This window comes from Phragmites australis, chromosome 9, assembly GCF_958298935.1.
Source record: "Phragmites australis chromosome 9, lpPhrAust1.1, whole genome shotgun sequence".
NCBI lineage: Eukaryota > Viridiplantae > Streptophyta > Magnoliopsida > Poales > Poaceae > Phragmites > Phragmites australis.
The window spans coordinates 28,601,468-28,670,642 of record NC_084929.1 but is presented as its reverse complement, the minus strand read 5'-3'; the positions used below and the strand labels follow the sequence as shown (position 1 = coordinate 28,670,642).

The 69,175-nt window shown below is 42.3% G+C and overlaps 6 protein-coding genes and 1 pseudogene across 10 annotated transcripts in view; 4 read left to right on the top strand and 3 right to left on the bottom strand.

The window, feature by feature from the left end:
• Positions 1-1,146, bottom strand: part of LOC133929006 (CASP-like protein 5B2) — a 3,106-nt gene extending 1,960 nt beyond the window's left edge. The window contains exons 1-2 of the mRNA XM_062375580.1: positions 816-1,146; positions 1-52 (exon numbers count right to left, since the gene is read on the bottom strand). The exon at positions 1-52 is cut by the window's left edge and continues 81 nt beyond it. Coding sequence (XP_062231564.1) covers positions 1-52; positions 816-946 — 183 coding nt within the window. The 5' untranslated portion in view covers positions 947-1,146. The remainder of the gene's footprint in view (positions 53-815) is intronic.
• Positions 1,147-2,594: 1,448 nt separating this feature from the next.
• On the top strand, positions 2,595-4,591 carry LOC133929004 (NADPH-dependent aldo-keto reductase, chloroplastic-like). Its single transcript, XM_062375575.1, has 7 exons — positions 2,595-2,815; positions 3,106-3,156; positions 3,233-3,309; positions 3,431-3,518; positions 3,616-3,888; positions 3,989-4,240; positions 4,347-4,591. Exons 1-7 carry the CDS (start codon positions 2,705-2,707, stop codon positions 4,431-4,433), a joined length of 939 nt encoding a protein of 312 aa, XP_062231559.1. The 5' UTR covers positions 2,595-2,704; the 3' UTR covers positions 4,434-4,591.
• Positions 4,592-22,507: 17,916 nt separating this feature from the next.
• Positions 22,508-26,607, top strand: LOC133929005 (NADPH-dependent aldo-keto reductase, chloroplastic-like). 4 transcript variants are annotated; one of them, XM_062375576.1, is made up of 8 exons: positions 22,508-22,652; positions 23,465-23,599; positions 24,035-24,085; positions 24,736-24,812; positions 24,912-24,999; positions 25,495-25,767; positions 25,894-26,145; positions 26,343-26,607. In XM_062375576.1, exons 2-8 carry the CDS (start codon positions 23,489-23,491, stop codon positions 26,424-26,426), a joined length of 936 nt encoding a protein of 311 aa, XP_062231560.1. In that variant the 5' UTR covers positions 22,508-22,652; positions 23,465-23,488; the 3' UTR covers positions 26,427-26,607. The 4 variants fall into 4 exon arrangements, with proteins under 4 accessions (XP_062231560.1, XP_062231561.1, XP_062231562.1 ...); XM_062375577.1 differs by having other exon boundaries at positions 22,508-22,657; XM_062375578.1 differs by lacking the exon at positions 24,736-24,812.
• Positions 26,608-36,184: 9,577 nt separating this feature from the next.
• Positions 36,185-37,243, top strand: LOC133929819 (uncharacterized protein At2g39795, mitochondrial-like; annotated as a pseudogene).
• Positions 37,244-41,215: 3,972 nt separating this feature from the next.
• Positions 41,216-45,388, bottom strand: LOC133929003 (PRA1 family protein A1-like). The gene is made up of 8 exons (XM_062375574.1): positions 45,002-45,388; positions 43,925-43,965; positions 43,768-43,846; positions 42,257-42,343; positions 42,074-42,162; positions 41,918-41,989; positions 41,714-41,838; positions 41,216-41,526 (listed from the first exon to the last, which is right to left on the bottom strand). The coding sequence occupies exons 1-7, from the start codon at positions 45,157-45,159 to the stop codon at positions 41,735-41,737; spliced, it is 630 nt and encodes a 209-aa protein (XP_062231558.1). The 5' UTR covers positions 45,160-45,388; the 3' UTR covers positions 41,216-41,526; positions 41,714-41,734.
• Positions 45,389-50,093: 4,705 nt separating this feature from the next.
• Positions 50,094-58,066, top strand: LOC133929002 (delta-1-pyrroline-5-carboxylate synthase 1-like). Of its 2 annotated transcripts, none has more exons than XM_062375572.1 (20): positions 50,094-50,434; positions 51,231-51,302; positions 51,390-51,596; positions 51,685-51,846; positions 51,968-52,245; positions 52,815-52,965; positions 53,055-53,219; positions 53,381-53,458; positions 53,573-53,662; positions 53,736-53,822; positions 53,896-53,982; positions 54,053-54,149; positions 54,246-54,349; positions 54,793-54,868; positions 55,456-55,606; positions 55,713-55,781; positions 55,939-56,005; positions 56,168-56,238; positions 57,454-57,533; positions 57,809-58,066. In XM_062375572.1, the coding sequence occupies exons 1-19, from the start codon at positions 50,375-50,377 to the stop codon at positions 57,530-57,532; spliced, it is 2,151 nt and encodes a 716-aa protein (XP_062231556.1). In that variant the 5' UTR covers positions 50,094-50,374; the 3' UTR covers position 57,533; positions 57,809-58,066. The 2 variants fall into 2 exon arrangements, with proteins under 2 accessions (XP_062231556.1, XP_062231555.1); XM_062375571.1 differs by having other exon boundaries at positions 50,227-50,434; positions 57,818-58,066.
• A 968-nt stretch (positions 58,067-59,034) lies between these two features.
• LOC133929001 (transcription factor ILR3-like) lies at positions 59,035-60,947 on the bottom strand. Its single transcript, XM_062375570.1, has 5 exons — positions 60,715-60,947; positions 60,531-60,599; positions 59,910-59,987; positions 59,621-59,783; positions 59,035-59,523 (listed from the first exon to the last, which is right to left on the bottom strand). Exons 1-5 carry the CDS (start codon positions 60,828-60,830, stop codon positions 59,239-59,241), a joined length of 711 nt encoding a protein of 236 aa, XP_062231554.1. The 5' UTR covers positions 60,831-60,947; the 3' UTR covers positions 59,035-59,238.
• Positions 60,948-69,175: the final 8,228 nt, after the last annotated feature.

Genomic DNA, 69,175 nt, shown 5'->3' with positions numbered 1-69,175 from the left:
TGCAAGTCCCAAGCTCCACAATGTTTGTAGTCCCATTGATGCAATCAAGTAGCTGAAATGTGAAAGACAAAATGAGTCCATTACACGTTTCAAAGGAGAAAGTTTACAAGTCCAACTAGGAGTATTGAGTTAACATCTTACTAAACACCAACAAATAGGCCATCACTACACCGACTCACCATCAAATATAGGACTTGATACAAATGCACAACGTGTTTCACGCTCCGAACATCATATCGAGAACGAAATTGCATTCTGAACACCTTCAATTTCACCATGCCAACATCATATCACATCAAACAGAAAGGTATTGAGCTCGCTTCACCAATGCGACAGGTATTATCTCTGCATAAATTTTCAGATTGTCCGCATAACTGGACAGCGTGACTGCCACATCATATTTTCTCAGAATTTTCCTCTCAGATGCTGTAATCAACCATCCCAACTAAAGCCCCTTGTAAATTAACAAAAGATCTACTTGCAAAGTAAGAAAGCCCCTTGTAAATTATCCCTCCCTCACATCAGTACTCTGCTAAATCAAACTTACTACGATGATTCATGAGTTGATGACAAGTGATCCGAAGCAAAATGGTCTATTACTCCCTAGTCCTTACCGCGCCCAAACAAGAATTCCCCACCGAAGGCTACTAAGCCACAGTCTACTCACTCGCATTGCTGGAGCTGAGAGCGCGGCGACAATACACAGATCGAGCACATGCTCGCCGCCTAGGATTCACGAAAACCCCAACCAACGGAGGGCGAGGTAGGCTAGAACAAGAAAACCCCAGGTCAACTGGGGGAACCGTGGGGCTTACCAGAAGGCGGTGTAGCTTGCGAATCCGAACGAGGACCCCATGACGCCGATGCAGCCGGCGGCGAAGCTCGCCTGCCCCACCCGCAGCACGAGCCCACCCCACGACCCCGGCCTCCCCGCCAGCAATGGCATCTCCTCCCTCCCGCCGCCACCGCCGCTCAGCAGCCGTGCCGATCAGCCATGCGCGCTCTAATCCGGTGGGTTGGTGGTTTGGCGGATCGCTGATGGTCTCAGGTAAGAGTTGAATACTCGAGGAGGAGGCGGCGATGGGGATTTTAACTAATTGATTAGTGCCGAACAGTAGCAGAGGAGGGTGGAAAAGTGGTGGCGGTGGTGGGGGGGGGGGGGGGGGAGGCGGTGCGAATTTCGGGTGGATGCACGGCGGCGGAGGTTGGTGCGGCGCTGACGCGCGCGGGGGCCGGCTGTGGGCGGCTGGATCCCGGTCCCTTTCTCGCAGATGCCAACGCGGCTTTTGCCGGGAGAAAAAGCGCGGCTGGGTTGGGTTACTTGCGCACGCGGCATCCGCCTGCCGTCTGACGGCTGGGGTCAGCCGAGAGAGAGGGTGGGTGCGCGATCTCCGATCTGTTGGGAAAACGCGAATTGGTCCGTTTGGGAAGGTTGGTGCACGGAGATGCGTTGCGCGGATGGGATTAGCAACAAGATTAGTGTGGATTTGGGGTGAGGATTACGCCTGATCATATGATATATATATATCACGCTTTTTAGAATTTAGGTGTCTGAAATTTAGGAGTGACCATCATCACGCGTACGCCATGGCTGGTGAGGTTTAGGTTTAAGAAGAGGATTTTTGGAGTCTCTAGTGTGCTTTCTGAATTTAGAGGGATGTCCGAGAAAGCAAGTCGTTTTGACGGAAGATGGTTGGTGGGTCAGTGAGGGGGGGGGACGGGGAGGTAAGGACACCGGGTTAGCATGATGGCAGACGGCGTATGCGGATTTAGCTGTGGGAATGTTGTTGGAGACGGATGTGTGCGGGCGGCGCGAGGCAGGTGAACGCTGGAGACTGAGGTTAAAAAAAAGATCCACCGTTAGATTCGAATTCAACAGTATAAGATGTTGAAAAAATAAATAAAAGACCTAATTAAACGGCCTTAAAAAGTTGGTATTTATTCCTCTCCCCACGACGCAAGAAGAAAGCATGGTGGAAGGTGAAGCAGTAATTAGACTGGTGTGATGGGTATTAGAGGGAGGATATCAATCCAGCTAGCAAAACTTCCAAGCTCCAATAGTCCAAAGATCGCATGGCCCACGAATTCATGGGAAACGTGTGCCATCCTAGAACACGAAAATACCACTATATTTATGTTGTGGTTCATGTTAAAAGGAATAGTTGAAAAAATTATAAAATTAATAAGAGAACTAATGGACGAGTGAGTATTAAATGAGAGATTATACGTGCGCAAAAGTAGTTGAATTTCTGGCCTTGTGTCGCGATTGAAGCGAGGGATCCGGATGTTGGCTGTGCTACTGCTACTGCTACTGCCAAAACTGCACTGCGCTGCCCATGCCCCGCTGCACCCCACCTCTTTGAAGCCTTCTCGCAAGTCCGACGTATGGATGTGCCAGGCAGCGAGTCCTTCCCCAAAACGTGCGGTCCCCTCCGCTGCAAACCTCCAGCTTCCACCCGACGCCTGCAGGGACGATGCGGCCCCCGTCACCCATCAATCACCAGCAGGACCACCGCGCGGGTCGCGGCCGCATCGGCGTCACCAGCGATGCAACGTGTCGCCGGCTCGGCCTATAAAGTCCGCCGGGCCGCGTGAGCTACGCTGTCAGCATCCGACGCAACTCGTTTGTCGACGCAGATACTCTACGCCTGTGGCTCGAGAGGTTATACGCCGCGCCGCGCGGTAGCATACTATCTAGCAGCACATGGCCGGCCAGTTCGTCCTCAACACCGGCGCCAAAATCCCGTCGGTCGGGCTCGGCACCTGGCAAGCCGAACCTGGCGTCGTCGGCGACGCCGTCTTCGCCGCCGTGAAGGTAAGCCACATTGAATCCTTTCTGCTCTGTCCTGCTACTCAGGCTGTACGTGTGGTTGTTCATATCGTCGTCGTCTTGGATGCTCATCCAAAACAACCCAGCAATTTGGGCTAGTAACAAATGGAACGAGCTAATTATTTTTCTTCATTTTTTCGCTGTCATGCAAGTCAATATTCTAAGTTTCGGCCTGCTATTTCTGTACTACTAGTTTTTTTTTTCCCTCTTGAAGCTGTTGCATTAGTTTAGCAATGTGCAATACCTGAATTTATCCACTGTTTAATAACGCGCAGGCAGGTTACAGGCACATCGATTGTTCTCAAGCATACGACAACGAAAAAGAGGTAAATTTGCCCTCAAGTCTGACTCTCCAATCAAGTGACGGATACTTATTTGAACTGAGCCAACATGGCTCTGCAGGTTGGATTTGCTCTCAAGAAAGTGTTCGACGAGGGCATAGCCAAGCGTGAAGATCTTTTCATCACCTCCAAGCTCTGGTCAGTCCTCCTTTCTGATTCTGAGACCTGAAGATTCAGCACTTAGACACTTGCGGTTGCACTATTGCAGTAATCTTGAAACATCACTGAAGGGACACAACATGTTGGAACATTTTTGTAGGAACACCAACCATGCGCCGGAGGATGTCCCGGTTGCGCTGGAGGGCACACTGAAGAACTTGCAAACCGACTACGTCGATCTTTACCTTGTAAGTCTGCAATGCATGCGAAATTCATGCATCATCTTGTTGCAAACGGGAAAAAAATGTTGGCTTAGCATATTAAGATGCTTGCATCGTTCGTCAGATCCATTGGCCAGTTAGGATGAAGAAAGGCGCCGGTTTTGGCCCGCAAAACGTCATCCCGTCCGATATCCCGGCGACATGGACGGCGATGGAGAAGCTGTACGATGCCGGCAAGGCGCGCGCCATCGGCGTCAGCAACTTCTCGAGCAAGAAGCTGGCGGACCTGCTCGCTGTCGCGCGCGTGCCCCCGGCCGTCGACCAGGTGGAGTGCCACCCCGTGTGGCGGCAAACCAAGCTCCGCGAGTTCTGCGAGTCCAAAGGGATACACCTCTCGGTATGTTCAGTTCAGTTCGGCAGCTCAAGCCGAGATGAATTCTTGTCGACGTGTGATCCGGTAGTGTGCTCAAAGTTTCTTGGCTGTTTTGTGTGCGCAGGCGTACTCGCCGTTGGGCTCTCCGGGGACGGGGATGGTGAAGCCAGGCGCAGTGCTCGAGCACCCGGTCGTGGTCTCGGCGGCGGAGAAGCTAGGGAAGACGCCGGCGCAAGTGGCGCTGCGGTGGGGGATCCAGATGGGGCACAGCGTGCTCCCCAAGAGCACCAACGAGGAGAGGATCAAGGCGAACCTCGCCGTCTACGACTGGTCCATCCCGGAGGACGTGTTCGCGAAGTTATCTGAGATCGAACAGGCAAGTCGCATCCGCACCAGCGTCAGACATTCAGAATTCAGAAGCTGAAAACTGTAGCCGCAGGGCAAAGTGCTGACATTTTCCTGTTGGTGACTGTGATTTGCAGGTGAAGTTGATTCGAGCAGGCTTTTTTGTTCACCCAGAAGGCGTCTTCAAATCCATCGAAGATCTCTGGGATGGCGAGATAATCTAACCGGCTGTCTGGGAACTGATGAAACTTTTTTACATTGCCAGGCGAAAAATGAATAAGTTCATCCGAATCGTGAGGGACAATAACTGTACGCCTGATCAGTAGTCCGATAATTTTCACTCTGTTGGCATTGTCATGTAATTTATTTGCGAGAACTGAAATCCGAAACTGTCCCTGGTGACCTAGCAACGCTGATAAGGCCCTTTGGTGGCTGTCCACTAGCGGTGGGTGGCAGCTGTAGCAGGGGCGCACCGGCACCGGCAGCAAGTAAAATTTGTTCTTCATATGATCCTACGGTCCAAATCATCGTTTTTTCTGCTGCGTAGTCTGTCCATGTTCATGAATTCATCGTAGGATAAGGCTTGTTGCATTTTGCGTCGCGAAGAAGTCGCATACTTTGGGAGCATGCCACATGTTCAAGATCGAATTCGGTTAACCACGCGTTTGTTGCTAGAGACCTGAAGCGTGACGTCGCCAGCTCATGTAATGCGAGAAGTCACATAGCATTTGTCCTGTCTACCTACATTACACTATTACCGAGCTTTTTGGCTGGCTTGTAAGCTTCCCTTCATCTTTCCGACTTTCCTCTCCAACCTCGGGCCGGTTGTTTTTGAGGATCGCAGATGGCTGAACCCTTCCTCCTGAACACCAGCGCGGCGATCTCATTGGTCAGCCTCGGCACATGGTACGCCGGTCCTAGGATCGTCAATAATTGCCATTGGCCATTGCAAAACATGTCTGGATCTCGTCATCGCTCTTCTCAGAAGATGTCGATGTGCTAGATTAACCGAGCAGTAAAATTCTGCTACATCACCCATCCCACGTCTCCTTCCCTACTTCGTTGTCTCCGCCATTTTGTTAGGGCACCTTCACTTGTTCCGCAAAGCCCCCATTTTGCTATGTGTATAGTGGCGATAAATTTTAATGGGCGTCTTGTGCTCTTGTGAACATCTGAGAGATAAAAATGGCTCCTTTTCAGATGATTCTGATCCTAAACTACAATTGCTAGCGAGTGTTGCAAGAAAGTTACAAGAATTTGTGTTGCCATTATACATTCAGAAAAGAGAGATCAAAGTGCCCACGAGGCCACGACATCGAAGGAGGGGGAGGGGAGGGGTGTTATCTAGACAACTGTACGTTTGGATTCCAGGCAAAAGATTTTCTAGCATCGCTCAGCAAGGCTTGGCATTTGGAATCATGAAAAAAAAATCATAGCTTTCCCAGGCAAGCTAGCCTTCGTGGGTGAGAAAAACCTTGCTCTTCAGGGAGAGCCGAATCGGCAGGCCGTTGATGGCAAAAACGCGCGCACGTTCGCAACTGCTCACGAAGACCTCTTTCTCCACGTAACTGCAGACTGTCGGTGCTAAAAAGAAAAAAAAACTGGTCATCTAGACTAGCCATCCAAAGCGAAACAACCAAAGGAAAGGCCGGCATAGCTGGAATGGGCTAGCTTGCCCAGCTGAGCTATAGCCCAATGATAGTTCCAAGCTCCTGAAGTTTTTTATTTTTATATTTAAATTAAATAATTTCAAATATATGTGTCAGTTTTAGAATATTGTAAATCTAGGCTCCTATCGCCTGCCCTTTCAACGGATGATAGGTTGTGTCAACCTCGTTCAAACGGTCGAGTTAGCCATAGTGGCATCCACGTCGACTTGTCGCTCCCTCACCCCTCCAATAGGAGACAGGTTGTGGGATAAATTTGCGCGGCTGACCTCCCACGTGTTATTGTACTCAACTGTTTATTTTCACGATGCGCTAAGGGGGAGAGAGAGAGGGAGAGGGAGAGTAAAGCAATGAAGCCCTGTCAGAATTCATCATTGGTGAAGGTAAATATGCTTATCTTAGTACTTTATTTACAAACTAGTTATGTTAGCCATTGTATTTATTTTTGAACATAGGTTAAGCATGAAAGTTAGGATTGTAGGTCCATTAAGGATGTTGCTTCTTGACCCCATGCTACTCGACTGGCTCCTATTTGGCCCCTTGCCCCTCCACTATGATGATTGTCGTTGCTCCAATGGCTACGGCTCCGCTGCCACTAAGTCTGACTTATGATGAGCCCCCTACGACGACAACACCTCCATATTACAACCGCTACTCTACTAATTGCAATGTGGGTATTGCAGCATTTGGTCCAGCTTCTCACGTCCAACATGCCCTCTCATGGGCCTCGTCGTCCCGACAAGACTGCTCATCTCTCAGCTTCCTCAGCTCCTCCTGCATGTGTTTGCGCTCAACCTCCCTGTCACACCCCAAAAATCCTAACATAGCCATAGAGGACGTATATGCATCGTGACATCATGTTTCATGCTTTTGGCTTCTGCTTTAAGTGTTCAAAATATTTTGGAAATGTTATGTCGTTAAGCAACTCGAATTCCCACAATATACTTATGAGTAAATTTTTTTTTTTGAAGTAGTTTAGATAGCCTAAAACCATTTAGGAAGGAAGGGGAAAATAATTGGTAGAAAAGGGGGAAAGGAGGAAGAACTTACTGCACGTGGGCATGCCCCGCAGTCTGATCGGGAATACCCATGGTCTGGCCACAAGGGCTCAGAACGCCCACTTAAAAACTCCATCGACCACCTCTCACTCTCTCCCTCACTCATTTCCACTTCCACCCAAAACCGATAGAAAGAGAGAGATAAGAGAGCACCACCTTGATCACCACAACAACTAGAGATCAATGGAGAAGACCATCCCCAAGCTTCTCCGAGCTCCTCCCTGCCGTCATCCTCGCTAGAGAAGCTTCCCCGTGTTCTCTTCTACATCAAGGCCGAGCTTCACCCTAGAGCTTGATCTCCAAATCAAGACCTTCCCGGAGCCGACCAACCCTGTAAGAAACTTTCCCACACCGAGGTGAGTCTTCCTCGAGCATTGTCCCCATCATCCCTGAGCTCCAACTGACCCCCACTTGCTTAGATCCAAGCTCCAAACCTAGCCATGGACGTCATCCATGGGCCCCTTTTGAGTTTGACCCCGTGCATGTCACCCAAACCACCCAAAATAAACTCCACTAGTCTTGTCGAGTGTTTTGGTACCACTCTTGGCTGAAGGCATCACCAGAGCCATCGTTGGCGACATCACCGAGGTGTTGTTGGCCAGGCCCAGCGGTCTGACCACCACCTGGGTCGGTCTGATCACCGGGTTGGGACTTGGCCGGCTAGAGTTGAATTCAGACTCCACAATCAAGAGTCAGACCGCCACTGTGGCTGGTCTGACTGTCATAGGTCTAGTCTGAACACCATAGCCACTCAATACCGATTATTCTCTGTTCGACCCTCGCAGTCTGACTACCACCCTACCTGACTGACCGCCAGTTACCCAAAACCCAGTGAGCTTAGGTTATCCAATCGGATGTTTAAATCTATTCTAGCCCGATCCACTTAAGCGTTCTTTTGCAAATATTTTCATGACATGCCGTATTGCATCTTGTTCATGATCATGAATCATAAAGCATACTTTATAGTATTTCATCATGCTTATGGCGATGTCATTCTTTTAGTGGATGACGAACTGGAGAGTGATGGGTTTTCTTGAGGAGATTTTGTGGATGATCTTGATTGTGAAGCTGAGCACCAAGGCAAGCATCAGTGCATACTTATCCCATATGTTGGTGAATTGTTAGTCAATTTTTCTAGATATTACTATGTGTCGTATATGCATGTTTAGCGATGATGTCAAAAACTGAGTAGCACCTATCTTATCGTATGTATCCTATCTTGTTTATTGGCAATATCCATTCTTATAAACTAGGTATAACCATGTTAATGTCTACATTAATATTTATCTGAAATGCTTAGGAATGTATAGGTCACTAGTAGAAGTCGAGCGGTGGATCATCCATCGCTCACGAGCTATATTACTTAATTACTATTCATGATGAAGACAATGTAGGGATGATGAGTTGTGAGAATGAGACAATATGTAGGAGGTGTTAGGGACAGGGCGGGAAAGGGACCCAGATGCCATAGACCGCTTGCATCGTTTAACCACATATCCGAATAGGAAAAGGATGGGCCAAGTATATTAATTCATCGTGTTCATTTTACTCATGCGCCCGTGATGTGAGCGAGATGGCTTGTAAGAGGCACCTGAGGTTTCTCCGGGAGTAGACCTAGGTGGCCTTCGCATACTCGGACACGAGAACAAAGGTTCGGGGTGGGTACGTGAACGGTGTCACATGAATCATCACTTGTAACCGACGGATTGTATATGGCGGGTGGTCTCGTATCGTATGGGTAAAGATGTACTCCCCTGTAAGGAGTAAAATAAATTCAAATCACCACGTTCTTAGTTATGAGCAAGCTTAATGTTTATTAGGCATCACCGTATAGTTCCGTTTGGTATTTGTGGTATGGTGGTTATATGCGGGAGAAGGTGATACGGTTCCCTTATGTTTTATGTTGAGATGGTCAAGTTCATATGTTGTCTATTGTTATGTTGTCATGATCATGCTAGGATAGTCTAAGTGTTAAGTTATGTCAGGTGCTCACATGTTATGTCGTTAAATTGTCTTTCACATAATTCAAGTTTACCTTGTGGTCAATTTCTTGTTAATTCATCCAAATGCATTATCCTTGGAGTCAGAAATATATATAACTATATGAGTAAGTCTTGCGAATACCTTCATACTCACCGTGCTCTATTGATTCTTTTGCAGGTGAAGTCTAGAAGCTGGCTACTTGTGCCCCACCAAGAGTGGTGTGGTGATGATTAGTTGCTATACTACTACTAACCCCGGCCGGTTGCCTTGTGGGCAAATAACGCAACCTGTCTTTATTTATTTAGTAGTTTTCCGTAGTGATTTATGTATAACTATGCTAGATAATACCTTGTCTCTTGTTTATTTAGCAACTTGTAGTCACTTGAACTCTTGTATAGTCGTGATGTTGTGATGTACATATTGGTAGAGATATGTGTTGGATAATAGCTTTTCTGAGAATTATCAAAACACACATATCGGGACTGCCGGAATTGCCTTCACTTTAACATATGGCGTGCCTTTCGGTAAGCGTGTGTTAGCTCTCGACTTAATTGGACAATCGGCCATTCAATTGAACCGAGTGCGGTTTCATCGGGTCTCCACACTACCTCCTCCCATCCACTTCCATTTGATCAAATCATCTCCATGCTATCGGATGCTCGTTGCGTAGGAGGAACACATCTTGCGACTGCACAATATCCATCCATTGTACGAACTCACATAGAGGTGGTGTAGACTACCAACAAAGACAAGAATGGTTAGTGGTAAATGACAAATATTTGTAATGTAGTTTAGCCATAAGTGTTTACTTAGCGGTAACCACTAGGGATGCTGCCCTTTGGTGGGTCATACTGGTAGTTCGAACACATGAAGAACATCCTTCTAAAGGTGTCTGCAAAGTTGTTATACTTCTTCAGCCTACAAAGGTCTTCACACAAACATATCGGCACTTCCATCTCATCAGGCGTAGGAACTGACAAATATTTCTTTGGGAGGGAATCAGAGCCTATGTTTTTTTGGGGGGGGGGGGGGGTAGAAGAGCTCCAGACGATTGATTTCATTCTACAAGTGGCCTCCTCACTCCTATTTATACATAAAATCCATGGTGGTTCATGGACTAAGTCTACAAAAAATATGGGAAAAGGAATTGATTCCTTCATTTGGAACAGTTATGTTATCTGAAAAGGGTACGTCTAAAAAGGATATGTTTGAAAATTCTATGTTTGAAAAAGTCTGACATCTGGAAAGATTGTGCCTCAAAAGGCCAACATTTCTCAAAAATGAAGTTCAATTACATTTTCTTTTTAGTGGTCAATTACTTAATATTTTTGTTAATCATTTACATTTCTCAAAAACAATAACTATAAAAAATCTACCTGTTCAATGGGCGACAGTTACCTGTACTTTTTGCCCATTAAACGGGCAATAGGTTCCATGCCTGCCCACACTGGCACGGGTAACATGATCCTATCTCCCTTCTAATGGCGACAAGAGTCTAGATTTGCAATATTTCAAAATAGTGGCATATATTTGCAATTTTTTATTTAAAAATAAATAATTCCAAGTTGTTGTGTGCCTGCCAAATATGTTGTTAAAGCAAACACCTCCATTGCACCTCAACTCCACACCTAGGCCCCAACCCACTCCACCGAACTCTAGTAGCCTTTCTCTGCTTTCCTCTCCAATCTTAATCAGGTTTCCTTGCCCAAAGATGGTTGAATCCTTTGTTCTGAACACCAGCGCGAGGATCCCATCGGTTGGCCGCGGTGCATGGCAGATACCACCTGACGCTGTGGGCAACGCCATCTATGCTGTTGTCAAGGTCGATCGCTTAAATTCTCTCCTTGCCCTTTCACACTAAAAAAACCCTCTCTTGACTGCTTCTTGTTGCTTTTCGAAAGCTAGCCTGCATTTGTATCTGTTGAGCTTGAATTAAGGGTCACTGTTTATTAGTTTAATCTAGTCTGTGTCGTTTAGGTTTAAGATTTTAGGTTTACAATAGCTTGTGGATCGTCAATAAGCTAAGTCCCAAATGTAAGTACTAAGAGTATATTCATAATAATAAAGATCATATTGACTAGTAAGTCGCTTGAATTCTTTTCCTTCCTTACATGTCTTTCTATGCATCCTCATGTATGACAACGGGATAAGCCACTTCTTGGGTTTCTCATCCCAAATGCGCACCCGGGTGGCAAAAAGCTTTTCTCGACACAAAGGCAATATGAGTTATTTTCTCTTTATTGTGTTTTCTATTTAGACTGTCTACCTAAAAAATTCTTCTAAGTAGATAGCCAGGGGCTTAACAAGTACTAGGTGTTGGAAACTGAAAATGACATATTGTGTACTCTCTGAAAGCAAATTCCAATAAGAAAGGAATGATCGTTATGTTGCAAACTCGGGTTACGAAAAGGCTCCTTATCGCTTTTCACGATTGACTGGAGGCTACAACGTCTCTCACTCAAGAGGACCTAAGGCTAGTCATAATAAACGCTCCAACTAGTGATTAACGTGTTCCGAACTAATCAAAGGAAGAAGTTAGTAAGGATATCATAATATGATGTCAAATGCATCCAACACGAAGTATTCCCGTCAAATGCGAAAAGCATTTAAATTCCTACAAGTCTAACAAATCTACCAAGTTATTTATTACGGACTACAGGGTAAAGTTTTAAGGCAGGACAACCTCAATGTTCTCCGAAAAAAAATGGCACAAGTGCTAATAAGATCAGCATGGTACCGGCAAGCTCTTCGGTGCTACCATGACTAGAACATCAACAAAAGATCATTCAAATTGGGAACCTAGTTCTACGACCTGTTCAGAGCCAACATAACGGTAGCAAGCTATCCCTAAAGTGGGAGGGTCTCTGATCGGTGGTTGAGCCTACCCTCCCTGGGTCTCTTAGCAATGGAGGATGGATGAGTCTTCGATAATTCTTGGAACGTCGACCAACTCCAAAAGTTATATATGTAAGTATTAAAAGTAAGTTTACACTAGTAAAGATTCATTTTTCCCGTAAGGTCAATTGAATATTTTTTGTGTTCTTTTTTGTCTTCCCTAGACTAAACATCTGTCACCCGTAATACAGGTACACCGACGGTTAGCCGCAATCTAGGTACCTTGCACCTGGATAATCCCGAACAAGGTCACACGAGAATCGACTTCAGGAAACAAGAGTTTCTATGACCAGAGAGGAAGTATGAGCAGTCAATTCTTTTCTCTTACCCCGGACGACTGATTCATAATGGTCGGTCATTAGTTTTTATCTTATTATCTTTGACTGTCTATCTAGGTTTTTCCCCTGATAACCAATCGGGGTTGGATGAATACAATATACTAAGAGCTAACAATAATATATTATGCGTGTGCCAAAGTGACTTCCTTCGTATGGGGACGATGTTCTAAGTTATTACCTCGCGGGATGTGATAAAGGTTCCTTATTGCGTCCCTAAGTGCTCGGGGGCTACGGCACCTCCCACTCACACCAGACCTAGGGCTGACCCGATTAAGCTTCCAAATTAGTGATGAAGTCATCCTACCCTAGCCGGAGGAGGAAGCGAGTAACACTAAGCATATTAGGTTGTCATTATCTCCTCAGCATTGAGTTCCTAAGAAATCCCACCGATTTCATTTACATTATTTTTGTTTTTTACTAACAAAAGAATAAGTTTCTATTCCCAAGCAAACGTTACAGAAAAAATCCTAAGCGGACTTGGTGATTCTCTGACTAGCCACCGTGGTGGTTTGGAGTACTAATCGGGGCTATGACCTTCTATGCCAGGGTCCCATCACATTTTCTGTTCGGGATTTCTTCTGGCGCACGCAAGGGCTATTGGTACGAAATACTAGGAGAGCTGGCACACTACACCAACAAATGCGCTAAGTTTCCAAACGTCATCATGATCTTTTACCAAAAAAGGAGGAAATGATCTTTTCACCACTACGCAAAATATATATTGCGACAATTCAACTTTCGAACCTAGCTAGCGATGAATCTTATCTCCCTCGTACATTTGCAAGGACGAGATGGTATTTTAAACCTACCCGAATGAAACACCTTCTCGGGGACTCACTTGAGAACTCGGAGGCGTTCAGCATCCCGAGTAGGTAATCTGAGAACCTGGAAAACCTGATTAGATGTTTCATCCTAATCAGAAACCAGAGTCTTACTCAATGACACGGTCGGATAAAATGCTTATCTTTGCTAGCCATGCACTTGATCCGTCGAAGCCTTATTTCACGTACTGATGGGGGGCTTGATGATGAATAATAGATAGTTACCATATCCAGGTATCACCTAGGGTTTTCTATAATTCTCGGAGCATATCTCTATCCTCAGGAAGGGGATCCTTGGATGAAAAGAAACTACCCATAGGTACCCAAGACATCTCGTAACTAGAAAGGATTATCTCTAAAAATACGAAGGAGAACTCCAGAGGATGTACGTCACACCTATATATATACGGAGCCAGGAGACCCTATAGAGGACAAGCCCAAACAAGTCGAGGATAGTGATACGAAGCCAACAGAAGCTGAGAAGGAAGTTACCGACTAGGTTTAGACCCATCTAAGCTAGCTACACACCCCTTTGTAACAGACTCAGATCAATACAAGACAAACATGATATAAGGTTATTATCCTTAAGGAGGCTCGAACCTATCTAAAAACCCCTATGTGTTACTTTGTGATTCGTCTACTTCGAGCATTCTCCTATTTCTTCAATAAATTTGTTAGATCAACGATTCACCAATCATCAATAAGTGGTCCACTCAACAACCCAAAAGCTCAAAAATGAGTTGTATGTAACTACACCTTTTCATCTTTCACAGCTACTGACCTTTGAATTTTGATTTGAAGAGTGACTTCATGGCATTGTTTGATTAGGATGATTATAACTAAGGTCTAGAAGCTGGGTATCCAAATGACAGTGAGCAACGTAAGAGCAATGGTAATTTGGATGGCAATGTCTTGTACAAAAGTGGACGTGGGATGCCTCATGGTCGTCTGCCGGTAGCAAATGGTGTTGTGAGGAAATCTGTATCACTGCAAATTCCAAGGCAAACAACATCCGTCCAGCGGCTCAAACACAAACTCAATGTCATACCAACAGCTCTTAAGGCACAATGAGCAATTGGAGCAAGGTGTTCAGATCTCACGGGTTTTGGGAAAATATTTACAGGTACTTGACTTGTGTGTTTTCATTTCAGTCGTATATTACTCTGTCGAATAAGAAAAGTAGAGCCACTAATAAATTTGAGTGGAATCATGCATGCTTATCGTGTATACATAATCATATTAGAAACAAAGGTAATACTCAAATATAAGCAATTAGAAGACAGGACCCTTAATTTGGTCACTTTATATGTTTCTAATTAATTCATGAATATCTTATCTTAGACATATTATATTCTCATAGCAGGAAATGGAACCTTGTTACACCAAACTAAATTTTATTCATACTTGATTTGAATCCCACTCATCTGTTGGTACTGATTGCATGAAGAAATACTTTGTATTTTGTAACAATTTGACTTTATATTTTGATCAGTTGTCCAGTGTATCATTTTCCACATGCATGGTAACTCATGTCTTGACTAAGTGACCTATCTAGAGCAGCAATTTTAGGGGAAAGACAAAATCTCAAAGATTGATTGATTTCTTATATGCCAAATAAGCCTTTTGGCTGATTATCTAACCATTGTGATGGTAGGATCTGTATGGCAAGCTTGGGATGCCTGTACCTAAAGAAGTTGCTGCTTTTGAAGTCCTACTATCAAACCTTGCTGTGCAACCAATTGTCCAGGTGCCCAATATCTTTTACATTTCTTTGCAATAATATTTACAGATTTTGAAAATGTTCCTGTGATATCAATTCCAGCTGCATACAACCAACATGTTCCTGTGATACCTATTCCTTGTAGGTGACTGAGTCATCCCATGCTGAAAATGAAGGTTCTGTTTCTTGTGACAACAACGACAACAACATTGTCACCCAAGTTAGTCTCCCTGTTACATGGTGAAAGAAGCATATTTTGTTTTTTGGTGATTCCAACTCCATGCACCTGGACTTGTGACATGGTGCTCCTTTTGCATAGCTCACACATGCTGCTCCAAAGCCAAACTGTTGGAGCTGTCATATGACTCAAATTAGTACTAGTTATCAACTGTAATTAATAGTATCACTACCGTTTTAACTTATGGAACTGGAATGGTTGGAACTGCATGCTTGGCTGGTTGTATCGTGTTATAACCTGGTTGGAATGTGCTTGTGTTTAGTTGAACTAAATGGACCTGTAATGGTTTGGAATTGTATGTGTGCATGTGAGTACTTGTTGAAGTGCTGAATGGATGGCGCCTATGATTTGTATGATTAATATGGATGGCTATATGTGCTGAATGCATGGTTGGTTGAAATTGTATGACTAGATGGCTATATGCAACTGTAATGAGTTCATATATGTGCTGAATGGATGGCTATATATATATGTATATATGTGTATATGTATATATATGTATATATATGTGTGTGTGTCTATATATATATATATGTGTGTGTGTGTGTGTGTGTGTGTGTGTGTGTGTGTGTGTGTGTGTGTGTGTGTGGGCGCGCGCGCTGTTAATGGATGGCCGGTTGGAATTGTAATGACTAGATGGCTATATGCTGAATGAATGGATGTACTGAATGATCAATGCAATTGTAATGTGATCATATGGCAAGCTTTATATACGTATATATGTATTGGGTGTCCTGTACCCATATTTCCTGACGGCCACCCGTCAGTGACTAAATTCATGACAACTTATTTTTCCCTGACGGTTCTATTTTTCCTAATGGTAAATCCTAAAGGTTCAGACATAGGACCCCTCGTTTGACAGGTCAAACGTTGGTCAAACGTTCTCCATCAGGAAATACCATCACAAAAAGCTTCATGTCGGCCTACCATTAGGGAAAAGGGGTCTTTCCTAACAATCAACTCCTGACGGTTACCATTAGGAAAGATGATTTCTGATGGTTTTATTGTGTTTCCTGACGGTTTTCGGCCGTCGGGAAAGACCTATTCTTTGGTAGTGATAGACATATGTCCTGTTTATTTTATATTGATCTCCAAGATTGTTTACAAAGAGGTTCCTAACTAGCCTAGATGGATCTAAAACTAGTTAAGGGGCTCCTCGTGCGTAGTCGTGGAGGGTAGCTAATGTAGATCTAAAGTACACAAGGCTTGAGAGTTTAGAGCTCCCGTAGACTTGAATGGCTTGTATGGATGTGTATTGGCTTGTTCTACTTAGGATCCTTTGGCTCCGTATATATAGAAGGTCATCATATAACTCATAGAGACTTTTCTTATCATTCTTAGATATAAACTTTACTATTTATGAGATATCTTAACTATCTGCGAGCAGTTTACATATAAAAAACCCTAAGTATCCAAAGACGATAGCTTTATACTAGCTATCGTCAGGTTCACCTGGATGGATACAGTGGACCAAATATCCTTAGTAATCCCATTGTCATCTCTGTTGCCGTGAAGTGGCAGAAAACACATGCCCAAGTTGCTCTACGATGGGGGCTTCAGATGGGCCATAGCGTACTTCCCAAAAGCGCTAGTGAAGTAAGGATCAAGGAGAACCTCGACATATTTGATTGGTCTATTCCAGAAGATTCGATAGTGAAGTTCTCAGAAATCAAATAGGCATGTCTCTACACTGCCTTTTCCGTTAGTTGCACGTCCTTGACTTCTTGTGTATGTTAATTTGATCATCTTTCACCAGAACGATACGCATACATCAATAAAGAATGCTATACATTTCTTGGAGAAATGTAATTAATCAAGACCTCCTGTACTTACTCTTTCACTTTTGCTATCTGAGATTTCTTTTCGTTTGGAACATGCAGGTTAGGCTGCCGAAAGCCGAATTTGCAGTTCACCCACAAAGCGGTTACAATACCTTGGAGGATCTTTGAGATGGCGAAATAGCATATGAACTTCCCCAGAATGAAAGAAGTGAGCGTGGAAACCATTATGATTTCTTGATATGCTTGCCTTCGTTTGGGGGGAAACCTGAGTCCCCCTATGCTGCTACTTCTATAATCTTTTGTGTTTCATGATTACCCAAGGATGGCTGTGTTCCAACTTACTGGCCAAATAATGTAAGTGTGATCTTCTGCTATGAAGTTGTCCCCTTAATTTATAGTCATTTAGTTCGAATTCAACTGAAGAAAGAAAAATTACATAGGAGAATTACAAACCAAAAATAAAAATCAAGAAAAGACCTAAACAGGTCTTTTCTAGTTTCTAGTTTCTTTCATCAAGGTTCAGAATTTCTAGTTTCTTTCAGCAAGGTTCAAAGCGAGTTTCGACATAGTTCCGAAGTTTCGAGCCAGTTTTGCATGCATTTCGTACGTCTCAAAAAAGAAGATGATAACATGTGTTCATGGATCTGGAGGCCAGGTTTTGTTCAAGCTATAATGATGAGGCGGAGGTGGTGCCAAACACCATTATTTTCTGTGTTATCGCAGTTAGAATTATTGCAAGAAGAAAGTAGAAGAACAGAGAAAGATAAAGAGAATAATTGTTTGTATGGTTGATGAACAGTAGTTTGCAATATATAGTACATAAACAGTCATTTTTGTGACTGTTGAATTAGTAATTGTTAATCATTTACTCTCTAATTGATCACATGACTAACATCCAAAGGGTGTTTATTCGTAATACTCTCCTTGATTAATTATTTATAATGTAAACTTCTTGTTGAAATTCTTCCAAAACACTTTAGAAAAAATATAAGGAGAAAATAATAAGTTGAGTTGACATTAAAACTCCTTTAAAACCCAATGAGAAAATGTAAGAAGAAAATGATGTGGCACATGTTAGTTATTACCTCATTATAAGCTCATATTAGAAACCTAGATAGGAAAAATTCATTGGTGAGCTTAGAGAATAATAATTATGATCTATATATCATATTAAAATCTTCAAAAAACCACTTGGGAAAATATGAGGAATAAGGTAGATATTGCCTCATTAAAAACCTTATATGAGAAACCGTATAGAAAAAACTCATAAAAGAAAAGAGTGCAATATAATATGAACATATTATTATTCAGGGATCAACTCCCTCTGAACCTTGCAAATCTCGTAGTCGTTGCATACCAATTCTGTGAATACATTTTTGAAATGCGGAAGTTAATAAGTACTTAGTGAATAAATCAGTGAGATTATTACATGATTTAGTTTGTAAAATTTCTATCTCCCTATTATTTTGTAATTCATGAGGATAGAACAATTTAGGGATAATATGTTTGGTTATATTGCTCTATATGTAACCTTTTTGCATTTGAGCAATGCATGCAGAATTATCTTTATAGATAATAGTTGGTGACTCAATGGAATCAATACCACATGATTGTTTATGTGGTTTATTATTCTACAAAGACATACATATTCACGTGATACTTCATATAATGCAATTATTTCAGAATTATTTGTGGATGTAGCCACTAGTGTATGTTTTAAAGACTTCCATAAATGGCTGTTCCACCGTGCAAGAACACAAAGCCTGTCTGTGATCAGACAGGGTGATTGTCTTTTGCTATTCATAACGCTCTTGGAGAGAATTCCATAGATCATATGGATTCTCATCCATCAAGTATTCAAATTTTTAATCTGGATGAATATGGTGTCTTATGAAGTATAGAGCCTCATACTTGATTTGATCTAGAAGTGACGGATCTCCTTCTTGACGAGGATTAATCGCCGTTATTAGTCAGCGGGACGATAGATTTATCTTCATATCTATTGCCCAAGTTAGATAGTTTCGGCCATCTAACTCGAGTCTGTCGGACTCGACGTTGGATATTTTGTCCTACAAAAGTAACCAATGATTAAATGAATTTACACTTTGGGTAAATTGAAGAATCATGGTAATATTGTAAATAATGCAAAATTTGTATAGTCAAGTTGAAACTTGAATTACATAGTGTAGACCTCAGATTGTATAGCTAACACGTTGAAGATAATCACCAAATATGGTGTAGATCTTATAGTAATAGGAGGCATAATCTGACATTTATTAGTAGATGCATATGCTCCTATTAACTTGTGTTATGCTAAGTAGAATATTTGGAATAACATGTTGAAGGTAATCATTAAGTCAAGGTGACAAAATGTAGACATCGCAGTAATGATGGATAATCAGTAAATGTGCAGTAGATGACATAGTTCTGTTACCTTGTATTTCGCAAATATTAAATTAAAGTAATCACTTAAAATTTTGCATTAAATTATGCTTTGTGCTTATATGAAGATTTGCGGGTTTAAATGTAAATGTGAGTGCAGAATAATTTAATTGCAACATGAAAGTAAATTGCAAAAAATAATAAGAATGGAAAAAATAAATAGACATGTTATTGGGAATGCGGAAATGCATACACATAGAACATGATGCAAATCCAGGACTCATTGGATCTAGAAATGCATATTTATAAAAGTACATAAACTGTTATAATTATAAACAAGTACAGGGTATTTAACAGAAATAATACACATAGTACTAATTATATGAATTATTTATTAGGACCTAGGGGCCTAAATGGAAATAACGAGGCACTGGATTTTTTTTTCGAGCCTAAAACAAATTTGGGTCGAATCCCTTATACCATTTTGGCCCAAGGCAGTAGTGGGGGGAGGGGGGGTTCATATTGCGCTGGGCTAAGCAAACATGGGCCGCAGCCCAGGCAGCCTTTTGGTCCAAAGAAAGGCCAGGCGCCCCCCCTCTCCCACGTCATATAAAAAGGGGAAGCCGATGGTTAGGGTTTGCAAACCCTAATCGCCCACCCCCATTGTACCTGCCGTCACCTTTGGATGGGATGGAGCCGAGCCGGTCGCCAGAGCGCCACCACCTGCCGGTCATTGTTGGGTGCCGTGGACCAGTGGATTGAGACTGTGTCACGGCCGTGGGCGTGCGGCACCGAAGTGGGCGTGTCATCGCATCGCGTTGAGCGCCACCGTCGGAGATGGGGCGGCGGCCGAGGACCGCCATGAAGCCGCACCGGAGCCACATCGCCGTGATCCGCGTCTACCGCCTTTCCCTATGGGGTCGCTAGTCATGGGGGTGCTCCACCCCCTCCCCCTCTCGCGCATGCACGAAGAAGCCCGAAGGCCCCTGCCCGATGCATGCGCGTGCATTGGCACACTTAAGCGCCGTTGGAGGGGAGGCGCCGAGGGCCTCCAAGGTCCACGACCCCAGGAGAAGGCCCAGGCGACGGTTGGTCACCGCAGTCGCGGTGCGATGGAGGCAGCAGTACGGTGTTGCAGCGGAGGAAGAAGCCATGGCCACCGTGTTCATGTCGGGGAGGAGTCATGGAGGAGTTGAAGAAGTCACAGGGACATACTCCTCTGGGTCCTCCTTCGATGAGTACACTGTCGTCACTGTCAGGTTGGCTCCGAAGCTTGGAGGCGAGCCGTTGATGAAAGGGACAGAACCACTGAGGGTTGCCATTGTGGGCAGCAGGCCTGTGCCAACCGCCGCCGTGAAGGACTCCACGCCATTGGTCGGAGCTGCAGTCATCCTAACTCCAAAAGAGAAAGGTGGTAGGGGCAGCGAGGCCAGCAGGAGCGACTATCACAGGAGTTGTAGCATGTGTAGGGCCGCTGTTGCGACCAAATCGGTGACAGGTAGAGCCACGGCGTGTACGACAGCGAGAATGGCGAGGGCATATACGTGTTGGCAAGATGATGACGACAAAGAAGAAAGAAGATGCAGGTCTTCCATGGATTGGTGATGCCGTCGTGCTCACCTTGGTTGGATGTTAAGGCCGATTGGCCTCTATTATTGCTGCTTTAGCCCAGTGTAGAACGTAGAACGTAGCGTGTCTAATAATGTATTGCAAGAAGAAAGTAGAAGAACAGAGAAAATAAAGAGAATGATTGTTGGTATTATTGACAGAGAAAGATAAAGAGAATGATTGTTGGTATTATTGATAAACAGTAGTTTACAATATATAGTATATAAATAGTCATGTTTGTGACTGTTGAATTAGTAACTGCTAATCAGTTACTCTCTAATTAATTATATAACTAACACTCAAAAGGGTGTTTATTCGTAACAAGAATGTGTGTGCATGGTACTCTAGAGTCTAGACTACTAACTAATGACTCATATCCTCGTATCCACATTGTCCCTTCGGTTGGCTTATTGGCTAGTCTGACCAAAGCTGTTGAAAAGAAGCTTGGCTAATCTACAATAGTGTTTCTTCTTAGGGTTGTCCTCGGTAAAGCATGAGTTCATGGGGGTGTTTGGTTTATCATGGTCCCAAGCTAAATATTGGTTGTGCTAGAGGAACTTAATCTCCGTTTTATTTAAGGTTAAAATTTAACTGAAAATTTTTGGCCGGCTAAATTTCTTCTATAACGAAAAAAAACGTGTGCCTTGATTTTGGCTGGCCACAAATCAAACACTATTTTTTACCCCAATTATAGTCATACCCTAACTTTAACCATAGACAATATTTGATCAGATTTTTTAGGCCTAGAACCAAACATGCCTATGTTTTTCCCCCTACTATCTACTACCAGCCGTACACAAAAACATGGTTGAAAAATGCGTAGCAACTCTCTCACGAAGAAACCTAACTTTTTGGTGCAAGCTATCTCCTGTAACTGAACCTAAGAGCCCCTCGTCCTCCCTTGTCTTTCCTATCGGCATTAATTTGTGACATAATAGTTTTTTTTTTCATTTTCCATCAACAATATTCTAACATACTTTAACGGTGAGCATCAGTACAACATATAGGGTTGGGATAGGATCCTAACGGTGATGGCGGCGCATTCACTTCAATCCTCCTATTATCAGTATCTTTTAGATACGTAACAAATTACTTTCCTTTTCCTTATCAAATATAGACATATAAAATTGACTACACATTTTAAAACTAAGGTAAAAATAAAAATAACCCAGCAAAAAAAAGTAAAAGATGGCACTAACGGTAAATGAAAGGATAAAATCTGGGTAGTTTAGAGCGTTGGCTCGTGACCCAGCTCGGCCTCTCACTCGTTCTTCCCAGCATCCACACGCTCGTCTCTTTCGCGTCGACGCAAGCAACACGCGGTTGCCGTGAAGCCCGAGACGTCGAAGCGTGCACGTACGGGCGTGCCGCCATCAGCAACAGTGCTCTGTTCTGTGAGGCTTCAGCTAGCAAACAACCGTACTCCGTCCGACTGGACTCGCATCACGGTTGCTGAGGGAGATCCTCTGAGTTTAATTGTATCATGAAGTAACCGTTAATATTGAGAGGAATCGTTTTCCACGGTCGCACTTGCCACATGGTGTTTCAGCCAGCACCCCTGAACTGATCAGCTGCACTTGCCACATGGTGTTTCAGCCAGCACCCCTGAACTGATCAGCTGGAACGGAGTGGACGGAGAGGGAAGGGAAAATTTCACTAGTCTTTGCGGGTGTATAGGCTACTCAGATCGTTGATTTACTTTGAAATTTATATTATAGTATTAAAAAAATCATATGATAAATAATAAAATTAACGAATATATGAATAATAGACGGAAAAGATGCACACCTGTGCGTGCATACCGGGGAGTTGCCTTTCCCGAGTGGGACCCTCGCCTCTCCCCTGCACTTATATCTCCCGTGCCCGTCCGCGTCTCGCCGCACCGCGCCTCTCGACCTTGCCGCCCCCGGACACCGCCGGCTGTCTCCGCCCAGCCCCGCCGCGGGAGCGCTGTAAGGTTTCGGCCACCTTCGCTTTCTTCTGTGAAACCCTGTGTAGCATAGGCCGTGTCGCACCGCGGCGGTGCCCGTCGATTTCACCGGGCGCCTCGTGCTTTTCTAGATAGAGGTGGGGACGGCAGATGTGGCTCTCCGTTTCGTGCGATTACATTCGTCCATCTGCTTGAGTTGTGAATGATCCTCCTAGGCAGTTACCGGTTGGGTGGGGTATCTGTTCCTGATTGCCGTAGATGCTGGATACGAAGAAATTACAAGGGTTTTGGATTTAATTTTTTTCTCAGATTCTTCGCATCTCTGTCCCTGACCCTGTTTATCAAAGCTACAGCATACAGCAACTCACATGTTTGCTTGTCTTTGGAAATGCTAAGTATTAGGCCTTGGAGATTGCACAACAATATTACCGTGCATTTTCATGTCTATGAATGCTATATCCATGATCATCTTCCTGGGAATAGTCTGGTTTTTGTCCTCATTTTCAAGTTTGGACCCAAATGTGATCCTGTGGTGATTTAGTAATCAGTGTGTTCGAACCGGACAACTTTGTCACGTTTAATGGGAATATGCTGGGTAACTTAGTCACACTCTTTCTTCCAGGAAAAAAAAAACCATTAGGCACATTCTAGCAGCATGGACCTACTCATGGCTTCATGTTTCATGACTCGTCCAATGCAAAGTGCTATACGTAACAGTTGCTCCTTACAACAGTTTGCACTAGTAATGGCATTTCCTTCCTACTTGTTATCTTCGATTAGACTACTAAATTGATTGATAATTTTTTCTCTGCTTTGGTCTCCGGTCCCCTGCAGGTCTTGGGGATCAGATAATCAGAGATGGCTGAATCTTTTGTCCTCAACACCGGCGCAAGAATCCCATCGGTGGGCCTCGGCACATCACAAGCAGAACCTGGTGTTGTTGGAAAGGCCATCTATGCTGCTGTCAAGGTCTTTATGCAGAGCTACCCCCTGCAAGAACATATTTAAACCCTAACTGTAATTTTTTTGTTGATTGATCCACCTAAATTAACCTAGTGAACACATGGAGCTTTTAAACTATATGTAACCTTGTTACTTCCATAAAGAAATTTTCAAATGTAACCTTCTCAGGAACTGAGCCTAGCTCAATTGGGACCACCCAGGTTTGAGTACTTTTCGACGCGAATTTGAGTGTCTATTTCTTCTTATTTATAGTGTCACCTAGTTCCTCTTAGGTTGGTCGAGTTTTTTTTAAAATGTAACCTTCTCTTGAAGTGTTAATATGCTAGATAACATGCTTTTTCAACATAGAAAAAATGCTACTGTTGTCGTAGTCTTGAGTTTGAGATATCAAACTGTACCTTTTCTATCCAGTCCTAAGAATTTGATGATTTAACAATACAGGTTGGATATCGGCATATTGATTGTGCTCCAGCATACCACAACGAGAAGGAGGTAAGACTTGAGTCATAGCTTCCCATCAGATGGATGTTCCTTCAATGCACCTGCTGTTTTTTCTTTAACTTTTAAAATGGTCTGGTTGGTAGTTGTAGAAAATATGACTGTAGTTTTATCATTTGCTTGCACATGAATACTTATGTTTTTGTATTGTACTCCAAAAGTGCTGTTGATCAAATGCACTATCTACGCTGCTGTGTTTTATTGCTTCCAATAGAAGGAAACAGGTGATTCTTGTACTTGGTTGAAAGAATATGGGTTATATAAGAAGAAATTAAAATAAAAAATGGCCCATTTACTTTTCAAATTAAAATTCGGAGGAAATATGCAGTTCCAAGTGATAAGATGGGCAAGAAAAGGCGAGTTAACTGGTTACAAAAATTGGACTTTCATCCGTCATATGTAGCTAAGCTCTAACTGATTGCAGCCCGACATGCTCAGCTTGATACTTAATGGTACATGTTTCATCAATGGTTCATTAGCAATGCCTTCAGTGAATTATGGGTGGTTAGGTGGTTAGTCACAGCATCATTCATGTGATTTGTTGGCTGAACTCACATCTTACTTAATGGAATGTCTATGCTTGTTTCTATCAGAAGATTACTTAATGTCATATTAAGCGAATTGAAATCTGCACCCTTTTATAGATTGGTATGGCTCTGAAGAAATTATTTGAGGATGGTGTGGTTAAGCGTGAAGATTTATTTATCACTTCTAAGCTATGGTCTGGCTTCATTCCTCAACCTGAGTTGCATCATCTGTGGAAGAGTAGCTTATGTGACTCGCAGTGGTGTGTTATCAAAAGATGTTTTAAATTTTGCAGGTCTGGTAATCAAGCACCAGAAGATGTGCTAGAGGGCCTTGAAACTACTCTTGAAGATTTGCAGCTGGATTACTTAGACCTATTCCTTGTAAATTTCTGTACTTGATAGCCTATCCAGTTAATGGTTTATGTAGTGTGATATGCATGTGGGCCACTCAATACTGAAAGTACGAGATCAAATGTGCTTATCCAGTTTTCACATCTGCAACTGCAGAAGTTTTCCTTGTTTTCTAACCAGATAGTAACCAAATTTGTGGCTTTTTGCCTTCTGTGTTTCTCTTAACTTCTGTGCATGGGGCTGCACTAATCCTCAGATATATGGTAGTTACATGCAACAAGGAGGGAGTGAGGATACTTATCAAAAAAAAAAATTTGTCCAAGTTTCTATATTAATCGATCCATGATAATACAGGTTGTGCTAATCTTGCTATCTGTGCAACTTTTTCTGTGAAGGCTTTTCTGTATTTAAGAGTGGTCAAATAAAACTTCAAAATACAACATAAACTGAACTGTGAGATGCATCCCCTAGCAAATTATAACCGTATGCATATGTTGCCTACTGATTGTGGCTTATATCTTACAGATCCACGCTCCACTTCGTTCTAAGAAAGGAGCTACCCCAACCCCTGAAAATTTTCTACCTATTGATATTCCTGCTACATGGGGAGCAATGGAGAAGTTATACAACTCCGGCAAGGCTCGTGCAATTGGTGTGAGTAACTTTTCTTGTAAGAAGATGGAGGATTTGCTTGCCATTGCTCGCGTGCCTCCAGCAGTAAACCAGGTTGAGTCCCATCCAATTTGGCAGCAAATAAAACTCCGCGAACTTTGCCAGTCAAAGGGTGTTCATCTTTCTGTAAGTTTTAAACAGTACTAATATAGCAACAATTCTCCCATAAGCTACTGCTGTAATTTCTTGAGAATGGCTTCAGCCCTAGCTACGCTAGTTTCTTGTTAATAAATTTATACTTCTGTTTTGCAGGCATATTCACCGTTAGGTAAAGCTAGATCACCAGGGTCTGAGAGGCCAACTGTTCTTAGCAACCCTATTGTCATATCTGTTGCCGAGAAGTTACAGAGAACACCTGCACAGGTTGCTCTACGCTGGGGTCTTCAAATGGGCCAGAGTATAATTCCAAAAAGCACCAATGAAGCAAGGATAAAGGAGAACTTAAACATATTTGATTGGTCTATTCCTGAAGATTTGATGGCAAAGTTCTCTGAAATCCAACAGGTATATATGAAGTCTCAACACCTTTTTCCCATGTTGCATGTTCCTGGCTATCTTTATTTTAGGCTATCTTGAAACAGAAGCACATCCACACGGTACTCTATATTGCTTTAACTTTTTTCTCGGAGAAATGGTGCATGGCAACTTTCAGGATTTAACTTCTCATATTGGTTGGGTTTATTATGGTTTGCACTATGCAGGTTAAGATGCTAAGAGCTGAATTTGTAGTTCACCCACAAGGTATATTCAAAACTGTGGAAGATTTTTGGGATGGCGAAATCTGAAGCGTATGAAGTGAAGAACTAAAGGCATCGCAAGCCAACATGAAGCCACTACTTGTTGACTTCGATTCTATGCAGATATTTTCCTTAGACTGCTGCCCATATATGAGAATGAGTAAATTGCACGGTGGGTGCATGTAAGTCATACAACTTGAAAATTGCTCTGAATGGTCGCTAAACTTGATCTGCGGGTGCACTGATGACGTGGATGGGTCCAGACTAGCAAGCACGTTGCGCTGTAGGCTACATGACTAATTTGCAAACAGGTCCTTCCACTATTTTTTAGTCAAAATTTCCACTGTTTGTAGCCTGTTGGCGTAGTTGGGCAGCTAGACTGTCAGACGTGAGGCAAGAAGGGCGACATGCCTGGGTCGCAGGATGCAAGTTTTGTTTTTTTTTTTTTTCATCAAATCGATTCAAAACTCAAAAAATGAATTAGAGATTTACTCTCATATAAATTAGTTAAGAAAAAAATAGTAATGATCCAGAACTGTCTGCCCATTTGCAATCCTACGGGGTCGTTCCCCTCCTCGCAGCTGGAGGCCGCGGCGGCCGCGGCCGCAGCCCGGGACACGCGCGGCGCCGGGACGGCATGGGACTTCGCGCAGTCGCTGTGGGACACGTACGAGGTCATCGCCGTCGCGCGGAATTTGAGATATGATGATGTGATAAGAGAAGCATTTCTATGTCTCATTGAGCAGAGAAGCATATGGCAGTACTGCAGTAGCATTTGTTCAGTTTCTGAAACTCTTTTGTTCAGAACAGTTTTTTGTATAGTTTATGTTTTGTTCAGAAAAGCTTTCTGAACTTTAACTAGCATTGTCCACAACCGTCAGCTGTCAAGGTTTGTCTGGCAGGACCCTTGGCCACCACCGTCAGAGAGCGATGCTAAAGGGAGCACATCTAAAGCATATTCCTATCCACCTGCTCAGCCACAAAGATCTCAATCGCTCACTACCCTCTCTTCGTCTTCCTCTCTCACTCCGCCCCCCAACCTCTCCTCTCCACCAAGCCCTAAAACTGATTGGGATCTCAAGCTTCAAGAACACTGGAGAAGAAGCGCGGAGGTCGGGGTCTGCGAAAAGGTCCAGGTACGCCAAGCTGACCATAGATTCAAGCAGGCATCCGTTCCCCTCCGTGGTTCGGATCTGCAAGCTGCGTGGTCCACCTTGGGAGGAGACGCTAGATCCTTCGTCCAAGTGGTGAAGGACCCTCCGCGGGTTGCTCAGATGACTGGCCGATTTGGTTTTGCGCCGCGTCGTGGTGGATTTGGTCCAGGCCGTTTTGGTCGGGGACCTGGCCGAGCGCCAGCTCGAGGAGGTTATGGAAGAGGGAGATCTGGGAGATTCAATGGGAGAAACCAGAATGAGCAGGAACAATGGGGGAAGTGGAACGACGAGGACAAACAGCAGGGGAAACAAACCCTAGACAAGGACCACAATACTGATCTCCAAACCCAAATGGGGGAAAGCTCAAAGCGTAAGGAAGTGGTGCACGACCTGCAGGAGGTGAAAGGAGATAAGAATGAGGCTCACAATTCCAAAATCGATGAGCAGAGGCATGTTGGAGGGGGGGGTGGAAGACAAAACTCACGATTTCCCTCTGAGAAATCCGTGGGAGTATGTAGCTCCATTCTGCGGTTCAGCGGTTCCTGGACTTGGTTTTTACTTGATTCCAGCTGGTCCTGGAGAAAAGAAAACTAGAGAGATGGCTAGCTGTGCCATGATCACAGTGAAGGAGGGTAATGTCACTGCTAGGCAGATTGAGGCAGAATTTAGAACTTTAGCGGGGGCTACATCCACCTGGAGGTGGTATGCCAAAAAGGTCGCTGATAACCAGTTTCAACTGAGGTTCCCTACTGAGAAGAAAGTGGAAGAATTGTCCCATTTCTTGGAAATGAGAATGAGGACAATCCCAACTGCAATAATCAAAGTTAGTCAATGGAACCCCTCAGTTGGTTCAAAAGGCCCCCTCGAAATGGCATGGTTTAGAATCAAAGGCATCCCACTGGATAAAAGGGAGGAAACAACTGTGTGTTATGTTGCTTCTCTAGTGGGTATAGCAATGGAAGTAGACAAGGATAATCTGGGAAAATTTGAGTATGTCAGGGTCAAAATTGCTTGCAAAGCTATAACCAAGGTTCCAAATGTTGTTGAGGGGGTCCTGGATTTTCATTTATATGATTTTTTATTCCAAAGGGAGGTCCCCCTAGAAGGTACAATCAACGCAGCTGGCAACAAATGGGTTAGAGTAGATAAGGACCATTCTGATCAGCCATCTCCCAAGAAACCCAAGCCTTCTGGGAACTGGGAAGAAACAAAAGGGAAAGAAACCTCTACCCAATCAGGGGGGAAATCTGGGGCACCTGGGAAAAAGGTATTGGCAGATGCTCAGATAAAATACACCTCCATATGCCCATCCCCTACACCAATGGATACTAGCAAAGGTAAAAATGTGGAAGTCACATCTAGCGAGGAAGAGGAAAGTGATGAAGGATGGTTAACTGGTGACATCATTGCCCCAAGTGGGGATGCTCTAATGATTCCTCACTCTCATAAGAAAAATGCAGAGAGCACGAAACTATGGTCAGTGCAACTCCCAACTGCTGGGACCACAGTCATCAATGAATATGGATCCAATTTGATCCAATCTAAATTTGATCCTTTAAAGGCTGTGGAGGCAAAGAGAGCTATCACCAGTACAAATGTTGAGAAGATAAAGAATTCCCCAGGTGGGGAGGAGACCAAGGAGATGTTAGAGCCCTCAGTGCTCATAAATGACAGTTCAGAGGGGAAGGTGACAATATCAATCAGTACTGAAGAAGGAACTGACACATCTAATTTGGATCTCAGTCAGGGGGAGGTTGACCAACACAAGCAAGGTCAAGCTGAAACTGTGCCCTCTGGGAGGGGGGGGGGAGCTTGCTGCAGGAAGAGCAGAAGATGCCTACTGACAGGGAGAAGACACAACTTAAAACTCGAGAAGTCATCAAGGTCAGGCAAAGTGAGAGGATACAGGGCCAGTCTCAAAACAACTTGGGGGTGGAACAGAAAGCTTCTCTGTTAGCTCAGAAGAAAAACTTGGAAGGTACTTCTTTAACTGATTCTAATTCTTTTGCTGCATTTAATAACTTCGAATTGATGACTAGATCTAGGAAAATGGGTGTTGATATTTCTGTGAATGATATGAATAAGTTTGATGTAATTAAGGAGCTTGAGGAGGCAAGACAAAATCTGCAAGTTACGAATGCGAGGGAGGTTCAAGAAAGTGTGGTGAATGAACAAATTGAACAAAACACTCTCCCCTTTGAGGAGAAGTTAGCTCTAAACTTAGTCTCTGATGACTCAGACAATGAAGGTTTCCAACCTGTCTCATCATGCAAGAAAAAGAAAAAGCAAAGAAACTTAAGTAAACAAAAAGTGGCTAAAAGTTCCAGACAAGTGAAAAGCCAACCTTGTGATGGTGAAATCACCTCTGAAGGAGAGACATCCACGATTTGTTATGGGTGGAACCTCAGGAAAAGGCCTACTAATAGAACAAAGTATAAAAAATGATAGGTGTCTTTTGGAATTGTAGAGGGGTCTCCAAGAAAGGAATGGGGACTTTCCTGAGGGACTTGATTCAAGATCAGCAAGCCGATTTCATAGGGTTGCAAGAAACCATGAGAAAAAGCTTTGGTAATAATTTTTTTTAGAAAAATTGACAGTAAAAAGTCTTATGCTTGGCACTGGCTGCCCTCCTCTGGCAAGTCAAGTGGGATATTATGTGGAGTTAACATGGATATTTTTGATGTGGACTCTTTCTCATCTGGAAAATTCCACATCCTTGCTAATGTAACGGACAAAACAACTAACAAGAAATGGAAGATGGCATCGGTTTATGGCCCTGCTCAGGAAGAGGATAAAGATCAGTTCCTCCTTGAACTATCTAGCATATGTCAGACTCAAAACATTCCCCTGTTGATTGGAGGGGACTTCAACATCTTGAGATTCAGCAATGAAAAGAACAAAAGGTTCCAAGAGAACAGAGTCTCTGACATGTTTAATGCCATTATCAACTCTTATGAACTAAGAGAATTATTTCTGTCTGGTGGCAGATTTACATGGACTAATAATAGATCAAATCCAACTTTAGAAAAACTTGATAGGGTCCTCATGAGTAAAGATTGGGAGCAAATGTTCCCCTTAACGACCCTGAAAAAAATGCCTAGATATACTTCTGATCATAACCCTCTTGTTTTAAACACTGGGGCTGAATCTACCAGGAACCCTAAAACTTTTTGCTTTGAGTTGTCTTGGCTTTCACATCCTGACTTCAAAGTAAAAATTGATGAGATCTGGAGTAAACCAGTGAAAGCTAGGTCTAACCTGGATATCTGGTCCATTAAGGAAAAAAGGGTGAAAAAATTTCTAAAAGGTTAGGGAGATAACATCAAGGGGGAGACTAGAAGGAAGAAAAAGGAGCTCAGTGGTGAGCTCCTGATCCTTGAAAACCTTGAGGAAGAGGACATGCTAAATGAGGTCCAACTGAGAAGGAAAAGTGAGATTCAACTTGAACTAATGCATATTCTAGAAGACGAAGAGATTTATTGGAATAAGAGAGCCACCTCCAATTGGCTCCTAAAAGGGGACAACAATACTGAGTTCTTTCACAGAGTAGCAAATGGCAAAAAAAGGAAAAACACCATCTTCTGCCTCCAGCAGGATGATAGGATCATTGAAGGGGATGCCAACTTACTCCTGCATGCTACTGATTACTATAAAAATCTTTTTGGCCCTGGAGAGAAACCCATTTTCCAACTTGATGCTAGCTGTTGGAGGGATGACGAGAAAATTTCTTTCAATGAAAACATTGAGTTAACTATGCCTTTTACAGCAGAGGAGGTGAAAAGTGCAGTATGTTCAATGAAAAAAAACACAGCACCTGGGCCAGATCATTTACCTATTGAGTTCTACCAATGCTGTTGGGAGACCATTGGCCCTGATCTTTTGAGTTTATTTAAAGATTTCTATGAACATGATTTGGATATAGGGAGACTGAACTATGGAACTATCACCCTACTTCCCAAGTTAAAAGAAGCAAATAAGATACAGCAGTACAGGCCTATATGCCTTCTTAACGTCAGTTACAAAATATTCACAAAAGTGCTAACTTTGAGGCTTGAAAAACATATGCATAAATTGATTGATAGGTGTCAGAACGCTTTCATCAAGGATAGAAATATAATGGATGGAATAATGTGCCTCCACGAAATAATACATGACACTAGAGTTAAAAAAAAGAAGGGCCTGGTTTTGAAACTCGACTTTGAAAAAGCGTATGACAAGGTTAGTTGGGATTTCCTGTGTAATTGCTTGGAGCAAAGGGGCTTCAGTCAGAAGTGGTGTAATTGGATGAGGGCTGTGGTAACTGGAGGCACCCTAAGTGTGCAGGTCAATGGGAAGACTGGTCCTTACTTCCAAAGTAAAAAAGGGGTAAGACAAGGGGACCCTCTGTCGCCCTTCATTTTCAATATTGCTGCTGCCACGCTTGCAAAAATGGTTGAGATGGCTAAACAAAATGATCTAATCGAGGGATTGATCCCTGAGTATATAGAAAATGGGGTTGCTATCCTGCAATATGCAGATGACACTATAATGCTTCTTAAGGATTGTGAAGAGAGAGCTGTAAATTTGAAACTGCTCCTTTATAACTATGAAGCCATGTCTGGCCTTAAAATAAATTTCCAAAAAAGTGAAGCCCTCATGATAGGGCATGAGGAAGGGAAAAACAGGTTTATGCTGAGATGTTCAATTGTGCCCCTGGAGATTGGCCAATCAAGTACTTGGGAGTGCCTGTTGCTAGCAATAGGCTCCTGATTGCTCATTGGTTACCTCTGGATGAAAAATTATTGAAAAGGTTAAATGGTTGGCAGGGCAGCTCTCTGTCCCTTGGTGGCAGATCCACTCTGATAAACTCTAGCTTGAGCAGCATGCCCATCTACCACATGTCAATGTACCTACTCCCCAAAACCATCCATGACAAAATGGATAGAACCAGGAAAAAATTCTTTTGGCAAGGAGGTAAAGCTAAAAAAAATATCATCTAATCAAATGGGATAAGGTGTGTAGACCAAGAAGAAAAGGGGGTCTGGGTATTCAGAATCTCAGGAAGCTTAATCTAAGCTTGCTTTGCAAATGGTGGTGGAGATTGGAAAGTGAAAAGGGTATGTGGCAGCAGATTGTTGAAGAAAAATATGTCAGAGGCACATGTGTTTCCCAACTAAAGTCAAGGACTAACTGCTCCCCTGTGTGGAAGGACTTGCTAAAGGTGAAAAATCAATATCTAGCTGGCAGGAAAATGAGAATTGGAAATGGGGAAAAAACTGACTTTTGGAGGGATGCCTGGTGTGGTCAAGTGACTTTTAGAGACAAGTTCAAAGACCTCTTTGAAATTTGCAATGACCAAAATCTGACAGTAGCTGAGGCAGCGGCCAAGCAATGGAACCTATCTTATAAGAGATGGATGAATGAAGATCTCCAAAACCAGCTGAGGAAGATGAGAGATGTACTTATGACTGTTGTGCTGTCTCCTGAGCAAGACAAGCCGGTTTGGCAATGGGGAAAGAATGGGAATTTTACTGTCAAGACAATGTACAAACACTTGTGCAGAACCCAAGATGGCCTGCCTTACAAGATTATCTGGAAGGCTAAAATTCCTTTAAAAATCAAAATCTTCATGTGGCTGGTGAAACAAAATGCAATTCTTACTAAAGATACCCTTAAAAGAAGAAATTGGAAAGGAGACACCAATTGTGTTTTCTGTTGTGAGGCTGAGACTATTGAACATCTGTTCTTCACTTGCTCGATGGCTAAATATGTGTGGAGCCTGATTGGGCTGGTTATTGGTGCCGATTGTAGGCCTGAAAACATGGAACAATACTTTGTTTGGGTGCAACATTTCCTCTCTACTGGGGGTGCTTGCTATATGGCGGGTTTAGCTGCTGTTATATAGGCTATTTGGACAATGAGAAATAGGGTAGTTTTTGACAAAAAGCAGGTTAGATCTCCTACTGAGATTGTGTGTTCTACTTGCTCTTTTCTTCGGTATTGGGCAGGTCTCCTCCACGGTCAGCACAGAGACTCCCTGGAAGCTGGAGCTCAGACGCTGCAAGAAACAGCTCTCCTCTTCCATCCCAAGAAACAAGCTGAAGGCACGATGATGCTCGCCAAAGGCCAAGGAGCTGATGGTGTTCCAAGCTGAAGCAATCATCGATGGAGTGCGGTTGCAGTTTTCAGTGCTGTTGGCACTCGGTCCGGAGATGGTTTTTGTATCTGAAACTTGGCGTGGTAGATACCGGTCTAATAGGTTAGGAGTCGTTATGCTTGGATTGTGGTTTCTGGTCTTGGACATGCGGTCTATTTTGGCTAATCGGCAGCCCTCGGTGCTGCTCCTCAGGCGTCAGATGTATAGATCCTGCTGTTTGCGCACACTTTTGTTGTAAATATTGCGAACTGATTGATGGGGATGGTTGTAATTTCGTTGCATTTGTGTAATGAAATCAGGGGTAAGCCCGTTCTGGAAAAAACTAGCATTGTCATGTTCCTGTTTCTTGAATTGGCAACTTATCAGCGTGACTTATAGCATCTGGATTTCACTGAACATGCAAAAAGGTACATTTTTACTGAACATGCAAAAAGCCATCTACATAAAAATGTCAGGCAAAAAGGAAGAACATGCACATTTTTAACAGATTTCACTGATAGAACCATATACATTCCACCAATATCTTATAGCATCTGGATTACAATTTATAGTGGAACCATATACATTCCACCAATATCTTATAGCATCTAGATTACAATTTATAGCATCTGGACTACAATCCTTGCAAACTATTGACAATTTACAGATTACAAAGAAAGGTACAATCAACAAACTACAATCATCTTTTGTCACATTTCCAGTCCTTTCAGTCTGAGCATTTCCCTCTTCTGTTGCATTTACAATCCTTTCAGTCGGAGCATTTCTCTTATCTGAAAAAACATGGAAATGAATGTGTTTGGGGAAGCTTAACACTTGTAAGAAACAATAACTCTATCAATTTGCAGAGCTCTGAGTCTCTGAAGATGTCTTTTGAGGCACGGGTAGGTGCTACTGCTACTGTCACAGTGGAGAGACAGGGAAGAGGAGAGCACTAGCTGCTTGATTCCTCGAACCTCCTGGACGAGGACCGGAGGAACATGCTCCTCAGGCTGCGGCTGCTCTCCATCGCCTGCTTCCCCCCTCCTCCTCCCTGCATAGTGGCGGCGCGCTCCTGGGCGCCGGTAGTCGAGGACGAGGTCAGACTCGAGCTTCCGCGCGACGGCGACGACCTCGTACGTGTCCCACAGCGACTGCGCGAAGTCCCATGCCGTCCCGGCGCCGCGCGTGTCCCGGGCTGCGGCTGCGGGAGGCGAAAATAGCGAAGGAAAGGGATCGTGGTTGAGCCGTGAGCGAGCGAGCCAGGAGGGGATTGAACGAGCGAGCCGCGGGCGTCGAGAATCCACCATCCTGGAGCCGAGCGGGATGTCTTGGTTTCCCGTCAGATCGTAACCCCAGCTACGCGTCGTGCATCAAGGCAGGGGCTGCACGGGGAGAGGTTTGCAACCCGTCTCCACCAATTTTTTTTCCCGTCTTCATGCCGTTGGAGGAAGAACTCTCCTTGGTCTTGCTCTTTTTGTGCTACTGCCGAGCGCGCGCAGGCACAAGAGAAGGTAAACACTGGAAGCTATAGATTCAGATAACCAGGGCGAAATTTCACAAATCAGCGCACAAGGTCCTCAAAAGCCAGCAGATGAACCGCACCTTCATCAAACAACTCGCCTTCAAGAACATGCACATTTCAGGCACAGTAGGCAAAAGTAACGAAAGATTCACCAAGAAATGAATGAGAAAGTAAAGAAAAACTAATATGGTGCAGTGCAGTGCATGGACCTAGAAGTTGTTGGGGAGGACGGTGTTGGCACGCGTCAACAAGATCGTGTGGCCCCTCGACCAAGTGGAAGGATGTTGCAGTCGCCTTGCTCGCCAGCATCGCTCGTCCCTTCTCCAGGTTTTGTTTGTGGCCATCGAACACAAATAGGAGGGCAGCTGAAAATATAGTTCAGCTCAAGGATTCATTCGCAAATCAGTTATTAAGCCCCACGTGCAGTGAACGGATGGTGCCACGCTGGACTCGCGCCAAAATGCTGACTGGTTCCAGGTGCACTCCTAGTTAGAACCACGTCGGTGTAATGATTCAGTCTAGCCCCTGCCAGTCTGGGCTTCTTCTTTATTAATATAATCGGCAACTCTTCTACCCAATTCATTCAAAAAAAAATATAGCCCCCTTTAACCATACTTTGCACCCATAAATCAAGATTAGAGACCTGAGCAATTTCCAAGATGTATGACTTGCATGCACTCACAGTGCAAGATTTGTAGCATGGACAGTTTTTTTTTTTTTCATATTGCAACTCTTAATCAAAATGAACAGTTGAACTGCTAGTTGACTGATTAAACCAGAAGAGATCATGAGATGGTTGAACAATTTAAGTGAGTGCGTGGCCTCTCAGAGGGACATCGAAAGATTGGGTGTCTGAGGCCATTTTCTCGGTGTGGAATTGGTTCTTTTTTTGCCCTTTATTTCCTATTCTATTTGGATGTTTCTTCTTCGCATTTAGTGAGCAAGAACGCAAATGACAAGCCAAGAAAAGCTCCAGTAGCAAATTCGCCATCTTTTGACGATACAAGGAAAATTATATTTCAGGCATCAATATTCTTTTGCAACTGATGGTCGTATGTAGGTTGCACATGCCAAGTTATGTCAGATAGGATTAGCAACTGTGATTTTCCTCCCCGTTAATGTAGATAAATTGGGGTAGTGGAAGATACCAGGTTTTTTTATGTAGGGATGTGATATTTGATTATGTTATGCCAGGCGAAGGAATTAGGGGAAGGGTTCCCTTTCCAGATCAAAGATAAGGAGGGTACCAGCAGGATAACTCTCACAGGAGAGATCAGGAGTGAATGGAAGTGGAGGTGTTCTTGCCTAGCCCCGTCAATCTAGTGGAGCAAAATGGCGAGCAAGAGGACCAGACAGAAGATGACAACCGCCGGAGCTGCACTGGTAATGGTGTCCCAAATCAGTACTGTATCCCCTGATGGTGAAAATTCACAAAGGGGCGGCTTCGTGGCTGGAAACCAGTTGTAGCTCGTACCCTGATGAACTCGTCATAGAGAGTTTGGCATTTGGACCGAGTGATGAGTCTGTTAATTTATCTAGTGTTGAAGATAAGTTAAGGTGAGCATTAACCCTTCTCTCGTTGTACTATGATGCTTTGTTATGTATCTAACAATTTTACTTACCATGGATCTATGTTCTTTTGCAGTAATCTTCCCAAGGAACTTCAGAAGGCATTCTATTCCTACTTGGAAAGTAGGGGCATTTCGAAGGATGTCACCAACTTCTTGCATGCATACATGATAAACAAAGAGTGCCATGAGTACTTGTCTTGGCTGAGGAAACTCAAGGGTTTGATTATAAGTTAGATGAAGTGCAACAGAAGTTCCTCCCTTATATTTACATGGTTTTGGACGAGTTCTCTTTGCTCGCTTCTTGAGGCCCTTTCCCAGTAGCATTATGTCGTCTAAGGTATGAATGAGGACATGACGCTGCTACAAAACGTACCATTTGAGATCAAGATTGATGTATGTGAATTTTGATGTACTTGGTTGCTCCGCTTATGGGTTTATTTGGTTCACAAGATTTATGTCGTTGGACCATTGCAAGATTTCCTTGAATGTCAAAGCTTTCGTAGATGTCATATTTGTTGAGGTTCAATCCTACTGAACTTTATCATTCACACGTCTGTAGGATTGTATAGGATTACTGGAAAGGTTATAACATGGAGTATCGAACGTGTCTCCAAAATTGAAGTGAGTCTTGTGGGCAGGACGGCCCGTTCAACTTGAAAGAAATTCCCAACTTCAATGCTATACCTGATAAACGAACTCCTGTAGGCACATCTTTTGTTGGTGCCTGTATCAAGGGCGGCGAATTCTCCTCATCAACCTCAGCATGCAAACACCAATTCTTTATGACCAGTGAAGGCAAACAATATTCCCCTGGTGACAGAAGTGCAAACCATCAAATTGAAGTGGCTATGCTGCTCTTCCTGTTTGATTAATAAGGACGGATTGGCCATCCTAATGTCTTGATATATACATAATTCTGCCGTGATCAATCATCATCGTGTACATTGCGGCCTCGTGTGACAGCCCAAAATTTCCCCTCTTCCTTTCTCTCACTGCCAAGTGGGCCTCAACAGTCGGGATCATCTCCAACATCCTGATTTTCCCCCTTCCGTTACTGCTCTCTGGCACCCGGTTTGAATTTCGTTGAGCCTGTGCCGAATCAATGCCTTAAACCATCGATTGATCGCAGATATGGTAACCAGAGCCACTGAATTAAAGAGGAGCATCAAAATCGCGAAGGAAAGAGGATGGGAAAAGAGGGAACCAAACCCTAATATTCCACCCGCTATTATTCTCCTGATCGCTCGATTCAATCCGCTCCTCCGCATCTATAAAACCCGAATCAAGCCTTGTCGTCTTTGCACCACTCGTGAGAACTTGCACCATTACCGGACTTCCTCCGCACCCCGCCGTCGTCATCGTGCCGCTCCAGCCTTCCCCGACGCCGTTCGATCCTTCACTCGCGTTCGCCGACCGCATCTCGTCATCCGCGACCGCCCGTCTTTGAGTTTCGCCGTCGCAATCGAGCTCCAGAGGCCATCGGACCTTTACCATTGAAGCTCAACGCCGCCAAGCTATCCCAGTCTTCCTTAGTGTCGTCCAACCCGTCAAACGAGTTCGCCATCATTGGCTCGACCTCCTCCGTCGTTTGCCGTCGTCCCCCGAGCGTCGCAACGACCTTCCGTCCTTCTCCAGCCGTCTTCCACCATCCTAAGGTCATTGTCGCCATCGATCTCGTCGGAGTTGAGGTAGTCCCCCTTACCTGCTATCTGATCTAGAGTATGCACCGAGATTAGATGATTCACACCCTTTCGCGTTTAGTCAATCTCGACCGTCCGATCAATATTGTGAGCTCGTGATTTAAATAGCCGTCAACCCAGCCAGCGTCCGTGTTAGCGCGCCACCTAGGTGTTTTTGTCCTACGTGGAATCCGAGTCAGCAACCCGAGCAGAGTCAGCAAGCCTAGTCAGCTAGATACCGTCAGCGTTGCGCAGTATTTTGAGTTTTCCTTTAGAAAGTAATTCACAAAATTCGATAATTCTGAAAAATAAGTTTTTTGTTTAGAAAATTTCTAGAAAATAGAAAATGATTTATATAAATGGTTTTAATAGTTTTTTTAGTTCTGTTTTATTTTTGAAATTAGTTTTTAGTGTTAAAATTAATGCAAAAATTTTAGAATAAAAATTTTAATTTGGAAAATAGTTTAGAAAATCTAGATTAATTCTAGTAATATTTTAAATATGATTTATTTAGTAAAATAGATGCTTTTAATGTTTTATGTATACAAATTAGTTTTAATTCCTAAAAATACAAATAAATTCTATAAAATTGTTTTATTCAGTTTTATGCTATAAAATAATTTTAGAAAATTGTAAATAATTGTTTTAGCCCTTATAAAAATTAGGTTTAATTCTAGAAAAATAGTTTTTTTTTACTAAGCAAGTGAATTCCTCCTTTTGCTACATAGTATGATATGCAAATATTACAAAACAAAGGCTCCATCGCTATCTTGGTAAAATTATAATACCTATTTATATTAGCAAAATCATGTTTTGTGTTAATTAATGTCACTTTACTTTCTTATTCTACTGTTTGCTTTCTACCAGCACTTGGAAAGAACTTAACTACCTACACTAATGTGCTCCAATAATTGTTCTTTCCTTTTGTTCTTATTTCAATCCAGCCTGCCAGACAAGATTCCAGAGGGGACTCGTGTGCTAGTTGTTGATCCAATGCTGGCTACCGCTAAATGTTTAACTCTACGTAAACAACTTATATCCTGCATATATACCATGTAATCTCAAGACCATTTAGTAAATGTATTCCTTGTTCTTCTTCATAAGCATGTTATGCAGTGTCATCTCAAGTAAACAAATGTTTGTCTCCTCAAAAGGAATAAAAGGAAAAGAAAACTAGTTTCTGTACCTAAGCAGTCTTAGTAAGAAAAATATTTTGTTAACAGTTGAGTCATGTGGCCTAAAGAAGCTGTTAGCACGGTGGTAATACCTCTAGGTGTGAGGCTACCAATTAGGGCTCAAATCCTGGTTTAAAAAAAAAAGGCTCTTCGCTGTGGGTTCTCCGTGGTCGTGGCGTGGTCGCTCAGCGATAGCATGAGGGTTGTAGCTGATTTTCAGGGACTTTTCTCGATCTTAATGCAATACCTTCGGGATGTCTCTCCCCTTGGGTCGAGTTTTTTTATAATTTGAATGTGTTTTTTTCAGATTTGAAAGGCAGAATACAAATTATTGGTCCATGTAATCAGAATGGCATAGCATAGCAACTCTCAGAAGTGTCATGATATACATGTAGCTTGTTCCTTTAGGTGGGACGATTATTGCTACTATCGACTCGTTAATTGATCGTGGAGCTACCAGCAAACAGATTAAAGTTATAAGTTGGTGAAAACTTCTATGTGTATAGCTGTTACTTACCCTCCTCGCAAAAATATGTTACTTACCCATTATATCAATCTTTAACACTATTATACTCGCAATGCAGGTATCTGCTATTGCAGCATCTCCTGCACTGCAAAAGCTCAGCACCAAGTTCCCTGGGTAAGAATAGCTGAGCTGTGTGTGTATAACAAGCTCACCTTATGTGTGTATAACAAGCTCACCTACATGTAGTATTTACAATTTCCTTCCCATTCCATGCTTCATGTGTACACGGGAATAGATGATCCTGAAGTAAATGAGAAAGGGTATTGTTCTCAACTTCTAACAACTATCCGCTAATTGCAAAATGCATGCAGCACGCATTGGTGCTTGTTATTGCTGCACAAATACCGCATCTGGCCATTGCTTCTGCTGATTAACGACTTCCATTGTTCATTTGTGTCCACAGTTTCATAGTTCCAGGGTTGGGGGATGCTGGCGACAGAAGCTTTGCCACATGAGCAGGCTGCTCAATTTGACTGGGCCAATGTACTACCAGAGAGAATCTTTGCTTGAGTTTCGGAGAAACGGAGTAATTGCGAGTAGAAGAGATGTTCATTTCTGTAGATTGCCTTCATTTGAGATTTTGTTCTTTCTCAGTAATACACTTAGCTGCCTATCTTTTTGTAGCTACCCATTCTGTATGATTGCATAGAATATAATACTAGTTCAGATGTCTACGTAATAACAATACGATTTTCAATAAATGTATTTACATCGCCCTTCTGACCTTGTGGTTCCGATGACGAAATGCTCACCAATTTAAAAGGATAAGATAAGGTTTCATTCACAATGGCTCTCGCCGGATTAATGTTCTGTGGTTGCTAATATTTCTCCATTCGGAGGAATAAAACAATCTCGTCGCGTTTTATTGTGTCAAATCCAATGAGTCCAACAGTGTGCTTCCCGGCACTCCTTTCCGAAATGTTGTGAATGCATATATTAGTTGCGCCAAAGCAAAGCTTAACAGATCATGATGAATTCACGAGTGGACACTTGGAAGATAATAATCTGAATAGATCCGAATCTACTTGCTCTAACTCAACTTTCTTGAAACAAATGCTTAAACAATATTTTTGCCGCACAAGATAAAATGATCCAAAAAGATACAAAGCAGTCATTTCAACAAAACGTATGGTTTGATCAAGATCAGGATACAATTTACATCCTTTACACGCTGTTCTTCAATGCTCGGTTAGGGAGAAATCTGAAAGAAAAAAATTATTGCGATGTGGAAGATCGAATGCTAAGGTGTAGCATCGCCTACTGAGTCAACCCAAGTCCACCTCCTAAACGAGCATGTAATCAGAGTAATGTTCAATGGTGTATCACCTTCATCCATATGTCCCACAGCACAATCCCCAAAAAGCACGGATGTTTCAGCACGAGACACCTTTTCTTACCACATGAACCTGCATTGAAAATACAAGAATTAACGAGCTATGAAAATGCAGGATCTCTACAACTTGGTATGAGGGAGGTACCAATAGCAACCAGACAAAAGCCTACACATGACATGATATGTCATGGAGACGAATCGCGTAGCACTTACAGGTATAGATGGGCCGATGACCTAGAGACAGCAACAGAGAGACTTACATTAGAGAAACATAGGAGACCTTAAAGTTCGCTATAATTCCGCCAAACAGCTCGGAATTCCTCTCTGAATGTATTCAGACGTGCTTTCAGATTAGGTGTTCTGAAGCTTGCATGAAGCACAGTAGCTGAACAAAAGAAAAGAACATAAGGGCATTGCATGCGATATACATAATTTCAAATTTCAAAACCATACACTGGACATACCGAATAGAGCAATGAGAAGTGCCCACAGGACTGTGAGGAGACTGCAGGAGGTCAACCAGAGTATACAGCTAACTGCACACGCAAAAACAGGTGGTGTCAGTTTCCAAAACTAGTGTGAAACAGCGTTTCATGAGAAAAGTGGAGTGTTCTGCACACCTGCAGAAAAAAACAAGACAAACACCCAGCGAGGTCGCCCACAAATATGAATTGATCTCTTTGAGCTTGGTCGACCACGAAGAACAGGGCTGACAATGTCATTGACTATGGCATTAACATCATCACTTTCTATTGACCCACAATAAACAAATAAAAAGAAGCATCAGAAACTAAGATACCCACGTCATCGGTGGCCTCATCTTTGCAGCTAAATGTGGTGAAAATTGTCTCACAGTCCTTGTGACCTTCTCATTGAAAGTGACTGCGAAACTGGAATATCAAACATGATAATTAGCTGATAGTAATCGTTCTGTCAATATCAAAGAAAAGGAACAGATGATTTCTTGACATGAAATTTGAGGATTATGTATCAAAATTAAACTAGAGAGAAATTGTAAATGTCCTATCTATTAATTTGTTGATGGTAATGGCAGATTGTTTTACTCTCATGTCTCATCGACGATGCAAAGTACAGATACATGCATGATTTTGGCATAGTTGCAATCATAATAATATACCAGGATAATTAAGAACTCAATAATTGGATGATTGCTGCAAGTAAAAAAATGTTGCAAATATCTGCATCCTATCCTGCTGCCATAATACATGATTTTTGGTAGCTTGTGAAGGAATATGGGGGTTTAAAACGAAATGACATTGCTGGGTAAACACGTCCCTGTATTCTCAAAGAAATACACAACACTATTATATTATCGGAAGCAATACATGTATCAAAGATCTAGGGGTAAACCACAAGCTGCAGCAACACACATTAAAATTTACATAGATATTCTGTTTAAGTCTATATATTGGTCAGGGAGAAAAACTGGATGCATGAAATTCAGGTTAAGAGCCTCATGCAAATAGATATTCTGTTTAAGTCTGTAAACTTGAAAATGTAATATATTGGTCAGGTAGAAAAACTGGATGCATGAAATTCAGGTTAAGAGCCTCATGCAATATCTCCAAATCACTTCTACAAATTTGATGGACCTAGACAGTAGTGGAGAAATGGAATCCAACTTCATCAGGTGCAGGGGCAATCATTGAATATATATGCATAGTGCTCTTTTAGACTAGTATACAATTTTGGATAGTTTGTACATTGTAAGGCTTTTGAACAAATGTTGTGCCTACTCCTACTCCTCTAGACCTATGGCTTCTATGTGGATTACTAATTCTGCTAGGAGCTATCAATGTGAAGTATTGCGAAGTATTAGTGTAGAACTAATTTAGAAAGCTTTAGCTTGTTAAAATTCCACTGTGAAGTATTGCACATACAAATGACTAAAGAGTGGTTCTATCGAACAAATAGAATGCTAAATGTCAAAGTTATTATATAATTTGCAAAACTATACAATTAACACTATAGTGCAGCTTAACTTCTGCATGAATAACCAAAATCTGACTACCACACAGTTTGTGCAGCTTTAAACTATGTGTTTTGCATTAATCTGAAGATGAAAAGGCAGCATCTGATGGTCATAACAGAATGAATAAGCTGTTGCTACTGACGCTTGTGGTAGAATGTTCATCATGGAAGAAAATAGCACTAATGATGCATTATCTTTCTTAGTTCAGAGTAAAAGAGTATTTTTAACCTCTCAATCGGACAACTGAAAGAAAAAAAAGCTTAAAGAAAACCAAATTACATGCACAAGCAAGAAATGGACAACAGTTAAGTGTTAACTTACCTGTCATTGAGAAATGCAATGCTGACTCCAGTCATAAAAGCTGCAAGGATAGCAACCGGCTTCCAAAGGAAGCCCATCCCTGCGTATATCAAAGGCAGCATGTCAAGATCGACCTAACAGCACAAAGAAAAGACAATATTTAAATCCTTTTCCTTACCAAGGATGAGCATAATCAAGATGAAGTAGTTTGTCCTGTAGCTGCAGACGAGAACTTAAGTTAGTACAAGAAACACTACACAATACAACTGTTTGACGAGTTGGCTAGTGCACTATCCACCTTTTCTGAGCCCAACGTATATGTATATAAAGTAAAAAAATTCAAGAAAGTCTTATCCATTTTGCTCGTCTCATAAATTCACGTGTTCAGAAAATATTCAGCGTGATGCCTTCCATGCAACTAAATGGGGGGGGAAAAACTAGTTTGAATTTATACACAAAACTAAAGCTCTAAGCCTCTAACATTAGTGTAGACAAATCATATGCACATCATGCAATTCTCCCACTAAGAGTAAGCCTCTTCAAATATGTAAATGATAATCTGGAAGAACTGAGCTTATCCCATCATTTCAATAAATCTTAATCCAACATATGTAAGCCAGCAAACAAGCAGACAACTCAGAGGTCAAAACAGAGAGCTACCCCCTTCATGATATATATCACCACAGTATCAGTTCATCAAAGATTTTAAAAGAACTAGACCAAAGCCTAATATAGTAGACTCTTACTTTATTACTTAATGTGACCTAACTTGCTGGGATCATCAAATATAATGTCATGTACTCCTATGAGCAGAATATAAATTTTCTTAAGTCTTAGCATCTTATGTCATCAATGGGCCATGGGAGTATAGCAAGGGCTGATATTGGACAAATCCATCCGGTGCAGTTAGCTAGTTAACTCTAGGGGATCTCCACCTGATTTATCTACATTAGCCGTAACAACAACACCATGCCTGGGAGCTATCAAATGGAGATACAAGCTCGCGCACGCGTGCATACAACCTAACCTACTTCCTTCCAAAAAAAAAAAAAGAAAGGAAAAACGCCTGATCCAGCACAAAATCAATCGAGATGCCCGCAAATCCTAGCGCCCCTCAACACAAATTCCTATGAAATCCTTCAGATTCAACACAGTAGGCCGGGTTCCGGACAAATCGTGGATGCGCGCGCGGCACGGAAGAGTATAGGAGCCATCGAAATGGTGAGGGGTTAGGGGAGGAGGTGGCGGATCGTACTAGTAGAGGTTGCACTTGAGGCGGCTTGTCCACTTGGAGTAGGAGCGGGGGACGGTGAAGCGGGAGAAGAACTCCGGGACGGGGCGCGGCGGCGTGGACCAATCCACCTCCCGCAGCGCGTCCACCAGGTCCTCTGCCGTCACCGCGCTCCAGTCCATCGCCGGCGATTTCCCCCGGTCACCGAACCCTAGAGAGCGTGCAGCCGTGCGAACGGGCGGACGGCGGCGACGCTTCTAGACGGCTGGGCTCGGCGAGACGGGCGGTGCGGTGCGGTCCGGTCCGGTCGTGCTCGAGCGTCACTTCCTTCGGGGTTGGGGATTCGGGGAGTTCCGGCTGCGTGGGGAAGAGAGAATGTGAGATGCTTGTGCCTGCAGCGTTTTGCGTGTGCCGCAGGCCGCAGCCGCGTTTTGTGTCGTCTCCTCGTTTGCTTGCCGCGGGGGGCTGCCGTGCCGCGTGCGCGGGGGGGCGTGGGCTTGGCCACGACGGCGTTGTAGGCCGTGGGCTTCAAAGTAAACTAAACTAAGAGCCTAAAACATAAAAATTATGGGCCGTCAGGGGCCTGTTGGGTTGCTGGACTGTTGGGCCATCTGTGAGCCCGATACATGCCACCGTTCGCTCGATTTTTTTATATTTCTTAAATCGAAAAATTGGAAAATTATTGTCTGTTTTGAAAAATCCTACGTCTAGACTAATATCATCAGTTGGAATGGTGATATGTGTTCGTCACCTTTCACTGGATGACAAGTTTTTTAAAAAATAAACATGCCCAAGAGGTGAGAGGTTAAAAAAATAAAAATACAGCATTTCAATGCTTTCAAAATTCAAAACACTATGAGAGTAGTTATAAAAAGTTCTATAAAAAATGAATAGTGTAGAGGATGTCATAATCTAGATCTCCAAAAACTTTCAACTCAAACAATTACCAGTACCATGAGAAAAAAAAAGACAATTTTGTTATATTGTATAACAAAATTATCTTTTTTCTCATTGTACATATCATATTTTTATCTAAAATCTTTTATAGAGCTAGATCATAGTATCCTATACATCATAAAAAAATTTTAAAAAAATTTATGACTATTTTGATAATGTTTTAAAATTTGAGAGTAATACAACATGATTTTTTAATTTTTAAATTTATCGTCCAAAGTGTGACAGTTTCTTGTCACATTTCTCATGGGCCACATGAGCATATATGGGCGATTTTCAAAACATATACCTACTTTTATAAATTTTAGATTTTAAAAATATAAAATAAAAAAATCCCTCTAGCTCCTGGTCTCCTTGAGACAAATAGCCCAAATACTGTACCTGTCATCAACCGCATGCCGTTTTTGGCGAGGTTGAACAAACTCACCAACTTTTTGGTGGCTGGGTTCCAAAAAGATCGTGAAAGATGGATCTGACCCGAAGGCTTGAACTCTGCAACATTAAGGCACCCAGGTTTTCAGAACCTGACTCTGGGTGAACAGATCTCACGCCTGTATCCAAGTTCAGAGTTTATAGGCCGTGGACATCTCTCCCATAGACACCGGTGCCTACCTGCACCTAGCTGGGACTCTTCTTTTTTGCGAATCAAGCCTAGCTCAGATTCTGACGCGGACTAATAAGGGCTTGTTTGTTTCAGCTAGGGATTCTGAAAAGCAGCTTATAAAAGCTGGATTGTTAAAAGCTGGGTTGTTAAAAGCTTTTAGATTGTAGATTCTAAAAAAATTTAATGGACAGTTTAGTAAATGGACTTTCATAATCTATCAAAAGCTGAGAAAAACCAGCTTCTCAGATTCTCACAATCCAACCAGCAGATTTTAAAAAACTAACCAAAAGCTGCTTGTTTGTTTCAGCTTCGGATTATAAAAGCTGAAAGCCAGAATCCGAAGCTGAAACAAACAGGACCTAAAGGTCGCGCTCGCCGGGCAACGCGCTGCCGCCGCCAAGTGTTCCAGACGATTTTTGTTCCGTGGCATGTTTGTCGCGCGTTGCCAAGAAGCGCCAAACGCGGACGGCGCCGTGCATGTGAGCGCCGCCTGATGAGCGCTGATCCCATCCACCTCCGCCGGATCAGGCGCCGAAGGGGCGTTTGTCGCGTCGCGTCGCGTGCGCCACAATCCCACGCCGAGGCAGCCCACGAGCGGCTCAGGCTCAGTTCTCAACTCGCCATGGCAGCGAAAACCAAAACGAGACGGACCATGTGCGACCGCGAGCGACCGTGACCAAATCATTGGTGCCACCTGCACCGTCCATTGCGATACCATATATTCCATGTTGTAGATGGATCATTCATTCAATCTTAGAAACTATAAAGTGGTTATAAAATTACCTGCCTACGCAACCATAAGTTGATTTATGCGCCTGCATGTTTATAAAAACCATCTAAAAATTCACAAATGTAGATATGCTGGAACAGGTGCATGGTTGCATTAATAGTAGAAAGTTTGAAACATGATGCAAACACGAAAAGGAGAAAAACAAAATCAAACACAACGCGGAGCACGTTGCTGCTCTCGTTGGCAGCAGTTGCGAGACAGGGTTAACAAAATCATTTGAGAGTTGAAACCGCCCCTAGTGAATTTCCAAAATTCATGAAATACGGAGAATCGCTCAAAATTTGATGATAATTCAGTCAAATTCACTCGGTCAAATCTGTAAATAGGAGGCAAAATCTGGCTGAATCGACATTTGATAACCGCTCGAATTCAATCAAAAACAGATCGAATTGTATCCAAAATTAATCGATCAAATTTTCTGCATTAAACGAACTTTTAACGAATTAGTCGAAAACCGGTTGAATTTCCCAATTTACCGAATGCATTTCTTGAATTTCAGCGAAGTTCAACAAAAAAAACCAAAAAAGCTTAACCTTGTAAAATCAATAACTAATCCATGTAAGCTTCAAATCAAGTGAAATAAATTTTTTGATTTTTATTGTAACATGATCTACACGATAAAAGTATTTATACTTATAAAAATGAATATTTTCTAAGAGAAAATATATTTGCTAAACCTAGTTAAATGTATAGTTAATTCTTTGCTAATCCAAAAATCATGAAACCAATTTTGTTAGTCTTCTTATATGATACTATATCTTTTTAAAAAAAATACATGAACTCATGAAATAATTATTGTAACATGCATAATTATGTAAATATGTTGCAACTAGATTAATTTATAACTAACTCATCACACCTCTAAATTTAGTAAAAACCACTTTTATTAGTTTACTTATACTATGCTTTATGTAGAAAAAATAATGATAGACATGAAATTGTTAATTACAATGTTATTTCTTAACATGTTCACTTTATATTTGTAAACTTTGTAAAAAATATGGAGAAATTAATAAACCTCTAAATTAAGTGAAACTAATTTTAAATATATTTTTAAGATACTCCTATAAAAAAATATGTGTTTGCATGTTAAGCTTTTTCTTAATGTGATGGGCTAAATTATTATGTTTATACGACCTATTTTAACATGTTTTTTTTCAAACTTCCCTGTATGAAATATGATGCAAACGACATTATTTTTGAAAAAAATTCACATAAAGAATTATCTCTAGTATTTTTATATTTATTGTAATTTATTATTATTATTTTTAATTCAAATTTAAAAACTGATTAAATTTAAAATATGGTGCGGACTGAATTGACCTAATATTATGAATTTTGCTTGGTTTTCAACGGTTTTGTGAACCTACTGTGAGGTGCTAATTACGCAGCAGAGCACAACCGTACACGCACATATACATATTAAAAACTTTTGTGCACAAAACAGTGACATGGTGCGCTGTATAGAAAAGACACAATTTGTATCCATCGTTTGCGATTTAAGTTCGTTCCTTTTATCCTTTTACAGCACGCTTACAATCATACTATTATTTTATATTTTTTGTTCTACTTATTCTTCACCTGCAATTTCTTTGATATTTTTTTTTAAATGCACAGCGTACAAACCCAAATAAATATACGCACAAAATCCACTTCTCGGTACTCCGTACGTGGCATGTGAATGGTGCAGGTCCGAGAACATGCAGAACGGCGCGTTTGCAGCGGCTCTCTCTCTCTCTCTTTTTTGTGTGTGTGCGAACTTCTACACGAGACCTTAAACAAATTGAATAGGAGTACTTTGGGGTCTGTTCCAAGAGGAGTTTTTGCCTAGCAATAGTCTTTTTTCGCAAAACCTCGTGTTGGCAACTGAATCGGCTCTCTGTTGATAGCAAAACTTTTTCTTGTCCAACCAAATGTCTATCCATCTTCATCTTGATCAAAGATTTAAATGTGTTTTTAAGTATCTCTAGTAGGATAACTATCTAATTTACCATAGCTATATTTAACTATTTTTTGTGAAAACCGTACTTCAGCAAAATAGAAATTGCACTAATTATCTCTATAGCACTGCTATCTAGTTAGAAAACCGCACCAAATTTAACTACTCTGTTCGACTCGTGATTCGCCTCCATGCCATGTTCCCGCACACTGACTGCACCTGCTCCTTGTTCCAGCAGAATAAGCTTGCATTTTGCTTCAAAACTCTATTCATTCTTTTCTCTTTCATAAATTCACAAAAGTGATTTTTACAGAGCTCCTAAACTCATGTCAATTTTTTTACTAATAGAATAAATAATAGATAGCCCATTTTAACTGGATCCAACTAAAAATATCTTACAATTTTTAAATAAAAATTCCACAAATTTAACTACTTTTTACTTTGCTTCAATTTTTTGACATAAAGTTAATTCCCAAAAATTAGAAAAAATTCATGAATATTCATCTAAACTAATATACTAATTTATAAAATTATCGATAACCCTAAATTACATAAGAAAGTTTAGTGTTTAGTGTGTGCTGCTACTGTCACACTTTAGTTATTTGATAAAATACTAGTTAGAGTTGAAATTATAGCCATTACAAAGAAAAAAAATAGTTTAAAAAAAATTAACCGTTATAAATAAAATATAGATAAATAGGATATAGAGAGTGAGATTTAATTCGTCGGTAAAATATTTAGGATAAAATGAATGTTTTTATAGTTGTAAAATCTTGCAACGAAACCGTTCCCACCGTACAACTCCATCGCAATCCTGGCGCACAAACCTGCCCAACAGAACCAATCTGCGCAGGTCAGACGGCCAGCGTTAGCCGACGAGCCGTCAGGGCGCAAGAGATAAACCCGGCGCCGCAGAGGATCTACCAACCCATCCCACCACGACTTCAAAACCCCTCTCCTCTCCTCCGCTCCGCTCGAGATTGCAGCGGCGAGGCGACGAGAGACAACTCCCCCGTAAAAACAAAAGCGGATAAGAGAGGGAGAGGTCGATTTGGAGAGGGAGGAGGAGTACAAGGAGCGGCGGCGAGTCGAGAAGCGTCGCCGGTGACCATGGCGACCGCTGACCGGGCCCGGAGCTTCATGAAGGACGTGAAGCGCATCATCATCAAGGTGATTCACGAATCATCCGGTTGCCGCCGCGGGTTGGCCTGATAGATCTAACTCCTTTGTGGATTCGTGCGCGTTTTGCGCGGTGCTGTTTGCATTGTGCTGTTCATGTTCTGCTGCATTATTCAATCGTGTTTTTTTTTTTGGATCGTAGCGCGAATAATTTTCAGAGTAGCCGTGCTTGATTTGGGTTCTCTTCGTCTGGACGAGTGGTGAGGCAGGAGGGTTTTGTTTGGGTTTTAGATTTGTCTTTTATCACTTGGACTTGAGGTGATGTGGGTGGTTGATGGCGAAGTTCCCAAATCCCAATACGTATCGCCATGTTCGTTGACTCCTCTGTGTTGTGTTTAGGAGTCGCAATCTGTGTGGTTTGTGACGATTTCTATCAGATGAGAAATACGTAGAGAAGTCATCATATCCGAACGCTGTCGCCAGTTTGTGGATGCTTTTCATATGTAATAATACACCCTGTTGGAATCCTCTGTATTTTTCTCCTTTTTTGTGGGGAATTTTGGGAGCTGGATTAGCCTATGAATTGAACGGGCAAAAGGAAGGAAACATGGTGGTCTAAAAAAAAGGAAGGAAACATGGTGGTCTAAAAAAAAGGAAGGAAACATGGTGGTCTAAAAAAAGGAAGGAAACGTGGTTTTTTTTGAGCTAAGCATTTGTAGAAGGCAAGCACTCGTGTGCAGTCTCACCACAAAGTTGGCAACTTTTGGGAAGTACCAATTGGTCTGAGGAATCAGTCTGGATCTCCATATTTGGGTTCTTTGCAACTGATGCCTGTCTTGCATGGCAGGTGGGCACTGCAGTTGTCACTAGACATGATGGGAGAATTGCTTTGGGCAGGCTTGGGGCTCTGTGCGAGCAGGTAACAATTATAACCTGAACTTTCGTAAGGTTACTAAGCAGTGTTAAGTCAGTTTGCATATGCTTAGAGAAACATGTGGGTATGCAGGTGAAGGAACTGAACGCTCAAGGATATGAGGTGATTATGGTCACCTCGGGTGCTGTTGGCGTGGGGAGACAGAGGCTCAAGTACCGGAAGCTTGTTAATAGCAGCTTCGCTGATCTGCAAAAGCCACAGATGGAGCTGGATGGAAAGGCTTGTGCAGCCGTTGGTCAGAGTGGCCTAATGGCTCTTTATGATATGTTATTTACCCAAGTGTGTTCGTTAGCCTGGCATTGAAATGTATTGAAAAAAATCGGTACCTTGTCCATCTGTTTCTAATGCCAAACTTCTTGTGATGCAGCTGGATGTGTCCTCATCTCAACTTCTTGTGACTGACAGTGATTTCAAAAATTCAGACTTCCGGGAAAGGCTCTGTGAAACTGTTGAGTCACTGTTAGATCTTAAAGTTATACCAGTATTTAATGAAAATGATGCCGTCAGCACGAGAAAGGCTCCATATGAGGTGCGTGTTGTGTCATGCAGTACCTTTTATGGACCATAGTCTTTCTGTGTGACACTTCTTTATAAGTGTGATATTGTGCTAGTACTTATGCACTTGATGTTCACCAACAATTTTTTTGCAGGATTCATCTGGTATATTTTGGGATAATGACAGTTTAGCAGGTCTGCTGGCGATAGAACTCAAAGCTGATCTCCTTGTTCTACTCAGTGATGTCGATGGGCTCTACAATGGTCCACCAAGTGACCCTCAATCAAATATCATACATACCTACATTAAAGAGAAGCATCACAATGAAATTACTTTTGGGGACAAGTCGCGTGTGGGTAGAGGAGGTATGACAGCTAAAGTGCAGGCTGCTATTGTGGCTTCAACTAGTGGCACGCCTGTTGTTATTACAAGGTAAGGAAATCATTTGCCTCTCTTAGCAAAAGAATTACAACTGTCCATCATTGCTCATTTATATACTCCCATAGATCTATAGTATCAAATTTCCTTGTCATATGCAACTAGTAATACAGAAAACATCTGGTAGGAACTGATTCGGTTCAATACGGTTATGCTTTCAGATTTATTAGTAATGTTAAAAGGTTTCGCCTTAATGAAGTAGTCTTAGGCAGTTAGGCCTACAATTTGACTCATGTGTCCTGAATTGGTGTGAACTGTGAAGTCCAATAGTCAAAAAGAAGGATATGCTTTTCAGACATGCCATGCACTCACAAGTTATGCTGAATCTTTGCTTTGATGTTCAATGCTTCAGTACGTGGCAATTTTTTTTCTTTTGAATTAAGGAAACTTGATTGTGCTTTTTTGTTTGATACCTGTGTTGGAGCTCAAACCCAAATAGTAATCTTGTGATAGTAAATTTCATTTGTCACCTTGATAGAATCAGCAGTTAAGTCCATATGTTGCAGCTATGTTTATCTCTTCCATGAATGGTTAAGATGTTAACTTTGTTACTATCCTTGAAGTGGATTTGCATCTCAGAGCATTGTTAATGTTCTCCGTGGAGAGAAAATTGGTACACTCTTTCATAAGGATGCAAGTTTGTGGGAACCATCCAAAGATGTTACTGCTCGTGAGATGGCTGTTGCTGCAAGAGAATGTTCAAGGCGTCTGCAGGTATTTTATCCCAAAATAAGATACAAACTACTTTTAACCCACTATTTTTGCTGCATTGTTTATACTAATTCTATGGACATCTGAAACAGAATTTGTCATCAGATGAGCGCAAGAAAATATTGCTTGACGTTGCAGATGCTTTAGAGGCAAGTGAGGTTTTAATTAGAACTGAGAATGAAGCTGATGTAGCTGCAGCACAAGATGCTGGATATGAGAAGTCTTTGGTTGCTAGGTTGACCATGAAACCAGGAAAGGTAGGCCCTGTACATATTTTAGCATATGTTAATAACTGCAATTGGACTGGGATTTCATGTTCCTTATGAACTACTTTGATTTTTTTTGTATATGTGGCACATTTTTTCCTTTCTCGATACTGTTTGTCATCTGATTCCGCTTGTATTTCATCACTGTTTAGATAGCAAGCCTCGCAAAATCAATCCGCACTCTTGCAAATATGGAAGACCCCATTAACCAGATACTCAAAAGAATGGAGGTGAGCACTTATAGAACACTACGCTTTTAAACTCTCTTACAAATGAATTTTCCATTTTTTTAAATTATAGATATTACTTCTATAAGTATTTTAACCAAAAGAGTACCTTTTCAGGTTGCTGAAAATTTAGTTCTCGAGAAAACATCTTGCCCTTTGGGTGTGCTCTTGATTGTTTTCGAGTCTCGGCCTGATGCCTTGGTCCAGGTATTTTTTTTATGATAATTTACAAAGGCAGTATATTAAGACACTAGCTTTAAGCTTGGATGTCATTCTGTAGATTGCATCTTTAGCAATTCGAAGTGGCAATGGTCTTCTCCTTAAAGGTGGAAAAGAAGCTATGAGATCAAACGCAATATTGCATAAGGTATTTTCTTACTATTAACATTATATGTTTTTAACATGGGTGTCCATAAAGATATTACTTTGTTGTCTTTTAGGTTATAATTGGTGCCATTCCTGACAATGTTGGTGAAAAACTTATTGGCCTTGTTACAAGTAGAGATGAAATTGCTGATTTGCTAAAGGTGAGCATGCAAAAGGGTTACAAAAATAATGTCTCTACCTATATGCCTAAACTCATAATACGCTGTACAGCTTGATGATGTCATTGATCTTGTCATTCCAAGAGGCAGCAATAAGCTGGTTTCTCAAATCAAGGCGTCAACAAAGATTCCTGTTCTTGGCCATGCAGGTAAGTTATCTTTCAACATTGTTTTTTGTTTCCAACGGTTCACTGCAATTTTAAATGTTGCCTGTTGCTTGATTTGCATTTTTTTTTCTTCTGCAGATGGTGTCTGTCATGTATACATCGACAAATCAGCTGACATGGATATGGCAAAACAGATTGTGATAGATTCCAAGATTGATTACCCAGCAGCCTGCAATGCAATGGTATTTGTCTAATTTGGTACAGTGTATATTGTTGCATTTCTCTGTCAGCTTCAAGTGTAAGTAAGTTCATGGTGCTTCGTTCATTCAAAAGAACCAAGCAAATAACCTTCATTCACGTAGACAACTTTAGAGTCATTGTCCCTCCATTTTTTTAATTTTTATTTTATTTTTAAAAAATCAGTTTTTGGCAAATTATCATATATGCACATACAATCTTTAGTTCATTAAACTTTGTATTTCAAAGTTTTTAACTTTGTATATTACTAAAAATTTTCGTACTGCAATGTTGATTCCCTGTAACTCACCCTTTTCTTTGCAAGAACATCTTGGTAGTTCTTATGATATTTTCAGCATAACTCCTGTGATGTTGTTACTTTTCAAACATCTGGAGACCATTACATATATTTCAAATAAGTAACAAACTTTGGCTTTATTTTCTGCAGGAGACATTACTTGTTCATAAATATCTTATGAAGGCTCCAGGTCTTGATGACATACTGCTAACACTCAAAACAGAAGGTTTGACTTCTACCCGCGCTGAACCTGTGTACTATAATGGCTCCTCATTGCTTCATACACCTAGTGTGTAGCCTAAATAAGGAGAGAATAATTGCTATTTTGGCATTGTTGTTCTGCATTGTGTTGTGATTGCGCTGAGCCTGTAGGCTCCTTGTTGCTTCATATGCCTCATGTCTATCCTAAATATGGATAGAATAATAGCTACTTTGGCATTGTTATGCATTGTGTTGTGATGTGGAATCAAGCTAGGGGTACTGAAGAATCTTTTCCAATTGTCGTAATATACTTCTGTTAAGATTGTGCGAAAACGAACTCGTCATTTACGATCTAGTTAGTACATTAAAAACGAGTGTATTTGGGGGGGAAACACTGCAATGCCTGAAGCAGCACAAGTAATATATGCAACTCTTTAGATGTTAGTGTTGTTGTTAGTAAATGTTTCAATATCTTGTACGGAAAATGCTTTACATTTTGGATGCATCATGTTGTATAGAGCCCTGGTAACCTTTACATTCCACTTAAGGCATATGAAGGCTTGTCCAATATCTACATTCATGCAATGATCCAGAAAAAATGCTGTATTGCAGGAGTTCATGTTTATGGTGGGCCTATTGCGCATGAAGTACTGGGCCTTCCAAATGCAGCTTCATTTCATCACGAGTATAGCTCTATGGCCTGCACAGTTGAGTTTGTTGATGATGTACATGCAGCAATTGATCACATACATCGTTATGGAAGGTACCTAAAAGTTGTTCTGTGGTCGTTCTCCCTCTTAAATTATTGAACCCCAGGAAACTGATATTCATCGTAACTTTTTTTTGTCTGCTTTCTCTTCTCTTTTCAGTGCACATACAGATTGCATTGTCACTACAGATGATAAAGTAGCACAAACTTTTCTGCGTCAAGTTGATAGGTATTTTTCACATCAGCACCCCCCTTTTGCTCTTATGCAATTAGTGATAACAGATACTTTATTTTTGCTATTGTTGTGTAAAAAGTTCTTTGTTCACGTATTCAATGACTGTTACATAACTAACAAGTGCTATATTTTACTTCTATAATTACAACAGTGCTGCTGTATTCCATAATGCTAGTACACGGTTCTCTGATGGGGCTCGTTTTGGACTGGGTGCTGAGGTACTTCCAATTTTTTTTAATGCATTTTTAGTGATAGTTTTCCATCTTTTGATCCATTGGGAATATCTCGAGTAGGATGGCATAAGTTGCTCTGTATGCTGTCTTGGTGATTATAACCATTTTTTTCTTTTGTCTTTGAACAATTTCGAATTTCTTGAATAGGTTGGCATAAGTACAGGGCGCATACATGCCCGCGGACCTGTCGGTGTTGAAGGTCTCTTAACGACAAGATGGTATGTGGGCTTATTCATACAATCACTGTCCTTAAATTATTCTTCTGTTCCATGATCCCCTATTGCCTACTAATAACTCTGCAACCGTGTATGTTGGCTTCACTTTTACATTCTGTTATTGGAGACTATTATCGAAGGTGCAAAAGAGAGAGATATATTGTGATTAGTTTAGGAAGTTCTGTTTAAAATGCAGACTTGTGCCTAGTGTATTGACTGGTGGAAGGCTGCTACATTGTATTGGTGGGATGATTTCAACGAAAAATTCCCAACCCGACTTGTTGGTTCCCCTTATTAGTCAATTGCTGATAGGAGACTATCTAGCTTGGTTCGGAGAGCACTTGTTGGGTTTACATCTTTTCACTTCACAAGGCGCTCCACATTGTTTGTTTTTAAAAGAGAGGTTCCTACATTTGATCTTTAATTGACCTAGGAATTGTTCCCGGGCTGAAAGCTCAGCATACTAAATTGTGACAATTCCTGGCTTTTGGACAGTAAAGGCCTAGAACTTAGCGTTGAAAAGTTTAGTTAATGTATGTTATTGTGATCAGTCAGTTCTAGAATAAGTGAAGAATGTAAAAAATGTGTGCAATTGAATAGCTGGATTTTCGAAATTATTGTCTTGTACGTGGTAGGGGCCTGGGGGGTTGCAGACAGAAAAATACGACCGATCAAAATGGCTAGTAGAGGGTAATAATCATCTTTAAAAAATACGATTTGTTGTGTTCGGTTTGTAATCCCAACTCGCCCATCCTTGTCTATTTGTTGGTGCCATTTTGTAGACTGTTTAGTGGATTTTTCATTGAGGGATTGCACTGATAATTCTAGACCTATGTATACTAAATGATCTATTAAAAACATCGAATGTGGCATTCCATTTTCATCCTAGCTATGGTCCAGAATCAAGAACACGTGGCTTGTCATTTTAACTCTATTAACATAGCATGTTTCGGTCGCATTGCAATTCTTGGGAAAACTACAGCAAGAAACCACCATCATTAATACCTCAGGTTATGTACGGTCAACGGAGGACTCTAGTCAATTATCATACATCTAAAAGTTAGCCTTTCAATCAAACAAGCAGCTTCATGTATAGTAAAAGAGCTGTGCCTCGAAACTAAAATTGTCCTGTTGGTACATGATCCCTCTGCCTTTTTCTATTACAAGTAATGTATTAAGATTTTGCTGATATTTTGGATGATCAAATTTAATCTGTAGGATCTTACGAGGGAGTGGGCAAGTGGTGAATTGTGACAAGGACGTTGCATACACCCATAAGATTCTTCCTTTGCAATGAGGCAAGCAATGCATTTACTTTGCTTCTGAACCTGTGTATTCATTCTTAAGATTTTTGTATCTGTAACGTTTACCTATTCATTTGCCTGGAACTATTCAAATTTAATCAACTGAAGTATCTATTTGCAAGTTTGGTTAATTTAGGATGTTGTATAAAGTTCTGTTACGTATTGTTAAATGGTAGAGGGGGTAAAAGTGAACTCGTCTTAAGCAACTATGCAGGTTATTGCTTTTTGGCTTGATTAGGATTCTGTATTTATCCTGTGACTTTTGGTAGTTTCATCAGACAAGGAGCAAAGGACGGTGAATCTTTTCAAGATTTGAGGACGGTGAATCCATTGATTGCGTTGTTCCATTATTGTGTAGAAACAATCTTATTGCGGCGTCTTGGTAGGTCATTTTGTATGAGCTTGGAGGCCCCACTTTCCCAATGTTACAATAAAGTAAAGCAGTGCTGAGAGTAAGAGCACTGATGTACCGAAACAATGTGTTGATTGAAACCAGTGATTCAGCAGTATCTGCCCCTGCAAGGCACAACCTCTTGTTCCAAAGTTCATGCAATTCAGCTATTGTACACTCTACTTTGATGACAGTATCTTTATGAACACCTAGATTGATAGTATACAAATGTAAAAATAGTATGTATAGGTGCCTCTGAAAATGTTTACATAACATTATAATTTATTAGGATTCGCAAAGATATCGCAATAGAAATTGTTTCAAGGTTTTCTTTGGAAGAAATACAGAAGTTGTGTTGAAAAACCATGATATTCAAGCAACGCTTATTTCTGAGTAGAGGTAGTATGCTAAGGTTGTTGCCATTGCAACCCCATATTCTGATTTAATTATATCACCTCCCTACTTCAACATTGAGCCTCGTGTACTATTCCTTCTCATATGCTCTATTCAAAATATTGAACTTCTATTACTCTAAAAATCAATAAAATTTTTATATGTGGTCCATAATCCATGTGTAACCTATCTAATTGTATTCACCTAAACAACCGATGTAGAATTTAAATTAAAATTCATCAAAGAATGCTACTTTTATAACTTGTAATAATTGTTAGGGTCTTAAATAAATTCTGAAAAATATGGAAAAATTTACTAATATTTTTATAATGTGATGGATTAATTTCTAAAATTATTTCTAGCTCTAGATTATATGGTGAAAAAGTGAGTTCCTTTATAATACTCTATTTATATACATTTTTATCATTTTATGTGATATTATTTTTTAAATTTAATTTGAATTCAAACGTATACAAAATTTAGCCATTGAAAATATAATCATTACAAATATTTTTTATTTATAAAATACTAATAAAAATATAGGTGAGTGAGCGAGATTTAAGAATAAAATATAGATGAGTGAAATTTAAAGCGAGATTTAAGAAATCGGTTGAAACATATGGAAAAATAGAGAGGATATCTTTTGAAAAGAATATCTGTATGGAGAAATAGGAAGCGAAATTTAGAAAGTCAGTTGAAGACGCCCTTACATAGACTTCTCCAATCGGCAATGATCACCTGAATTTTAGTATTTCCAGTCACTCTTGATCATTATCCACGACACAAGCATAAAAACTGCTACACAATCAGCACCTGAAGTTTTTCTTCAGGCATGCTTTGGTCAATCTTCTAAACCAACAAGCAAGATCAATACATTCTATTACATCATCGACCAATAAAGCCATGATCATCTAATTACGCGACCGGCGGCCAGTGCACGGGGTCCTTGGACGTGTCGAGGGACGTCGGCGGTATCCACTGCCAGAACGCAGCCGGCGGCGGGTAGCTGGCGTACGGGACGTACTTGCCAGTCTGAGCAAACGCCGCCGGGTGGAACGACGGTGCCACAGTGGCTGCGCTGGGGTGTGGAACGAACGGCACCGGAGCAGCTGCTGCGCTGACGCCCTTGAGCATCTGCTCCAGCCTCTCCCTCTCGGCCTTCAATCTCGTCTTCTCGTCTCGCAGCTCGGATTTCTCAGCCTGCAGTCACATTGAACATTTTCATCTCTAAATTTTCTTCTTCAGACAAACGGTATCCAGGTGAGTCAGTTGGGTGCAGGATGTGGTTGGCTATTACCTTGAGGCTCTTGATGGATTCCTGGAGTGATTCATTTGATATCCGGAGCTTCTGAGCCTCGGCACGCAGCTGGCCCAGAAGACGAGCAGCATCGCTTAGAATGGCGACTTTGTCAGCCTTTGGTGGGTTCCCGGGTTCCAAAATGGCACAGAGCTCGTTGAACCTGGAGTAGCACATCAAAGGAGTTGATTCAAGATGATCATATTAAGTGTTACATGTGCTGAACATGTCTATGTTGAAGCATTGGTAGATGATATTAGCCACCGAAAGTCTGAACTCTGAAACATACCTTTCGTTCAGCCTGTCTCGCCTGAGCTTTTCCCGGCAAGCCTTGGTGCCGGGTGGCGCGCTGGACTCTGGCCGGGATCTGCTACGAGGGGAGGAAGCCGTCAAATTATGCTCATGGATTCCAGGTCAATAGAATTGGTCCTAACGTTTGTGATGCTCCTTGTATCAGTGATGTGGACAGTTTCCACTTTCCAGGAACACTGTGCTAATTCTGATCTTTGACCGTACGCTGAAATCGGCCGTAATCGAAGAAAAAATCGACAAGGCACACCAAAGTGGATTCTAACTAGAGAAAGATGTTGTCAATTAATTTCTTATATGTGTCTCCAAGTAATCCTGCATCTTTATTAGTACTTTTTTGAGTGTCATGTGAGGACTGACCTTTCTGAACTACGGCTTGTTCTACCTTTCTTCTCAACCAAATCGGAGAATAGCTAATTATGTACTAAATAGTTAATATGCCGGCCGGATAACTCAAGCCGAAGCACGATGATACTAGTAGCAAGCAAGCAATCCCCAACAAAGCATGTTTATGTCGCAACGACCCTTAACATGCAAATCAGCAAACAAGCCTAACTGCAGGTTGAGGATTAATTGGAAGAAAGAAGATAAAGAAGATTGCCTTTTCTTGGAGCCGGAGTTGTCCTGGACGCCGTCCTCCTTCCTGGGCGCATCGAACCCCAGTATCACACTGCACACCATCCACACAACCAATCAACCACCACCAAACAAGAAGCCAACAACCAATCCATCAAGAAACCAACCGACCATCAAAGACTTGAACCGACGAAGAAGAAGAAGCTCACCTGGAGACGGCCGGGTCGTCTACCATGTACATGAACTCCGCTCCCTGGATCTCCTCCTCCATGAGACCGTAGTCCAGCAGCCACCCGCCGTCCTGCCCCCCGCAGCTCATCGCCATCAACTAGCCCGGAGAAGCAGAAGATCTTTCGGAGGGGGCCGCGGGGCGGACACACGAGCCTTCTTCCTTGCCGTGTGGTGTTGGGGGGGGGGGGGGCGGGATCGCGTGTTGTGCTTGTGCGGGTGTGCCTGGCTCAGCCTCCCCACTGCCGTTGCCTACCCTTTTGGCGCGTGTAAGAATATGGTAGAGCTCCAATCCTTAGTTTCACATTAGGTAGTGTATTTATAGTTTAAGATAAAGTAGCTAAAGCCTTTATTTTTAGATTAAAATAAAAATAAAATAATTTACTTAAACATCCTCATTGTACTCATAGCTACAGCTTTACATGTTTATGAAACTAAGTAATACTTAGCTTTAAAATTTTTTAAACTAAATCTCTATCAAATAGATCTAAACAACACGCAACATGACGGCCTTCCGTCCCGGAGGGCGGCTTTTCGCGAATAAAATACGTGCCCCTGCGCTTGGGCGAATGCGAGCGTGTGGGCGTGGGCGTGGCTTGGTTGGCCGGGCGCGCGGGCGGATGGTTTCGACGGAATCGCTATTTTAATCGGGGGAGTCGGGTGCGGTGCGTGTCGAGTTGGTTCGCTTCGAAAATGGGATTTCGGTTGGTTTGGGCCAGCGTTTGAGGCGTGTGGAGCTAAGCCGGGTCGCGTGGCCGTCACCATGTCGCGCGGGCGACTTTGCTGGCACTCTGAACGATCTCTGTACCGTTTCATTCGTTTTTCGATTTTTGCATTCCAAATAGGTTCCTATCCAGCAAAACGAAAAAACCAAAAATCCACGGCCCATGCAGCTTTTCTTTTTTCTAGACTTCTTCGTCTTGCGTTGTTCTCGAGTTCTTCTAGGGTTGTTGAGGAGAATGCGAATAATACTTTTATAACCATCTTTCTATCAAAAACTAAATTACAGTGAAGGGCGGAATGAGTGTTGTGCAAATCAAGACTCACAATGCCAAGATGGTGACTAAAGAACGCACAGACTATAATGAGATCAAATATATATGTCTAAAGTGTAGGTACAATTTAGAGGTCTATCAAAGGAATTAAAAGATTTTCTAACTATTTAGGTCATTGGTACTATTTTTGGGTGCCACCCAAATGATTGATATGATATTCACATGAAGGTATGATATTGCTCCTATGCAGGTTTTAGTTCTTGATCCTAGAATTTATGGATTTAGTTACTAGTAACTAAATTTATCAACTGTAGTTCAAAGTTGAGAATGTTGCAAATGTGTCGAAGATTACTTCCCGACAATATGTCCGTAAATTGACTGGGTACCTTCGAGTGTAGAGATTAACCACGAGACGAGACATATGATGTATACAGGTTCGGGTCTTCGATTGGAGTAATACACTACGTCCTGTGGAGGTGTTACTGCTGTATATTGATGATCTCGAGTACAAGCAATATGGCTAAGACTATTACAAGGAGTAGATCGGATCTAATCTAACCTAAGGCTAAAGTTGCTACTCCTCATCTGTTGAGATCTTAATGCTTGCCCATCTCTCTCTCTTCGTTGTCCCCCCGGCCTTTCCGTCTTATATGGGAGGTGAGGTACCGACTCCTATCCAACCATAGTCGATACGGAGTTGTCTTCTTTGACGTTCAAGTAGATAGATCTGTTTTAGATACTGATCGTATCGAGTTGGATAACCAATCTAAACCTTCCTAGTATGTACTTCATTGATTCCGGGTGTATCAGTTACTGTTGATTCGGTTTCGTGATATCTGAGGCTGCCTAATATGTGTTGTACATACCCTGTCTGCGTATGATATACTCTTTATACGTATATACCTCATAGTTAGATATTCGAAAGTAGCCCCCTAACTCTACCTAGGAGGAGAGGTTTTCATAAGCGCCCACTCAAGTACCGCCAAGTCTAAGCTTGGTTGAGTAAAGTGGATCAGGCTTATAGTCGAAAGAATTGAGTATGGACGGATCCTTCCTCGAGTATCAAGTGGAAGCTCAGTCGGGTCAAGCACCCTGCGGCTAACCACACTCGAGACTTGAAGAAAAAGATTAAAGAACTCAACTGATTGACACCCAACTCCGAGAAAACCTTTCAAAATTTGAAACGACGGGTATAGGCATATTTAATGCGGGCAGAAGTAGAGATTCACACGTCATCATCGTTCCGCTTTTCGCACTGGTTGAAGCGTTGTAAAGGTGGAGTGGTCGAAGAGGCGGTAACATTTTGGTTATTTACCCGTATGACCAAACTTGTAGCGGTCATTCCTTGTCATTGCCACCAGTCTTCCTACACAAGCCTCCCGGCTTTCTCCGCCCTAGCACACACCACCACTAAAAGAAGTTTAGATCCATGGATCCCAGTTCTTCTTCGAAGATCCTGACTTCCTCCTCGCCGGAGAAGCTGTCGGATGCAGCAGTCGCATACCCCTCGCCTGATCAGTACCACGAAGCGCGGTTCATTATCGATGCCTGGACACCCTCGGTAATGGAAGAGTTTCGGCTGGCGGAACTTGAAGCAGAAGGAGTGGTGCCGCTACACAACCTGGTTGAATGGAGGACGATATCTGGTGAGAGATTCCCTTCCTGCAAGATTGAACACGAGTTTGTAGTTTTCGAGTCTTTCTTCCGTTGCGGATTTAACATCCCTCCTTCCAAATTTCTTCTCAATGCACTCGATCGATATCAAATTGAACTACACCACCTGAACCCCAACTCCGTCACCATATTGAGTGTTTTTGTTCATCTATGTGAGGCTTTCCTTAGCATTGAGCCAAGTATAAATTTTTTTCAGTACTTTTATAAACTAAAGAGGATTACAGAGAATAAATGTGTCGGGGGGTGTGGTTTCCAATTAAGGAGTGGAATGAAAAATTCCTATATCTTGGTTCCCCTAACCTCCTCCTGGTCGAAGTATTGAAAAAAACTTTGATTTTACGTCTCCAATCACAACCCAATTGGTTTTCCTTTAGTGTATAGAGGCCTTTTCCCCATCCAAAATCTATCTTGGACATAAGAGCATCGAGAGTCCGACCACACCACCTACTTTGCCAACAGAATTGGCATGCTGAGGCAATTTGGCCTAACTGGGTGGTAAGTGGCTAGAGATTTTATTAGCAAGAGATTGAATCTCTTGAAGGCGTGGACACGCCTGGCTTGGGAATACAGTGGGGATGTGGATGCCTCTAGGGACGCGGCCATATGTAAGGTTGAGTTAGCACTTTGCCATTTTCTTTTTTCTATGACCTTCGAGTTTTGTCGAATAACCTTTCTTCTCTTTTTCAACCCTGCCTGCACAGGGTGTCACCGCCTGGTTGAACAAGCTCTTCTCTTTCAAAGCACCAGAGTGTGGCATTCTACCTTATTCCTTAGCGAATCCTTGACCAGATGTAAGGATTTTCTTAATGGAAAAGTAGGACCGATTATTGTCTATTTGATCTGACTTGTCCTATATGACTGCAGGCTCCAGTTTTCCACCAAGAGCACATCCTTTCGAGCGAGATCTTTGATCTCGATGGCAATTATTCTACTGATGCTGTCTACAAGGGGAAAGGATCAGCCAATGAGGAGGCCGAGGGGTCTCTTCGATCAAAAAGATCGTTCTCGTCTTCTCACTTGCTGCCTGATCCGAGCCCTCTCAAGCACAAGCGAAGGAGCCCTCGGGTACTGAAATGGAAATTCTTATTACCTTCTTATTTCCTTTCAAATTATCAAGTGGATACTTGAATATTTTCGGTTTGGATGAGTGGCCTTTTGTTAGGGAATGATGAGCGTACCCGCCCAATCACCTCCTTGAGCAACCACCACTCTCAATGACTTGGCCGAAAAGGTAACTCTTCTCGACTTATCGATTTTCTCTCGGTCATTCTACTAATGACGAATTTGTGTGGGTGGCGTTTTTAGGGGACGTCTGGCGCGTCCTCACAATCGCCAACTCGAGGAACCGTCATGCCTGATGACTTGACCAGAGAGGTAATTTGAATCGAATTATCTCTCTTTAGTTGGTCATACTCGATAATAAATTTTTATCACCTGGTTCTTTGCAGGCTACAGATGCCTTGACTTTGCCTGGTCCATGTGTAACTCCTCCACCTGCTCCGCCTACTGGACCAAGAACGAAGAAGGTGACCACAAAAAGGCCAAAGTCAAGCACCATGTCGCACTTCCTAATTTCAAAGAGGTTTGTCCTGGATTCTGATCTCGACTGGCAGTCTTTTCTTTTCCTCTTCCCTTATTCTGTTGATTGCAGACTATCGACTGAGGTGCAAACCCAGGCTGCCAGCGTCTCGACCAGTCATCCGGGACTAACTTCCCTGGTTGACTCAGCCTCGGCTCCAATTCCTCAGAGTAGAGATCCTGCCTCGAGCGTGCCTGAAGAAGACCCACAGCTAAAGAGAAACAAAACTTCAATATCGATCCCAACCAATGACCCGTGGGCAGCGATAAAGTCTCTTCTCTAGGTTATAGGCGCTCAGGTAGCTGCCGCCGAGGCCAACCACCACAAGAAGCTGGAAGCCAAGAAGGAGAAATCGAACATAAGTCTGTCCCCGATCACAAGTGCGTGATTTGATTATTGGGTGACTAACAAAAATACTTTCTGTTTTACCTTCTTCAGGCCTTGAGTCCTCCTGTAATAACAAGGAAACACTTCTTTCTAACACAATGAAGAAAATTAACGACGATGTCAAGTATCGGGAGAAACTCAGGAATCAAGTGAACATCGCACGAGCTAAAAAGAAGGCCATGATGACTGAACGGGATGCTACCATTGCTCAACGGGATGCTGCTGTCTTGGCTCTTCAAGAGCTGAAGGAGCAGACACTCGACGTTATGTCCCAAGCAGCCTCTGCAAGCGCCGCCACATTGCTAGGTATCCTTAAAAGTTACAATCCTGCTCGATACCTCATTGGTAATAATTGGGTTCAACTGTACTAGTGAGGAGGCCACAAAACTTGTTGAAAGTGTTCAGTCGGTGGTTCCAGCCTTTGTCAAGTCGTTAAGGCTTAGTTTGCCTAGTGATGATAGTGAGGGGAGACCCTCAGACTGATGATCCATTTTGCTCTGACACTTGTAAAACATATTTCATGATTTGAGAATACCTGCAACAATACTACATTTTGCCAGTCTATTATGCTTTTGTCTGCTATTCCCTTGTCGATGATATAGGATTAGCATAAGTAGATGCAATAGCTGATAGGTATATGTTGTCATCGTTGTCAAGACCATACGATTACGCATCTGTTAACACATGAAATTTTAACTAGATAAGCCATTAGATGTGCAGCCCTTGAATACTCGAGAAGATCGTAATAATGAGGAAAAGACTAATACAGAACTAGAAAAAAAAACATATCGAATTTTTTGTGAACTTTTATCAATTTGTGCATTCGATCAGCATACAAATATGAACTTGATAGAGAGCACACGTGAGGCAGACTAGGACTTCAGAACCCTTTTGACGGTTAGGTGTGAGATGTCTGACAATCTTTGTGTTGTTATACCTCATAAGGTATAGTTGTTCGTCCTCGACCCAACACATACCTCCATTGGTTCTATTCAATGTGATTGATGCAGAGCCATATAAAATTTTACAAAAAATGTATAAAAAATATATGGTATTATGATGTAGCCCCGGACTCTATGGTCGAGGAAGAATTACTCGATCGGAGAGTAGAAAAGGATATACATGTACCATTGATCGGAGAGCAGTGTTATAACTCTCGACTATGTACTCGATGACGGAGTCGAACGAAGAGTAAAGCTCGTTCTCGACTATGTACTCGATGATGGAGTCAGACAAAGAGTAAAGCTCGTTCTTGACTATGTACTCGATGACGGAGTCGGACGAAGAGTAAATCTCATTCTCGACTGAATACTCAAGAATGCAAGCCCCCGAACATTATGGTTTTAACTGCAATGCGGTTATTGAGTAAATTCGAACCGCTGGGTAGGTGGGCATTAAAAGATCCCACTCCCATTTGTGCTCGTTTTCACCGTAACATTGATTTGACACGTCATAATGGCCGTCCATCCCTCTTTGCAGAGACGAGACAAGCCATGATGTCTCAACTTCCACCAAACGTGCACATGCCCGAGGCGACACCATCATTTCAGATCTTGACGGCTACGTTTACACAGTACGACTCGTTTCTCCCGCTATAAATAGAGGGGACTCGAAGCCGTTTGTCCATCGTCTCCTTTGTTTCCTTTGCCCATTGCCTCCTAACACTTGTAGAGCTTGAAGCCATGGCCTCCACTCCATCTTCGCCTCTTGAGCCAATCCAAGAAGTCCTCTCCCCTAGTCCTTTCACCATGGTACTTCCTGAGGTCATCATCATCACTGGTGAGGACTTGAGTGGCGAGCCTAAGAAGGAGAGGGAAGAAGTGCCCATCGTAGATCGTCGCTGTCCCCTCACTCAGCGCATTCGCTGTTACATCAAGACCTATGCTTCAGGCCAGACGGCGCAGCGCTCCGCATCGGAGAGGAATGCGGATGGTGGTGATTTCGACTGGATCATCGACCAAGACACCATCGAGGTCTTCGGCTATGGAGCCCTTGAGTCATCGCCGGCTAAGGAGGCATGGTCGACTTCTCATCGACAACTGCCAGATCACCTTCGCGCCACGCAGAAAACCACTCGGCATCACTGGCGCCGGTCAACAGCTCCAGCAGGGCCTTCACCTCGGCTACTTTTTCTGGCCCTTATGCTGGTCAACGGTCGGTTCCTGGAGTGATCAGCTTCCGCCTGAGGGAGGAGTATGAAAGGTTACTCGACTCGTTCAAGGGCGAATGAGGGTCCATACGCCTCTAAACTTTTGGAGGTTGTGGATCTTCATTATTTGCAAGAGCTAGGTGGATCCTTTATGCTAATTTTGCACTAGCCACACAGATTAGAGGGAAAGGGAGATATTATGTAATCGAGTAGCTAACCGAATCAAATGTAATTGACTTACCTGTAACCTACCTTTTCTATGAATAAAACTTTCAGAGTTGGTTGATGTTCCACGAGTGCTCGAGTATCTCGCCATTTGGAGTAGATAGCCATACTGACCATGTTGAGTGACTTCAACTACTATGTAAGGTCCTTCTCACTTAGGGATAACTTGTGGTGCTGGGGCTGTTTCTGCACCTTTTGTAGGACGAGGTCCCCAGCAGCGAGTTTCCTGGGCTGATTTCTCTGGCTTTGATATCTACGCAACACTTGTTGATACTTAGCTGCTCGAATAGATGCTCGATCTCAATACTCCTTGAGTAAATTTATGTCGTCCTCTCATAATTGCTCCTGCCTTTCTTCGAAGTAACCTTCCACTCGAGGTGATCCAAGCTGCAACTTAGTCGAGAGTATCGCTTCCGCTCCATAAACCAAGAAGAATGGAGTTTCACCGGCAACTCTATTGGTCAAAGTACGAACGACCCATAGTACTTAGGGAAGCTCTTTTACCGAGCATTTCGAGTAGGCTTTTAGCCTATCGAAGACCCCAGTTTTGATGCCCTGTAAGACTATACCATAAGCATGCTCAACTTGACTGTTACTCTGCGGGTGAGCTACTGAGGCGAAACAAGTTTTGATACTGAATTCTTTGCAGAACGCAATAAAGGCCCCGCTTCTGAACTGGCTACTGTTATCCGTAATTATCCGATGTGGAATGCAGAATCGAGTAATTATACTCCTCATGAACTTCCTGGCCGCTTCTGCGGTTATTTTCCCTACGGGTTTGGCCTCTATCCACTTGGTGAACGTGTCGATAGCCACGAATAGAAACTTGTAACCACCTTGGACCCTTGGGAACGGTCCCAAGATATCCAAGATCTAGACGGAGAAAGGCCAATAAAGAGGAATTATTTGTAGAGTTTGGGCTGGTCGAGTGGTCTGCCTTCCGAAAAATTGGCAGCTCTCGCACTTTTTTACCAACTCGGAAGCATCCTAAAGGGCAGTCGGCCAATAAATCCCTGGCGGAAAACTTTTCCGACCAAGGTGCTAGAATACGCATGATTACCACACATGCCTCCATGGATATCGAGCAATATTTTACTGCCCTCTTCCCGAGTGATGCACTTCATCAAGATTCCGTTACTCCCGTTTCGGTAGAGCTTGCCGTTTACCAAAATATAGAGCTTGAATTTACGAGCAATTTTCTCTGCTGACGCATCGTCATCAAGGATGTTTTGACCCTCGAGATAGGCTTGGTACGGAGTCATCCAAGTCAGGTTGCATTCGAGTAGTGTAGCATCCGTGTCTGCAGGTTCTGCCTCGTTGACATGGCCAGACTGCTGGTCGGGTTGGGAAGCATCCGTTCGTCGAACTATCGGGACAGATGGTTTAAGGAGTTTCTCAACGAAAACCCCTATGGGTACCGGTACTCGAGAAGA

Excerpts from the sequence above, each read along its gene's own strand:
- LOC133929004 (XM_062375575.1), top strand. The coding sequence starts at position 2,705 with ATGGCCGGCCAGTTCGTCCTCAACACCGGCGCCAAAATCCCGTCGGTC. Across the intron at positions 3,157-3,232 it reads CATACGACAACGAAAAAGAG|GTTGGATTTGCTCTCAAGAA; the intron begins GTAAATTTGCCC and ends ATGGCTCTGCAG. Across the intron at positions 3,519-3,615 it reads ACTACGTCGATCTTTACCTT|ATCCATTGGCCAGTTAGGAT; the intron begins GTAAGTCTGCAA and ends ATCGTTCGTCAG.
- LOC133929005 (XM_062375576.1), top strand. The coding sequence starts at position 23,489 with ATGGCTGAATCTTTTGTCCTCAACACCGGCGCAAGAATCCCATCGGTG. Across the intron at positions 24,813-24,911 it reads TTTATCACTTCTAAGCTATG|GTCTGGTAATCAAGCACCAG; the intron begins GTCTGGCTTCAT and ends TAAATTTTGCAG. Across the intron at positions 26,146-26,342 it reads AGTTCTCTGAAATCCAACAG|GTTAAGATGCTAAGAGCTGA; the intron begins GTATATATGAAG and ends TGCACTATGCAG.
- LOC133929003 (XM_062375574.1), bottom strand. The coding sequence starts at position 45,159 with ATGGACTGGAGCGCGGTGACGGCAGAGGACCTGGTGGACGCGCTGCGG. Across the intron at positions 43,966-45,001 it reads CTCAAGTGCAACCTCTACTA|CTACAGGACAAACTACTTCA; the intron begins GTACGATCCGCC and ends TCTCGTCTGCAG. Across the intron at positions 41,990-42,073 it reads TGTCTTGTTTTTTTCTGCAG|TTAGCTGTATACTCTGGTTG; the intron begins GTGTGCAGAACA and ends TTGCGTGTGCAG.
- LOC133929002 (XM_062375572.1), top strand. The coding sequence starts at position 50,375 with ATGGCGACCGCTGACCGGGCCCGGAGCTTCATGAAGGACGTGAAGCGC. Across the intron at positions 50,435-51,230 it reads TGAAGCGCATCATCATCAAG|GTGGGCACTGCAGTTGTCAC; the intron begins GTGATTCACGAA and ends CTTGCATGGCAG. Across the intron at positions 53,983-54,052 it reads AAATTGCTGATTTGCTAAAG|CTTGATGATGTCATTGATCT; the intron begins GTGAGCATGCAA and ends TACGCTGTACAG.
- LOC133929001 (XM_062375570.1), bottom strand. The coding sequence starts at position 60,830 with ATGGCGATGAGCTGCGGGGGGCAGGACGGCGGGTGGCTGCTGGACTAC. Across the intron at positions 59,988-60,530 it reads AACTCCGGCTCCAAGAAAAG|ATCCCGGCCAGAGTCCAGCG; the intron begins GCAATCTTCTTT and ends CCCTCGTAGCAG. Across the intron at positions 59,784-59,909 it reads CGAGACAGGCTGAACGAAAG|GTTCAACGAGCTCTGTGCCA; the intron begins GTATGTTTCAGA and ends GTGCTACTCCAG.